The following is a 72,089-nucleotide window of genomic DNA, read 5'->3' as shown; positions in this document are numbered from 1 at the left end:
GCTAATGTTGCAGCATGAGCTAGGGATGCTGATGATAGCTCCAAGCTCATGGGGATGAGGACAGGAATCCTGGTGGGAGGCGACCTGTGGCAAGAACTCCAAGGAAAAGGAGTTAATAGTGTAGATGAATTCTAAGCCCGAGGCCAGGAGTGGATAAACATAGAAGAGGCACGATCTGCTATTGCAGGAACCAGCCAGACCCTTATCCAACCTACTGGAGCGGTGACAAATGTTGCAGCTACAGCTCAACCCATTACTCGGAAAACAGCAAGCGGAAGAGGAATGGTGAGGGCAACTAGAACGACACGAAGAAGAACAAGTCTATGGAGAAATTCAAGCCCATTTATGCCACCTACATCGACTTAACGGACACCCAGGAACACATCTTCCTGGCATATTCTAACCGCCTTCCATGGAAGAAGCCAGAACCTTTAAGGCATTAGAGGGTGAAGAGAAACAATGACATCGGTCATAACACTGATGATTGCCGACATTTGAAGGATGAGATTAAGACTCTCATTCGGGCTGGCCCATTATTCCAGTATACCTGAATCGGATAGTGCCCAATAAACCTGCCGGGAAGAATCCTCAGCCAGCTTAGGAAGTCTCGAAAAGTTAACCCGAAACTTAGATGAATCAGGTCGACCCTCCCTCGATAGTAGGAAGGGATATAACTACTATTGTTGGAGGACCTCATTTGGTGAGCACGAGCAGCGGGGCCCAAAAGAGGTATATTAATGAGTTGAAAACTCATAACGGTGTGGAGTTTGTCCCAGAGCAGCGGTTATCGAAACAACAATGGTTGGAAAAATAACCAATCATATTCACGGAAGAGGATGCTAGCCACGTTCAATTCTCGTACAATGACCCACCGGTGGTAACCGTGCAGCTCGCTAACCGAAGGGTACAGAGGATACTGGTGGATAACGGAAGTTCCGTAAATGTGTTTTTAGGTCCACCTTAGAAAAGATAGCATTGTTCGTAACCAATTTGAAGGCGACCTCAATGACTATGTACAGGTAGGTGACCTCAATGCCTCTGTACGGGTTTTTGGGTGAAGGAACACCAGTCATAGGGACGATCAGATTGGTGGTTACATTGGGAGAAGAGTCATGAACAGTCTCTAAAATACTTGAGTTCATAGTAATCGATTGTCCGGCCACATATAACGCGATTTGGGACGACCTGCACTGATGGCTTAAAGCCATCACTTCGATCCGATACCTGGCAATGAAGTTCCCCTCAACCTTAGGAATATGCACAGTAAAAGGAGACCAGCTCGTCGCCAGAGAATGCTACATCATTTCTATGAAGGAAAAATCACAAACCGGGTAGCAGGCGATAGTTATAGGAGGAGGAAACGAGGAGTCCCGGGAAATGGAAGTTACCCATAGGATGGAAGAACCTTGAGAAGGAAATGATGAGGTCACCCAATGAGATTACATTGATACATAGGTAGGAGAAGATAGATATGAGCTTAAAGCAATAGAAGAGCTCGAGGAAGTAAATATCAACCTAGAAGAACATTCAAGAGTTGTCAAAATTGGAAAAAACCTTGAAGTCAAAAGAAAGAATGAACTGGTCGAGTTTCTAAGGAAGAACCTGTATGTTTCGCTTGGTTGCACGAGGATATGGTGGGAATCAGTCCAAGTGTAATAATGCATACTTTAAACTTGGACAAGAATGTGCTTGCAAAGTCCCAAAAACAGAGGCTTTTGGGGACAGTACGATCTGAAGCGTTAGAAGAAGAAGTATCTCGCCTACATAAATGCGGGTTTATCAGGGAAGAAAAATACCCAATCTAGGTTGCTAAACCCGTGCTAGTCCCAAAGCCAAATGGGAACTGGAGAACTTGTATCGATTTTTCTGACCTCAATAAGGCTTGTCCCAAGGACTGTTCCAACTACCAAGAATTGATCAATTGGTAGACGCCACAGCCGATCACGAGCTCATGTCTTTCATGGACGCATACTCTGGATATAATTAGACCGCAATGAACCCTGCAGACCAAGAGAATACCGGTTTCATGACTGAGCATAAAGTATATTGCTACAAAGTAATGCCATTCAGGCTGAAAAACACCGGAGCTACATACCAATGATTGGTCAACAAAATGTTCGCTGACCAAATTGGGAGAAACGTAGAGGTGTATGTCGATGATATGCTCATCAAGTCAAAGACTTCTAGTAACCATGTGTCCAACCTGGAAGAATGTTTTAGCATATTGAGGAAGTACGACATTAAGCTAAATCCCCAGAAGTGCACTTTTGGAGTTGCATCAGGAAAGTTTCTGGGGTTTATAGTCAACACAAGGGGGATAGAGGCGAATCTGAAAAAAAATCAGGTCATTGTTAGAAATACCTTCACCCAGGTCACATAAGGAAGAACAAAGCCTAACTAGAAAGGTGGCGGCTTTAAACTGCTTCGTTTCAAAATCCACTGACAAGTGTCTACCATTCTACAACTTGTTTAGGGGAAACAAAAATTTGAATGGACTGAAAATTGCGAACAGGCATTTCGTGACCTAAAAATGCACCTAACTAAACCTCCCGTACTATCAAAATCGACGTCTCGAGAATGTCTGTTTCATTACCTGGCCATGATAGACAATGCAGTTAGTGCTGTGTTAGTTCGAGAAGAAAATGGAAACCCATATATTATGTAAGTAAGAGGCTTCTCAGAGCAGAATCACGGTACCCGTTGAAAGAAAAGCTTGCGTTCTATCTCATTTTGGCGACAAGGAAGCTCAGGCCATACTTCCAGTCCCATTCTATTCACGTCTTGACCGACCAACCTTTAAGGCAGGCTTTTTGAAAGCCTGAAATGTCGAGACGTCTATTAAAATAGGCCATCAAGCTCAGCCAGTTTAAAATATTGTACATGCCACGAACTACAATCAAGAGCCAAGCCCTTGCTAATTTTGTTGCCAAATGCACAGGTTTTCAAGATGAACTGATAAGGGAGCTAGTGCAAGAATTATGGAATATCTTCATTGACGGATCATCTAATGAAAATGGATCAGGAGCTAGGATAATATTAATCCCACCTGAAGGACATTGGTTCAATAGAACTCTCATGTTTGGGTTTGAAGCATCCAACAACGAAGCAGAGTATGAGGCCTTATTGGCAGGGCTGAGGGTAGCAAAAAAGTTGAAAGCAAAAGTCATCCAAATGTTATAGTAATTCTTAGCTCATGGTTAATCAGATATTGGGGAAATACCAAGCTCGAGGCATCAAAATGGCGGCCTACCAGGCTAAGGTAAAAGGCGAGTTGTCTTAGTTTGAGTTTAGCTCCATTGAGCAAGTACCTCGTGAGCAAAATTCCAACACTAATTCTCTAGCTCGACTCTCTTCCACCAAATAGGCAGATACATTGAATCTAGTTCCCGTGGAGCTCTTGGAAATCCCAAGTATAACAGTAGAAACAGTTGATGTCAGAATGATTGACATAAAACCGACTTGGATGACTCCTATAATGGAATATCTCACAACCAGAAGGCTACTTTATGATAAATAGGACGCAAGAAAGTTGTTGTATCAAGCTCTGTGGTATGTTATGGTTGAGGGGATCCTATATCGATGAGGGCATTCGTTTCCCCTCCTGCAATGTGTTATGCCTGAAGAAGCAAGAACTATTTTGCAAGAAATACACGAAGGCTTCTGCAGAGACCATGCTAGAGGGCAAAACCTAGCTCTAAAGGTATTGAGACATGGCTATTTTTGGCCCATTTTAACAAAGGACTCGATCATGTATGTGCAAAAGTGTGGCAAATGCCAATGCTCTGTCATAGTTGCCTGAGTTGCTCCAGTCGAGCTAACCAAGATCTCATCCCCTTTTCCATTTGCAGCATGGGGAATTGATTTAATTGATTCCCTGCCAACAGGAAAAGGAGGAGTTCCTTATGCAGTAGTCGCAATCGATTATTTCACGAAGTGGGTAAAGGTTGAACCTTTGGCAACCATCACCTCAAAGAGAGTCTTGGATTTTGTTGTGAAGAATATCATATGTCATTCGGACTCCCTAAAAATATCGTGTCAGACAACGAAACTCAGTTCGATAGTAATCTCTTCACAGACTTTGGTGAAAAATATGGCATAACCAAGAGTTTCTCATCGGTAGCGTACACACAAGCCAATGGGTAAGTCGAGGCTTTAAATAAGACTCTAAAAGTAGGCTTGAAGAAAAGACTAGATGAGGCCAAGGGATTGTGGCCTAAGCAACTCCCACAAGTACTCTGGGCCTATCGGACCTCCCATAGAACCTCCATGGGACATACCCCCTTTTCCCTAACCTTGGGAAGCGAGGCTATGCTCCCAATTGAGGCAATGGTAACGACTAAAAAACAAAAGACATTTGATCAAGATTATAACCACAAGTTACTTAGTGCATCCTTTAATTTGATCGAAGAAAAATGAAAGGCATCGTAATTACAGCTCCCCCATTATTAGCAGAAGATCACTCGTTATTTCAATTCAAAGGTTAAAGAACGTAGACTCAGATTAGGCGATCCGGTTCTCCGAAGGGTCTTTTTGGCAAATGAAGATCCCAAGGATGGTGTGTTAGGGCCGAACTGGGAAGGATCGTATCAGATCGTAGAGGTCCTGCACGAAAGAACTTCAAGCTAGTCCGGCTAAGTGGGGAAATAGTCCCACGAACCTGGAATGCCCTACACTTGAAAAAGTATTATCTATAGTTTTGTTGTCTTTAATGTTTCAGAGTTACCATCTATGTAAGGCTTATTTATAAAGGTCATTTTAGTTTACTAACAGTTGGATTATTAAATAACAAATTTTATTATTTTGTTATCACAAGCTCGCTTTGTAAAAGCAACCAAGAACATTTATACGTTCTGTTGCTTGGGTGGCACATAATCGAGGAGAGTTTTTAAGAGAGTTCAACTTATTTAGATAAGGATTAAAAACATAGAGTTTCGAGAAATTGATTATTCAATGACTTTTTAAAGCTCGAATTTTATAAAAAAAAAAAACCAAAATAGATGCGAACTACGTTTGAGAAATCACTAAAACCATGGATATAACCAAGTCTGAGGCCTGATTCCTAACAGGTGCAATGCTATTAAGAAAATTATAAAACCCTAGACACAATGAGGTCTGAGGCCTGATTTCTAATAGGTACAATGTTATTAAGCTTATTAAAAAAAATCTTGGACATAACCAGGTTCGAGGCCGGATTCTTAACAGGTATAGCGCAAATAAGCAAGAAAAATATTTGATTCAACTACGATATCGATAAAATCTATCTCGCTCTAAAAGTCAACCCCTAAGATTTCGAATGTACAAGAATCTAAGGATTCATAAACTTGTGAAAATAATAGACTATGGGAAATACAAATAGATCACAAGTTAGATGTATATTAAAAGATTTATTGTCATCTCGAGGAGAAAATACCTCGGCCTAAGCCCAAAGGCAATTGTTTTGGTCCCAGGGGACTTGATTACAAAAGTTGGAAAATAAATGTGAAAATAAAAAATCACTAAGGACCATCAGCTCGCTCCAGAGAAAGTCACCTCTTTGCCATCTCCCTCAACACCTCCAGAGGCTCCGGTGATCTCTGATGGTTCCTGTGAGAATCGAATCTTGAACCTAGCAAGATATGGGTCCCACATCTTGGGCTGCATGAAAGAGAAGTTCCTGTCCTAGTTGAAAGCCCATCAATGGTAAAGTATCTCCTCCATTTGAGTCAATGATTCCATAGGTTCCTCCTTGTCCTTGCCCTCAATCTCGACCAGCTTCTTCTTGAGTTCTCCATTTTCGGCCTGAAGCTAGTCCACGGACGGCTCACCTCCATGACCTGATCCCAAAAGGTAGGGAAGGCCAGCTTTTGCAGACCACTCACCCCTCCTGGGAAGAAACAAGGGCAACTTTGGCGATCTGTTCACCCTCTTAAGTGGCGCCCAGGGCAGCCCAGAGATCCTCGTCCCTAGCCTTAACTCGAGAAATTCCTCAAAATTGAGCCAAGACAGACTGCAAAAGAATGTAGCAAGTCAAGAATACTTTATAAAAAAAAAAAAACTAAAGAGAAAGAAAAGGCTAGGAGAGTGAGAAAGACTCACAGTGAGGTTCATCCCTATGGCAGATTCTAGGACGTCCTCAAGAGTTCGCTCCTCTACAACCCTTAAGTCTCTGGCATTAGTTCTGTAGGTGTGGCTGACCATGTGGCTTGCTGTCTCATACACAATACCCTAAAAATCTTTGGGGATCTAGTCCAGATCAAGTGGCTAAACCAAGATGTGGATAGTGGAAGCCTCACCTTGGATCACTTGAGGATTTGAGGGAGGTATGTGTCGAGGAGGAGGAGGAGGAGGAGGAGGAGGAGCTTGTTGAACTGTGACTGTTGTTACTAGAGCAGTGGGAAGTTTCTTTTGCGGTTGTTCCCGGGTGGAGTTGGCACCTTTTTCTTTGGCAGGGGACTCGGTGGTAGCCCCAGTCATTGGGGCTATTTTCTTTGTCACCCTGGGCCTCTTCATCACGGGACCAGCTCCGGTCCCACCATCCTTAAAACCACCCCTCAAATATGGGGCTTCTGGTAGCTCCATCTCTTCACCTGAAAAAGACCAAAGAGAGGATTCAATCTAAAGAAGTAATTATTCACAGTATTATAAACACAAGAAGAACAACAAGAATCTTACCCTCCAGGCTAGGGGAGGAATCTACTATGATCAGCTCGGGGTTATTGACCGGGCTAGGCACAACCTCTAACTCTTGGATTAACAGAGCTGGGGGAGAATCTAAAATTATGACCTCCTGGGTCCTAGGGGGTTCAAGTCCTTCCTTGGGGCTAGATTCATCTATGTACTGCCTAAAACCAGAGGCATATACACCCTAACACAGGGAAGACTAGGTCTTACGGTTTGTCCCATACTCTTCAAAAATTGTGGACCTAATATTGAGGGTGCTGTCAACTACGATGGTACCTTTGGGATAGTTGTGGTCATAGCGTACCACCAAATGGTCCACACACTGGAGGAGGGTTGTGTTTAGGTCTGGGTCAATGGGGTGATGACTAACGAGCTAATTAGGGTTGAATCGAATTAGCCTATAACTGGCAGTAACCCGGTCTAACTCTCTGAAGGGGTATGGGTTACACTGGCCGGAGGGGCCGGCTGCTGCCCCGGACGCAGCTCGCTCTGGATCGGGCTCCTAATTATCTTCAGGAGCTTGCCTTTTACGCACCTGTGGTGCCACGTCTTCTTCATCCTTGACGTCCTCATTGGCTGGCAAGGGCTCTTGAGCAAGGGGGAGCTCGTGGATGACGGGCAGAGGAGCTCGGGTCCTGAGAGCTAGCGTCTGGCCCTTGCTGATCAGGTTGCAGGCCACCATGGTCACGTCTTCACAATCTGACAATAGTCTTTCTCCCTCGGAGGAAGACTAGACAAGGTCAAAGATCATCCCGTCCTCGCAAATATAGCTACACAAGGGAAGAACTCAGTTAGAACAAAAAAAATGTGCATAAGTGATAAAACTTCACATGTTGAATTCATAAAAATAGAAGACTTACGAGGACGGTTGAAGTATCGATGTTCGCAGTTCTTGAACCCATTTGACATAAATATCAACTCCTTATAGTCATTTGGGTGGCTTGGGAGGTCGATGACAGAGGCTGAGTTGGGAAAATGAGTGAGGTAGTAAAAACCATCACCTCACCCCTTCTGGTCTGGACTGGCCTTGAGTTGAAAGAAGTACAAAATGTCTACCGAAGTGGGGACATTCTACTCGTGCCTCAAAAATAAATACTTTAACCCTACCAAAAGCTTGTATGAGTTTGGGGGGAACAAGAATGGAGCTAGTTTGATGTAGTTCAGAAAGTCTACGAAATACTGGTCCAATGGGAGGAAGGCACTGGCCTTCAGGTGCTCATCACTCCAAGCCTTGTAGTCGTCCTCGAAAGGGGCGTAGCTCCGCTCTCCCTCCAGCGCAGGACGGGTGATAAGGGTGTCAGCTCCCACCTCAATCCTGTGACTCAGTAGGATCTTGTTAACTTTCCCCTGAGTCGTGATCCGAGAGACTGTGTTCGACCTCGAAGAATGATTTGGGGTCGACCACGATTTCCCTCTCCACCATAGGGCCAAAATGAGGGGTGGGCCTACTTGCCCTTATCTTTGCTCTGAGCAAAGGAGCTCATGGTGTTTTTCTTTGCGGGGGCCATAATTTAGATTGTCTGACGACAAAGCGGCCTATTAGTGGCGACCTAAGATGATTTATAGCTACGGTTGTGGAGGTACTAAAATCCAAGGGTTTAAGTGGTTTATTTTTGGGATTTGAAAATTTATACGAGCTAAGTTGTGTCCTAGCCTCAATGTGTGGTTCCATGTGTGGTCCTAGGCCACATGCGTCGATTTCTTAAAATTCCTTGATACTTCGAGATTCATGTGTCAGATCCGTCAGACTCACTACTTTTCTTTTGAAAGCAGTTTAATGAAAAATCGCTTAAGGAATCGTAACCTTTGAGCTACCTAGAACCAAATCTAAAAACCATTCGGCTTCTACACCCCAAACAGGTATTCTAATTGATTTACCAGTAGAATTTCCTTTGAAAAACCCAGAAAATTTGCCCAGTTTTATGAAAACCTTGTTTCTAAATAAGCCTAATATCGTTAATTTAGCCTAAACCAAACCCTATCACCTATTTAGAAACAAACATAACCTAAATGACATTGAGCAAAGGATGTTTTTCACAGTCAAAAGAAAAAAAAAACTCACTAGAAAGCAAAGATTTGAAAAATTCAAACCAGATGAGGAAATACTTACAGTTGATATGATCGATTCAGAGAAAATGTCGATCCATCCACAGGAAACTCCCTGAAAGCTTTTGAGAATCTGAAAGCCGATGGAGGGTTTTCGGGAGAAGTTGGAAAAGAAAAAGGGAAACTTTGTTTTCGAAATGGAAACTTTTTGAATGCAATGGTGGTGAGGGTTCAGGTCTGATCACCCTATTTCTACGTAAACAACAGGATTTAATTCAGGTCATCTGATTGGGTTAGTTCGAGATCCAAAGGCCAAGATTAAATGAACCATACGACGGCAAAAAGTTGACAGGGCATTTATCACAATCCTTGAAACCCGAACGGGTGCCAATTACAGGCAGCCACGTGTCTAGTACTCGAGTAGTGGACAGGCCCGATTTTACATGGCAGAAGCCTAAAAGCCCCTACTGTGCATGTTAGAAAGTGACAACATCAAACACGACCAGGAGCTTGGGGCAAATGTTGTACCCTAAAATTAGCACGAGTTCAATTACTCAGCTCGAGTACAGCTGGTAGATGCATATGTGGAAAAAAATCCAAGGAGAATATCTAGCAAATAGTGATATGAAGAGCTCAAGTTTGGGGGCCTAACAACATGATCACAAGTTATTATTAGACCACCTCTTAGGATAATAATCGAGTTCGAGACTTATAATGTCCATATCCAACTTTGGGCGCTCTAAGCTTACTACGAGCTAGGGTTCAGATAGTCTTTGAACACGAGCTCGGGTGAGATATTCATCTCGTGGAAACATGGACATAACCCATATTGAAGGATCCCAAGAGATTCAGAGGCTCCTTATATGCTCATTAATACCCAGACAGAATTGCATATCTATCATTTATTATCCGAGATAGCAGGAGTATATTATATTTTGTTATCAAATCATATCCCAATGTAAATGGGAATAATCTGTATTAAATGTATACCTTATTTATTCACGCAGTTACCCAAACTTGTTTAGGAAATTCCCCTATAAATACCAAAAGTAATGAATAGGTTAGGGATGGCCATTTTGTATTACTAAAACTTTGTAGAAATTGAGTGAGAAAAGCAATAACATTGTCTCGTGGACTTGGTGGATTTTAACTACTGAACCACGTAAAAGTTGTGTATGATCGAGAGGGTTCTTTTATTATTTCATTACGGTTTATAATTTAGCACTAATCTACCTATTTTAATTCTTAAACTACTTTTGGCGAAAAATCGTACCAACATCTCTAATTATTATATATTCCACCATAACTACCTATCCCCAAAATATGTCATTTTGTAATTATTGTACCTAATTGCCCCTCCTATTAACATTCTCCATCTCTCTCTAAAACTATCTCTCAAACTCTCTCCACCTCTCTCTCATTATCTTCCATGATGGCACCATCAGAACCACTTCCTCAAGGTGGCAGAACACCACCACTCCACGATTCCACCATCACTAGCATCGTCCTCTCCATTGACACTGCCAACATCCACCATTGACGTTGTTGACGCGGTTCTTCGCCAACAAGTAATTAAGAGAAGAAGAGAAAGGGATTAGTGCTAATAATGAACCGAAACAGATATATGATCTTAGGAAATGGAAAGGTGACTCAAGACATGGTTTTTAAGTGGTTCAAAGGTTAAAATCCTTCTACTCCACTAGTCAATATTATTGCTCTATTCTGGGTATATGATTACAGGATATTTCTTACAAGAGATAATCCAACCCCCATTAATTCTCAGGGTCTCCATATTTATAGGAGAAGGCACCTGGGAGTTGGTAAGAAGGTCATCCCGTGACCTTCTTACCTATCATATCAACTCTGTGACATTCATGATTAATTCCTAAACCTGACACATAAGTGTGGTCAAATCAATAGGTAAGGAGATAATGGGCCGCACGGCCCAACCCAGTCGTGGGTGTCTGAATACGCATGTTCCTACTGCGTGTCCGAGAAGTCAGGGGCATATCAGACACGTGCACTCTGACATATGCACGTTTACCTTGCGTGTGTTGACTTTACAAAGGGTCACAACCTCCATGCCCAGCTCGTGCCACGAGCTGGATACTTAACTCGACCTCCGGCCTCCAAAGTCTGGACCCAAGTCTCAGGCGATCTTGGCGAACCCTTGGGTTGCATCGAGCTAAGGAGGTACGACCTTATGACGGCAGCTCCAGTTTTGGGGATGTCCACGAGATAATCATGATTAGGCCGCATCTCAGCCCGCTAATCACCCCGTGGGAAAATCAGGGCGTACATCTGCCCCCAAGCCCCTGCTCGTGGTATACCACGTCGTATAACACCACAGTAGGGGCTTTTAGGCTTCCCCATGAACTCTTCACATTCCACCTCTTACGCAGGCGCCTGATATGTGGAACATTGTGGTTGGTGATGGTACGTCTTACGAGAACCGCATTTAATGGCCTAGCCTATGCCCAGCCGTCGTTTCGTATTTCAAGTGAAGGGCCTCGGATCCCTCATCAGGGCCATCCAACGACCCTCTACACGTGACCCTTCACGTATATTAAAAGGGGTGGCCACCCTACGCATGGGCCACCCTTTCACTTGAAATTTCTCAGAACTTCTCTCCTTCTTCTCTCTTCATCTCAGAAGAAAAAACCCTCTTCTCTGTGACTGCTACACTCAGTGTTCAAGAAGCTCAGACGTAAGGATTTCTTCAAAGCTTTGGAAACCAATACTCCGACGAAGCTTTCACCTAGGCGATACCTTCATCCACCTCCCAGCCAAACACTGTAAGTTTCCTGACCATGTGTGTTTTGAAAATATATTTTACTGTAGCTTAGGTAAATATTTTACTGTAGCCGCATGCAAGGGTTTACTGGGTTTTGTGGATACGGAGGGTGAAATCCTTTTTAGGTTAGGGTATTTTTGCTGTAGGAAATCACTTAAGAGTATGGTTTACAGGATGCTTTTCTTGGGGAAAATTTCTGGGTAGGAGTTTTGGAACTTTGGGTGCAAAACCGGGTAGCTTAGGGAACACGCTTCACAGGCGGTTTTGCAATTTTTTCCTACTGAAACTTTCCCCCCAAGGAAAATTCTATCCTGACCCTCCTGACACACGAATTCCGAGTAATCGGGGATCTGTTGGGAGCACAGGCGCGTGTTCATTGAACCGCGTGGTCCCACTCTCCACGGGCTGAGTTTACCTCAGCTCGTGCAAATAACACTGCTTTTTCCCCATGCTTGGGTCGCCTTTTCTGAAATGTTTTCTTTTGTTCGTTAGGCGACCAGATGGCACCGAAAAGGAACGCTCCCAAGAAGACCATCAGCAGCTCGGCCTCACAGCAAGACAAAGGAAAGGCGGTGATACCGGACTCCCCAATCCCCAACTTTGGGCCGGCGGTGGAGCAGGAGGTCGAGGTCGCCCCCGATGCCTTCTTTGAGGCGGAGAGGATCGTCTCAAAGGTCACCGACCAGGTGAAGATCAACAAAATCTTTCTCTCCCACAACATCGCCCTGGGGAGAACATCTGTGGTGGCCCGACCTCCCGCGGAAGGCGAGCGGAGCTACGCGCCGCTCGACGAGGTATTCGCGGCCTGGAGCGGCGAGCATTTCAAGGCGGGGGCATTCCTGCCGCTGGACCAGTATTTCGCGAACTTCCTCAATTATGTGAGGTTGGCACCATTTCTGCTCCCCCCCCCCCCCCCCAACTTTTATCGGTTGTTGGCGGGGTTGAGATATTTATTTTTGAAGCACTAGTGGGAGGTCCCCACTCCAGCGGACATTTTATACTTTTTCTGCCTCAAGGCCAGCCCGGATCAGCGGGGGCGAGGTGACGGGTTTTACTACTTAACCCGATTCCCCAATACGGCTGCGGTCATCGAGCTGTCCAGCCACCCCAACGACTTCAAGGATCAATTCTTCATGTCGACGGGGTTCAGGAATTGCGAGCTCCACTACTTCAATCGTCCTCATAAGTTTTTTTCATCCTTAGCTCGTATGTTAAGTGCCATTTTATCTCCTCCCATACCCCTTTCTGACTTAGACTAATTCTGCAGCCATCTTCGCGAGGACAGAGAAATCTGTGACCCTCGGGGCCCAATACGAGACGCTGGCGGGCTTGCCCCCCAGCGAGAAAGATTATCGCGTGCTCATAACAAACGAGACGATGATAGCCTGCATGCTGATTTTCCCAAATCAGACTTTAAACCTCAGGAGGCTCCATGCGGGGTCGTGGAAGATGAAGATGAGGAGGACGAGGGCGACGAAGTTCCCCTCGTGAGGAATAGGAAGCGGCCCTTGGAGGTCGCCCAGAGGACGGGCGAGGAGAGGATGCAATCCGGAGCAGCCGCGGGTCCTTCTGGCCAAGGTAACCCTTACATGTTTAGGAGTCTAGATAGGGCCACAGCAAACCCCCGGCTAGCTAGGTTCAATCCTAGGCAGCTCATCCATCGTCACCGAAGTGATCCGGACCTGAATACCACCCTGCTCCATAGCCGCGGCTTGTGCTAGACTACCAAGATAGCCGGCCTAGGGGTACCGTAGTAGTAGATAATACCCTAGCCTTTAGGTCGATCCTATTCGAGGAGTATGGGACTAACCTTCGGACATGGCCATCACTCTGGAGGGGTGTTGTAGCTCCGGGGCTTAGGCAATACGTAGAGGAATCTAGCCCTGAGTTAGCCTCGGAGCCAGAACATGCGCCAGTTCGAGAAGTAATCGACTTAGATTCTTCTTCAAGCTCGGGGGGTAGGATTCCCTTAGTATTCATATACTTTTTATCTTTACCCCTTTGTTTTTGTACCTGTATGGTTGCTAACTCGTACTAACCATGTTTTTATTTTGACAAAAGAGATGTCTCAGCCTGAGGAGAGCCTGTGAGGTGCGGTCTTCGGGGGGAACCCCTCAGCTGGGCCAAAAATGAAAAGGCTCCGGACGTCCAAGAACGCCGCTGGGGTCCCCACCAAGTCTCTGGCAAAGGAGAAGGAGCAAACCCTGGCTGCCCAGGTCGCGGGAGCGATTCTTCCTGCTGCAGGGGGAAGCAACATGCCTCCACCCCCTCCGCGAGCTCCAGCCGCCGCCCGGGACGCAGGAACGGAGCTCGGGGCTTCGGTGGTTGTACCCTCCGATGTACGCATCCCAGTCAATCCCGAGGACCTGGAGAAGATCCCCGAGGCCTTCTGGGGAACGGTGTATGAGTCGGTGAACTACGCCATCAGCCACATATACAGGTTCACCGAGAAGGAGCTCCGGGCCATCGAGACACTGAGCCCGGTGGGCGTGCTGGAGTCTTCGTTGGGCATGGCCATGACGGTAAGCTAACTTACTTTTTTGTGGTTTTTATCATTACACGTTGCTCTGCTTTTCCTTTCCCTTTTTTCTAAGGTAATTGTCTTTTCAACTTCGCAGAGCGCCGTTGCCCTTCACCGGAGCATCGTTAGGACCAAAACTCAGCTCGAGGACATGAGGAGCGAGCACCAGACTACCCTGCAGGCGGCTAAGGATGCCTTGGCGGCCTCGCAGGTCAAGTTGGAAAAAACCCGCTCGTAGGTCCAAGAGCTCGAGACCTCTCTCACCACCTCGCGGACAGACCTAGATGCCGCGAAGACTGAGGTCCAGGTCGCCCAGGCTGCCCTAGAGGCCGAGCGGACAACTTCGGAAAAGTCCATGGAAGATCTGTTCTACCATTGTTGGGTCTACAATCTAGATGCAGACTTCTCCTTCATGCCAGCGAGCCTCTGGGAGCGCTTGCTGGTGAAGTTCCAAGCTCGCCTTGATAAAGAGGCACCCTCGGAGACCGGGGAAGGCTCTGGCGTAGCTGAGCAAGGCGAGACGGCGACCTCCAAGGGGCCACCTGGCGGAGCTTAGGGCATTTCTTCTTTGGTGCCCTTCAATATTTTTAAATACTTTTTATGTAACCTTTGCATGAGGTGCTTTCACCTCGAGACAATTTGATTTAACTCTTTTAATTGATCCTCTTTCTTGCCTTTACGCATTTTGGTTACAATTTCTTGAAAAACTTAGTTCGTGCTAATCTTTATCCATATCTCGAGCTCTTTAAGAAGAACAACGATCAATAGATTTAAATTAACTTCTAAGTTTTATGACCTGGTTAGGACCAAGAACTTAATTTGAAAACTTAGTTCGCGTAAACTTTTATCCATATCTTGAGCTCTTTAAGAAGAACAACGATCAATAGATTTAAGTCAACTTCTAAGTTTTATGACCCGGTTAGGACCAGGAACTTAATTTGAAAACTTAGTTTGCGTTAACTTTTATCCATATCTCGAGCTCTTTAAGAAGAACAACGATCAATAGATTTAAGTCAACTTCTAAGTTTTATGACCCGGTTAGGACCAGGAACTTAATTTGAAAACTTAGTTCACGTTAACTTTTATCCATATCTCGAGCTCTTTAAGAAGAACAACGATCAATAGATTTAAATCAACTTCTAAGTTTTATGACCCGGTTATATCCAGGATAGGACTTAGTTAGCGTTTAATCCTTATCAATATCTCGCGTTTTTTAAGAAAAACAACGGTCAATCGATATGAATCAACTTCTAAGTCATTAAGGAGACCTGGTTATATCCAGGCACCATATGCCCCCCAAGTAACTGGGAAAGGGTCTTTCGTGGTTACTCATGTACAAAAAGCTGATTCTCATTCATACATAAAAAGTGGCCTTCCAAGCCTTACAAGTGAATCATTGATAATATTTCTTTATGTGGATGGCATTCCAAGTCCGCGGGACCGCCCCTCCATCAAGTCGAGCTAACTTATAAGTTCCCTCCTTAATGATTTCGATGACCTGGTATGGTCCTTCCCAGTTTGGTCCCAAAACTCCATCTTTGGGATCTTTCCCGGCCAGGAAAACTCTCCTTAGGACCAAGTCGCCAACGCTAAAGGCGCGTTTTTTGACTTTGGTGTTGAAGTAGCGAGTGATTTTCTGCTGATAATGGGCGAGCTGGAGTTGCGAATCCTCTCTCCTTTCATCAACTAGATTGAGGGAATTGCACAGGAGCTCGTGGTTTCGATCTTGGTCGTAAGACTGGACTCTATGCGAAAGCACTTTAATTTCCACAGGGAGGACTGCCTCACTCCCAAAGGTTAGGGAAAAGGGAGTATGACCCGTAGGAGTCCGATGCGAGGTCCGGTATGCCCATAGGACCTGGGGGAGCTGTTCTGGCCAGACCCCCTTTGCTTCATCTATTCTCTTCTTGAGGCTCGCCTTTAGGGTCTTGTTGACAGCTTCGACCTGGCCATTAGCCTGAGGATAGGCCACGGAGGAGAAACTTTTTACGATTCCGTATCTTTCACAAAACTCGGTGAACAGGTCGCTGTTGAACTGAGTGCCGTTATCGGAAACGATCTTCTTAGGCAGGCCGAACCGGTAGATAATGCTCTTAACCACGAAGTCAAGCACTTTTTTGGACGTTATTGTTGCCAAAGGTTCTGCCTCAGCCCACTTCGTAAAGTAGTCGATGGCTACCACGGCGTAACGGACCCCGCCTTTTCCAGTGGGGAGGGCGCCAACCAAGTCTATCCCCCAAACGGCAAACGGCCATGGGGATGAGATCATCTTCAGCTCGACTGGAGGAGCTCGGGCAACTGCGGTGAATCGCTGGCACTGGTCGCACTTCTTCACGTATGAGATTGAGTCTTTGGACAGAGTTGCCCAGTAATACCCCTGCCTCAGGACCTTTAAGGCCAAGCTCTGCCCCCCAGTGTGGTCTCCGCAAAATCCTTCGTGCAATTCCTGCAGGATGGCCTTTGCTTCGCCTGGAAGAACACACCGAAGGAGAGGTAGGGAGTGCCCACATCGGTACAACACCCCATCGACTATCGTATACCTAGGAGCTTGGTACAAGACTCGTCGTGCATCATTACGTCCTTCAGGTAGCTTGCCCTCGACAATATATTCACGGATGGGGGTCATCCAGGTCGGCCTGGCATCGATCATCTCGACCTTCGTCCTGACATCTTCTACGCTTGGTTTCTCCAAGAATTCGACTGGTACTAGCCCCAAGGTCTCCGTTTCCCCAGAGGTGGCGATCTTGGCAAGAGCGTCTGCGTTAGCGTTCTGCTCCCGAGGTATCTGTTCGATCGAGCCTCGCTCAAACGCGGACAACTCAACTTTTACCTTCGCCAGATAGGCGGCCATCTTGGGTCCCCGTGCTTGATATTCGCCCAGGACCTGGTTTACCATGAGCTGGGAGTCACTGAAGCACTGGACGGAGCTCGCTCTCAACTCCTGGGCTATCCTCAGTCCTGCCAGCAAAGCTTCGTATTCGGCCTCGTTGTTGGAGGCTTTGAATCTGAATCTCAGTGCTGAGTGGAATCTATGTCCCTCGGGGGATATCAAAATGATTCCAGCTCCGGAGCCGTTCTCGTTGGATGAACCATCTACAAAGATCCTCCACGAAACCTGGGGCGAGCTGATTTGGGGTGAGTTTTCTGCGGGATCCTCCTGGAATCCCGTGCACTCTGCCATGAAATCGGCCAGGGCCTGACTTTTTATAGCAGTTCGTGGAGTGTACAGAATCTCGAACTGACTGAGTTCGATGGTCCACTTTAACAAACGTCCCGATGCTTCAGGTTTTTGCAAAACCTGCCTTAAAGGTTGATCGGTCATGACGTGAATCGAGTGGGACTGGAAGTACGGCCTGAGCTTTCGCGAAGCCATGATAAGGCAGAACGCCAATTTCTCCATCAGCGGGTATCGGGATTCAGCCCCGAGAAGTGTCTTGCTGATGTAGTAGACTGGCTTCTGAACTTGGTCCTCTTCTCGTACCAGTACGACACTAGCTGCGTCCTCAGTGACAGCCAGGTAGAGAAAAAGGGGCTCTCCTGCCTTGGGTTTGGATAGCACGGGCGGCTCAGCCAGATGTGCCTTCAGGTCGAGGAATGCGCTTTCGCATTCTACTGTCCATTCAAACTTCTTGTTTCCTCGGAGCAGGTTGTAGAAGGGCAAACACTTATTGGTGGACTTGGAAATAAACCGGTTGAGGGCTGCCACTCTTCCTGTCAGGCCTTGGACATCTTTTCGCGACCTGGGCGAAGGACGCTCAAGCAGTGATCTGATCTTGTCGGGGTTTGCCTCGATTCCTCGGGTATTGACTATGAACCCCAGGAATTTCCCTGACGCGACTCCAAAAGTGCATTGCCATATTCCCGTAGTATCTTAAAACATTCCTCCAGGTCGGAAACATGGTTATCGGCTGTCTTTGACTTGACTAGCATGTCATCAACGTACACTTCCATGTTTTTTCTGATCTGGTCTGCGAACATTCTATTTACTAGCCTTTGGTAGGTAGCTCCGGTGTTCTTCAGACCGAACGGCATGACCTTGTAACAATAGACGTTAGTCGGGGTCATGAAGCTGGTGTGTTCTTGGTCCACCGGATTCATCGCGATCTGATTGTAGCCTGAGTGCGCGTCCATAAAGGACATGAGCTCGTGCCCTGCCGTGGCATCTACCAACTTATCAATCCTGGGCAATGGAAAGCAATCCTTGGGGCAGGCTTTATTCAGGTCGGAGAAGTCGATGCAGGTCCGCCATTTCCCGTTAGGCTTTGGGACTAGCACGGGGTTGGCAAGCCATATTGGAAACTTGGCTTCACGGATAAAGCCGCATTTCTTGAGCCGGGCTACCTCTTCCTCTAGGGCTTCAGCTCGAGTTGTTCCTAAACGCCTTTGCTTCTGGGACTTGGTGGGAACGCTTTTATCTAGATGAAGTGTATGCATGATGACACTTAGGCTGATTCCCATCATGTCCTCATGGGACCAGGCAAACATGTCCAGGTTATCTCGCAGAAACTTGGTCAGCTTCGCCTTCCTCTTGCTACAGAGGTTTTTCCCGAGCTTGACCATCTGTGATGGATTCTGCGAATCAATGTTCACTTCCTCGAGCTCCTCAATCGCCTGGAGCTCGGATCTGTCCTCGCCTATTCGGGGGTCAATATCCTCACTTAAGACGACATTTTCCCCCGTGATTCCTGAGATCTGCTAAGGGTTCCTGAGATTCCTCTTCACCTCGAATGGCCATTGCTAGCTGCCCGGGTTTAGATTTTCCCTTCATGGAAATGCTGTAGCATTCCCTGGCAGCGAGTTGATCGCCATGGATAGTGCAGATTCCCATCGAAGTAGGGAATTTCATCGCGAGGTGGCGAATGGATGTGACGGCCTCGAAATCTATGAGCGTAGGTCGTCCCAAAATGGCATTGTAGGCAGTGGAGCAGTCAATGACCACGAACTCGAGGAGTTTGGAGACTGTCCGAGATCCTTCACCTAGGGTGATCACCAGCTCGATCGTCCCTATTGCTGCTGATCCTTCTCCCGAAAAACCATACAACATCATGGAGGTTTCCTTCAACTCGGCGACAGTCAAACCCATCTTCTCTAAGGTGGATCGGAATAGGAGGTTCACCAAACTCCCGTTGTCTATCAGTACCCTCCTCACTCTTCGATTGGCGAGCTGAACTGCTACGACCAGAGGATCATTGTGAGGGAACTAGACATGGCCCGCATCTTCCTCCGTAAAAATGATTGGTTGCCTCTCCAATCGCTGCTGCTTTGACTGACGCTGCTCCGGGACGAACTCCACTCCGTTATGAGCCTTTAGTTCGTTCACGTATCTCTTCTGGGCACCTCTGCTCGTGTCGGCCATGTGCAAACCTCCAAAGATGGTGGATATCTCTCCTCCTACCATAGGAGGAGGTACATCCTGGTCTACCCGAGACCTGGGCTGACTGGCCGGGACTTCAGGGGCAGGTCGACTTGCTGGAACCCTGTTCCATGCGTATTGAGCCAAGGGGCCAGCTCGAATGAGAGTCTCGATCTCATCCTTTAGATGTCTACAATCATCGGTATTGTGGCCAACATCGTTATGAAAATGGCAAAACTTGGAAGCGTCTCTCTTCCCCTTGTGGTGCTTTAATGGCTCCGGCCTCTTCCAGGGGACTCGAGTAGAGTTGGCTAGGAAGATATTCTCCCTAGACTAGGTGAGCTCGGTATAAGTCGCGAAGACGAGCTTAAACTTGTCTATGGACTTATTCTTCTTTTGACCATGTTGGCTGCCTTCACCATTCCCCTTTCTTTTGCCTCCTCCGAGCTGGTTGTTCTGTGTGACGTTCTGGGTCGCTGCCATGACCTCCGTCCCCACTCCAGCGGTCTGTTCGGGGGCCTGGCTGGTTCCCGCAGCTGAGGCTTCGGCCTCCTCCAAGTTAATCCATTCTTGGGCCCTGTTAAGGAATTCGTTAACCGAGCTGACTCCCTTCCTTTGTATATCCTTCCAGAGATCTCCTCCAACGAGGATTCCAGTTCTCATGGCCATGAGCTTGGAGCTATCATCCGCGTCTCTGGCTCGAGCAGCGACGTTCGCAAATCAGCTCAGGTAGGCCTTCAGAGTCTCACCGAGCTACTGCCTCACGTTAGCCAGGGAGTCGGCCTGAACGCGGGCGGCCTGGGAGGCTCGGAATGCCCTTTTGAAATCTGCCAAGAAAGTCTTCCAGGAGCTGATTGACTGCTTTTTACCTTGTTTGAACCACTGCCTGGCAGGTCCAGTCAGTGTGGAAGGGAAGATTAAACATCTCAGCTCGGGGCCAATGTTATGGGCCATCATGAGGGTGTTGAACATCCCTAGATGGTCTGATGGGTCTCCGTCCTCATTGATCTTTGACAAGTGAGGCATACGGAAACCATATGGGTACGCCGTTGCTGCTATACTGGGGGTGAAGAGTTCCATCTCATCCCCTGAATCGTACTCATCTTTTTCTTTCTCCGTTAGGAGCTTCCTCATCAGCTCCTCCATCTGAGTTAGGCGTTCAAGGGTTTGGTCCTGGTGTCCTTGGTTATTCCGGGGCTGTTCAACAGCTCCAGATCTATTGTACATATTTGGTGGGTTATTGCCCCTCCTATCTTGAGATAGGTTATTTGGGGCATTCCCTCCGTTACGTACTTAGGACAGGGCCCCCCCTGAGCGAGCGTGGCTATCTCCTCCCACCTGCTCCCCCCTATGGGAGTTGAGGGGATCTCGAAGGTCGCCTCCTTGGGTGACTCGAGGACTTTGCGCCGAACTCAAACGCTGGCGCAGGTCTCCCCCAGAGAGATCACTCCGGCGACTGCCTGTCCAGTGGCTCCTGCTAGATAGGCTTGGAGTCCGCCTTTGGTGGTGAGGACCTGGGCTTTCCCCTGGCACCCTGGTACGCTGGGAAGGTCCAGCTGATGGCGGATCTCTCCTGCTGCTTCCGTAGGCAGGAATATCTTGAACGGGTCGAGGAGGAGACGGATACCTGATCGGAGATGGAGGATGTCTGACTGGAGAGGCGATCCTGGTTCTGTCAGGTCGGATTAGACTCGGTGGGGGCTTTTCGGCCCTGCCAACCCGCTGGTCCCACGCCTGGCGATCTGGACGAGGCGCAGGACGGTTGTTGGGGACGGGCTGATGCTGTGAGCCCTCCCCGGATCTCCTTCGGGAATTTCCTCGAGCTCTCCTGGGCGCGCTCGAGGATGGTTGGGAGCTAGGAGTCGACGTTCTGACCGAACGACTGTATTGCTGTTGTTCGGCTTTAGGCATTCCTCTGAAGTCTGCCTCTCGATGGTGTGATGAAGGAGGGGAGTTGGGCGTCGGAAGTCTGTCTGAACGGCTACGCCTGGACCGATTACCCCGGCGAGACTTAGAAGCCTCGCCTTGCCTCTCTCCGACGTTAACGTCGGTTGTGAGAGGGGGTAGTCGAGCCAGCACATCCTTGATCTGCTGACTAGCTATTGCTAGCTGGCTCCTCAGCTGAGCATTCTCCATTTCCACCGCAGTGTAATAACATGGGTTCGGGTTAGGCGGCCGAGGTGCCGAACTTCCGGTGTCGTCTTGGCCCGCCGGCTGTTTTCCTGGCCGCTGCTGGACTTCAGGAACTTGTTCACCAGGGGTGGCAGTATGATGAGCCTCCTGCCCATCATGTTGCCCTGCCTCGTTACCATGTCTGGATCGAGTTGTCACCATAGTTGGATGTTTGCGACAGCACTGAATCGGACTTGCTCTCAATGAAAGCCCCAAACTGTTGACGCGGTTCTTCGCCAACAGGTAATTAAGAGAAGAAGAGAAAGGGATTAGTGCTAATAATGAACCGAAACAGATATATGATCTTAGGAAATGGAAAGATGACTCAAGACATGGTTTTTAAGTGGTTCAAAGGTTAAAATCCTTCTACTCCACTAGTCAATATTATTGCTCTATTTTGGGTATATGATTACAGGATATTTCTTACAAGAGATAATCCAACCCCCATTAATTCCCAGGGTCTCCATATTTATAGGAGAAGGCACCTGGGAGTTGGTAAGAAGGTCATCCCGTGACCTTCTTACCTATCATATCAACTTTGTGCATACATGATTAATTCCTAAACCTGACACATAAGTGTGGTCAAATCAATAGGTAAGGAGATAATGGGCCGCACGGCCCAACCCAGTCGTGGGTGTCTGAATACTCATGTTCCTGCTGCGTGTCCGAGAAGTCAGGGGCATATCAGACACGTGCACTCTGACATATGCACGTTTACCTTGCGTGTGTTGACTTTACAAAGGGTCATAGCCTCCATGCCTAGCTCGTGCCACGAGCTGGATACTTAACTCGACCTTCGGCCTCCAAAGTCCAGACCCAAGTCTCGGGCGATCTTGGCGAACCCTTGGGTTGCATCAAGCTAAGGAGGTACGACCTTATGACGGCAGCTCCGGTTTTGGGGATGTCCACGAGATAATCATGATTAGGCCGCAACTCAGCCCGCTAATCAGCCCGTGGGAAAATCAGGGCGTACAGACGTCGTCACCTATTTCACCATTGAAGCACCCCATCCAAGCTCTCTCTTCATTTTTTTTAAAGTTTTAATGATGAAAAATTTAATTCAAAACATAAACCCAAGAAAAGAATGACTTAAGACACTAATTTATAGATTTCAAACACTTATGTACAAGATTTTTGGGTTTTATTTGCTTTTTTTTATCGGATCTAGAACTCTGAAAATTTTTGCAGAAAAATGACGCCTAACGATGCATAAGAATACTGATGTGATGTCGTTGCGATAGTGCCTTTAAATGTGGTTTTTGACAAAAAATGATGTCTAACGATGTTACTGCGATGCTATTGCGATGAAGCCTTGCAAACTTGGTTTTAAAGGCAAAAAAATGATGACTAACGATGCTACTGTGATGTTGATGCGATGCCAGTGCGATGGTGCATTAAAGACATGGTTTTTGGCCAAAAAATGATGCCTAATAATGCTGCCACGATGCTATTGCGATGTCGTTGCGATGGTGCCTTAGAAACATGATTATGCCATACGATGTTGGTGCGATGCCAGTGCGATGGTGCATTGAAAACATGATTTTTTTTGCCAAAACATTATGCATAACGATGCTACTCCTATGTTATTACGATGTCATTGCGATGGTGCCTTTAGAATATGGTTATACCTAATGATGTTGCTGCGATGCAAGTGCGATGGTACATTGAAAACATGGTTTTTGGCCAAAAAACGATGTTGCTGCAATGCATCATTAGGCATCGTTTGTTTTGCCAAAGACCCTGTTTTCAAGGCACCATTACAACGACATTGCAATAGCATCATTGAAGCATCGTTAGGCATCATTTTTTAGGCAAAATCCATGTTTTCAATGCACCATCGCACTAGCATCGCATCAACATCATTTGGCAGAATCATGTTTCTAAGGCTTCATTGCGACAACATTGCAGCAGCATTATTAGGCATCAACTTTTAGCCAAAAATCATGTTCGCAATGCACCATTGCACTCGCATCGCATCAACATCACAGTAGCATTACTAGGCATCCTTTTTTGGCCTAAAAACCAAGTTTTCAAGGCACTACCGCAATAGCATTGTTAGGCATAATTTTTTTTTGCCAAAAATCATATTTAAAGGAACTATTCAACGACATCGCATCCATATCCTTATGCATCGTTAGGCATCATTTTTATGCAATTTTTGAGAGTTCGAGATCTGAAAAAAAATGCAAATAAAACCCAAAAATGTTGTCCATAAGTGTTTTAAATCTATAAATTAGTGTCTTAAGTCATTCTTTTCTTGGGTTTATGTTTTGGATTAGATTTTTCATCATTAAAACTTAAAAACAAATGAAGAGAGAACTTGGATGGGGTGCTTCAATGGTGGTGGAGGTGGCGATGTCAATGGTGGATGTTGGCGATGTCAATGGAGAGGATGATGCTAATGGCGGTGGCAGCGTTGAGTAGTGGTGTTCTGCCGCCTTGAGGTAGTGGTTGTGGTGGTGTCATTGTGGACAAGAATAAGAGAGGGATGGAGAGAGTTTGAGAGATAGTTTTAGAGAAAGATGGAGGATGGAGGATGTTAAAGGGAGGGGCAATTAGGTCTAATAATTAAAAAATGTCATATTTTTTTAAATAAATAGTTAGGCGGTATATATAATAATTAGAGGGTATTAGTAGGCATAATATATGATATTTCCCTTTGGGACTCGGGAGGCCTCGAACTTATGGTATGTCAAATTGAAATAGTTGATGTAAAACTAGGTGACGTCCTCTACTTCAAGATTTAGTTCCGCATCAGACCAAAAAAAAACTAAAAATATATAAGCTACTCGCATGGGAAAGGGGGGAACAATGGAAAAAAATAACTTATTTCGTAATTGAGGCGAAGGGTGTGTTGATGTGAACTTGCAAGATGAATGTGGTAGTTCAAGGGTGGCATTAATGTCTAGCTACACGTATTTTTTGTTTTGTGCAAGGTAATTTTATGGGATTGGAACATAATTTTTGTGTTGTAATAGGTAACTTTTCTCTAGAGCAAAGTAAAATGTAGTCTTAGGGAAAGTAAAAGTTTAAAAATCAATCAGTACTCGGGAAGGCACGAACTCATGCTATGTCAAATTGGAATAATTGATGGAAAACTAGTTGACATCCTCTCATTCCAAATTTAGTTTGGGTCCAGACCCATATAAATTAAAAAATATATCCTACTCCCCTGGGAAAGGGGGAACCGTGGAGAAAATAACCTTCAAAGCATTTATAGAGAACCATGTCATAAATAATAATGACGTATTTCATTAAAAATTTACTATTTAAAAATAGGAGAGAAATTAGTAATCGGGCAAGGGATTTCAGATATCACCTTTCAACAACATTGTAAAGGCATACTAATTTAGGTGTGATAGCACACGTATTATATGTTCGGTATGAAGTAATTCCTCATAATAGCAACGCAAAATATATTTTACGCCATCGTCACAAAATTAAAATAAGTGGATGCCACCACCTCCCCAACCATAAAAATACATTAATTTCACTTAATTACAAAAAAAAAAAAATCCATAGTGAATTCGTCCTCTGTTTAGAATTATAATTCCATATCTGTGGTAATAGAACGAGACTAAAAAATCCCCACTAAATGGTCACCCATCCAAAAAAAAATTAAAAAATGAAGGAATAATTTAGTGAGGTGTAGAATATGTCAACTATAAAAAAAACCATGAAGTCCTACATGTCAGTTCAACAGCGAAAAATAACAGACACAATTGAGGAAGAGGTGGAAGTCATTCATGGCTTTATTTTTCTCTTACGAGATTAGACCAGTGTCGGCCTCTTCCCTTTTACGCTAAATGCATGGACTAGAAGGTGAATGTCTTGGGGGGAGACAAACACCTTCTTTTAAGCTTGGACTACCTTCACTTAAACATGTCTTGTAGTAAGCAGATGCATCTCGTATGGCTTTCAAACAGAGCCTGTTTGACTCAAAAGTAAGAATATTGACTGTGAACCAGAATCTTTCACTATGGTCAACCTTCTGCAAAATCACATAATCAAGTCAACTACTAACCAACTATTAAGGTTGGCTTTGTATTGCCACAAATCCTTAATGCACTCACGTAGGTGGTGCGAAGAGATTCTCCAAATGCAATGCACTCCATAAAGTGCATGTCGAAAATACCACAATCATGGCCATTATCATATTGGGGTAGTGGTGGAGCAGGTACTATACCAAAAACTTTGAACACCGGTCAACCATCGTATACATCATCCATCAACGACAGTAGTAAGTCATCTAGCTTATTTAAGTGTAACGAGAAGTACAAATGAGGTACTCTTAGGCAACTTTTAACAATAAGTATATAAAGATGAAAACACCCACCCACCATTTTCCTAAGCAAATGGATCCTATGCATTTTTCAACGTCCCATCTTCATAGGTCCCATTACAATGCGGTGGTGTTCTTCATGTCCAAAACACATAGTATCCAGTGACTGTTTTTCACGTCCTTCAAAGCGACTAAGATCTATAGTAGGGCGAATATCACATAATTACCAAGTTCATGATCCAATTGTAAACAAGGTAAGTATAATTCTTAAAAGAAAATACCTTCTCCACTTTCTTTAGTAACTTTGTCACATCCACTTGTACACCAAGCAAGTCGAAGCTCAAAGTCTCCCAAAAGTTCCCACCCTGACCACGTTGCTATCTCGAATGTTCTCAGTTAAGCAAAATTAGAAGTTGCAACCAAGGAAGGTTTGAATATTGAACTAAGAAAAAGAAAGATGTATTAGAACTTACCATATCGGGGCAAAAGGTTGGAAAAATGAGTCTTCACATCTTCAACTCGGGCAACATCACCTGCATATCTTGCTCGTAATATAGACTCGAAAGCTTCAATAATCTGCCAAGTAGAAGGAAGAGTACAACCATTAATCCCAACCTCATTGGATTAATGAATCACTACACAGTTTAAGTCACTCATTTGGCATCAAATTAGACATTCTCTTTAGATAATTAGAAGGTCTTACCTTCATGTCCACATGTCCTTCTGGTCTAAGGCCTATAAAGTACCATCGTTCCTACTTTACAACTTGATTATCCACCAAAACATCCCTGCAAAGTAAAGTGTGGGATAGTTAGCAAACTCTACCAATGGACACTCTTTATATAGGTACAAAGTTTTGCAAATAAAACTCTGCTACTACATGTGATAGTTTTACGTACTTCAACAACAAGCTGTTATGAAAAAGGAAAAGTCCAAGTTCGAAACTAGCCACGGGTATCGGTTGTTTGAATTTGAACGCCCCAACCTGGTGGTTGTTACTTCCCATATATGTGGCAATCATATTCTTAAATAACTTGTCCATTTTGTATAGCATTGTGTCTCTCTTACGAATGGCAGGATCAATCTTGAAGTTGTCATCGGCCTCTATTTCATGAATAACACGATCACACGTACCACCATCAATATTAGGTTCAGAAGTAATGTTATCCCCAACTATTTCCTTCCCTTTTCCTGTGTCCACCTCTTCCCTCTCCTTATCAACAAGTTCAAGTTCATCAGTTGTTTTGATTAATTGTTTTTGTACTAACATTGCCTTGGTCTCCTTCTCGGAACTCGTCGACTTAGTCTGCGAATCAGCTAGTTCAATAACTGCTTTGACCACGTCATTGTGTTCATTAGGGGGTGCAACCGTAGGATGATAATCATTCAAATCATGCTCCATTTTCACACCATTGGTGTCATTGTATGAAAAGTGGTCTTTTGCATAAGAATCTTTTACTTCATTCATAAAACCAGCACTGCACTCCAACAACATTGGGTCACTCCTACTCCAAACCTTCATCCACCTTGTGCCATCATCCAACTGTAGGTTTCCCTCTATAGGGTCATCAATGAACTTCCTTCCATCCCCTCCGTGAGGCTCCTTCTTTTTATGGGGGTCAGGAATGGCCAGACCAGCCACGATTGAACTTATTGGATGACTCAAGCTTTTACGTAATCTATCAAATTCCCTTGACATTCGCCTTTGAATCCCTTCTTCTAATTTAACAATTTGATTCTCCTTATCAATCTTTCTCTTCTCCAGAAATGCAACCATAGTACATAGAGATGAGATTGTGGCGAGCAACTTCAACTCAACCAACCCATGTTGCAACTCTAACAGTGGTATCTTCAAAACCAAAATAAAAAAACCAAAAAAAACATTAATAATTACAAATGAAAAACTCACTCACTATAAAAATTATTAACCCTTGAAAAATCCATCATCCACTTATTGTGTTTGACTCAGACCAAACATTTAAAGGGCATAGGCTTCTATCAACATAGTCTTCCTTCCAAGCAATGTGATGACAATAAAATACCTACAGAGTGCGAATAGAAAAAAAAAAGTGTTTTAACACTAGTATATGATATAGCAATTACATCACTTAATTAATAACAAAACGTACCTGCAAGAAGTAGATGCATCCTCCCAAAAACTAGATTGGTTTGGCACGAAACTTCTGAAGGCTCTTCCATAGACACTTGTACGACATTGAGGCCCAATCAACCCGAGATACTGCTACAATGTATTTTTTGGAAAGTATAGGACCGTCGAACTCTCGCGAAACTTTTATCCCCTTTTTCGGCATTAGGAAATAGAAAACAAGGAACAACAGGAAGTCTCGAATGAAAGACGTGTCCATTGATTGGTTTTCTTTCAGTTTATCCTCTAGAACTGACATAGAAAATCTTGCACCCTTCTCATTCGGCTGATCGTCACTAACACTATCCACTAAATCTTGAACACCGTCCTTATCACCCATGGTAGCACTAAATTTTTTACTATCCAGCTTAAATTGTTTGCCATGAACATCCAAACATCCATCTTCAACGTTGAACCTGGAGACCAACCATGCTCTCAAATTTCTTCTGACAGTATAATCTTTCATCCCCAAAAGTGTGTTGAAACCCATTTCTTTTACCACCTCTTGATGATCCCCATTCATATTGGAAAAAAACCAAGAAAAGCCTATGAGGGGAGCATCTATAATCCAATTTATTTGGATCAACCATTTCGTAATCCTGTGCAGCACCTGACGATAACTTGACACATGAAACATAAGTAAAATAATAAAAAAAAATACAAATTAATAATTTCATTTCAATATGGAAAATATTTCACCAATCAAAGAATTCTACAATTAGCAACGAAGAAAATATCAACGGCCTCATTCCAACATCCACTTTAGAAATCTAGAGCAATTTATTTCTCAATGATATACCAAGTAAAAGAGAAATAAACTAGATTGTACTCTTAAATGTACAAATGCCAAGTACATTGCATTACTAACTAGTTTACGTAACAAGTTAGCTTAAGTAACGTTTCAAAGATCATTGCTCAAGTAGCATGTACTTATCAAAAGCAAAATAAAGAAATGGAAAAATGGTATGCTATTTACTCAATTTATAATAAATCATAACCACTACCATAAGTTACTCCCATAGTGATCAATTTTGACGTATGTACCTAAGTAGGTGTGTGTGTCTTCAAGTTAATATTCCAAGCTACCAATAAAGGCATGTCATTTCTTTTATCAGCATGCTTACATTAAAACTTTACAAATATTTAGATGACTTAATCCAAGTACAAAGTTCAAGTAAAAGCACAAACCCAAATCTTTAATACATTAGATATATGTGGTCAACAACAATAAAGATGAGACAAGGGCTAGAGCATTCTATGGACCTCTGCAACAAAAAGAGACAACATAGTTCAGAATTCAAATAATAACTTGGGAAACAGAAAGATATTTTTTCTAATTGAATAAAGGGAACAAAAACATGTTGAAAAATTCGATTAACATCTCATTTATCTAGACAAACCTATAGTGCAATCATAAATAGGAGAAGTCCTGCCACATTCTTATACATCAACATCATGGTACAAGTTTCATACATTTAGTTCAACAAAGTTACATAACAAACTCAATAAACCATAAATTTTTTTTAAAAAATCAACATTATCTCAGATTTCACTTACATTACCTTCTCAAGCTATTCCTTCGATAAAGCACTCACCACAAAAAAAAACCTCGCTTGCACCATCATCATCTCTCTGGTTTCTTCCCTCTTCTTATCTTACACCAAATTTAATTGAAAACCCACAACATAAAATCCAAGCACAACATAAAATACTCTGCGTAAGCGTAACTCAAGCCTAAAAAAGTGTGCATTTCACAGTAAACATAATGAGGCACAACTGATATATAGTTCACTCAAGCTTACATAGATATTTTTTCAAATTTCTTTTAAAAGTCCAAGTTTCAATCTTATTACAACTATTCCTATATTATCAGTTCACAAGCAACCCACCCCTACCCCTCTCTCATTTTTTCTTGGAATCATCTTACCATTCTCAAATTAAGCAAATCAATCTTCAACTTCAAACATAAAGTCCAATTTTTTTATAAAAAAAAAAAAAACAAGAACTCTTCCCCAAAGCCGAACACTAAAGATCCCAACTTTGAAATTTTGTGTATTGCCATACAAATTACATACTAAAAAAATCATAATGTATAATCAAAAAATCGGTTAGAGGAAACTCACCATGAATAGAACAACTACATGAACCCAAACACTAAAGCCCCAAGAAAATGTCGACCCAGCTAATAAACGACCCTTCCTTCAACCCAAAACTGCAAAGCCACTCCACTTATTCCTTACGAAATTCGGCTTCAGAAAACTTGAATGATAACTCAAGGGAGGGAATGAGTTACACGAAAGCGAACATTAAAAAAAAAAACCCCACGAACTTGTCGACCAAGCCAACAACGCCCCGAGTTTCAATTCAATCCAAGAACCCAATACAAATATTCATCATGGGGGGTTTTTATTCTTCAAATAATGTCTCTTATCAGAGTCGGGGGAGGGGAATAATCTTGTTCGGTTAGTCGGGGGAGGGAAACAAACTGATTCTGTTTTCATAAGTTTTTTTGAAGAAAAAAATAAAGTTAAGGGCTGAGTTAAAGGGACCAAATGTGGGGTATTTCAATATTTTTGCACAACCAAAGCCTTCAGATTAAATCTAGTCGTTCAACAAAAAAAGTGGACACATCCGACGGCTCACATTCACTGAAGGAGTAAGTTCTCTCAAAGGAACTGAGGGACTTAAGAAGTGCCCTTAATTTATACATGTTTTTTATTATTTAAATGTATTATTTTTTATCTTTAATTATTTATTAAATAAAAGTGTGGCAAGTTATTTTATTATGTATTTAGTCCTATATTGCACCAAATTCAGTATTATACATAAATAAGTCAGTGTAATATAATCTAGTCCCATCCAATTTCAATCTCTCCCCATTAGTCTAGTCAAATTTGGCCAAATGACCTTCCCAATAAATCTTGAAGTTTTTTAATCGATATTCTATTTGACAAATTACCTTCAAAATACAACGAATCCATAAATGAATTCTAGAGTACTCCATGAAAACCTCTTTCTAGATAGGTGAAATCTATTTTTTTTTCTCAATTTTTTTTGCCTTTTTAATTATTACTTCCATTTTGGATCAGAAGTGGTACATATTTATAGTCAAAATCATGCTCATCATTCACAAGTCACTTCTCTTTATTATACTATTTAAAATATAAAAAAATGTCAACTAAATGTTGTAACCATTCATAAATGCATCACCAACAATTGCATCTTTTGGAGGTTCTATGTGTACCACCAAAGTTTTTTTTTTTCAAAATAAATTGCATCATTATTGAGATTTTTAAAAAAAAAATAAAACTTCAATTAGAAAGAAAACATCATCATTATTGAGATTAAATTACAAATATGTGGAAATATTTCTTTCATCCAACATGAGAAAGAGATGCCAAAAAAATTAAGTAATAAAGCTTTAATGTAAGAAAAATTAACACCTAATTCAATTTGATGGCCAAAACTAGCGCAAGAGAGTATAAAAAATCTTGGACGGAAAGACCAAGGGTTTGAGCCCAATTAAATTATACTAAAAGAGCAAGAATTTGTAGAGTCCAAGAACTTTACTTAGCTAATTGTTAGTAGTATTATAGTATGTTTAGTGTTATCTTTGTTACTATGGATTTTTGGTTCAGACCGGGAATTATTTGGACACTCATAGTAGTACTTATAGATTTTCTAAGTTTAACCTATAGTTTAAGAATATTAAGTATAACCTAAGGTTTGATTATATGACTGATATTAAGGATAGTATTTGTTATATTATAAGGTTTAGATATCAACCAATAGGATTTTAAGCACATGTTATGAATGGTAATTAAGGATTAAGTATTTTTGAGGATTAAATTAAATAAGGGTAAAGTTTGAATGTTATGGGACATGTAAAAGCGGCCTAAGAGTGCCGTACAAAATATTTGCGCACAAGGCGCGACTTGGCCACATGTAGCCGAGGACAGCTTAATATTCACTGAGCTCGGTTTAAGTGGGCCGGAGTCAGTGGGATAACGGAGGGAGCAGCCTAAGAGCGCTAGCCTTAGTTATCATTTGTGCAGTGATATATGATATGAGTTGATATGTTTAGTATGTTGAATACTTGATTATACTGAATGATTATATGGTTGAGAACTTGTGATGCAATGTGAGATTCTGACTTGTCTGTTGATTGCTTATGCTCTGTTGTTGTGTTTTCTTGCTGGGCCTTGGCTCATGGGTGCTACGTGGTGCAAGTAAAGGCAAAGGCAAGCTGGACTAACCCTGAGATGGAGAGCTGCGGGGATGAATGTACATAGCCAGCTGTTCGATCGCCATGGTCGAGGAGTGGATCAGGACTGAGATTGCCTAACTATCTGTTTTGCCTTAATATGGCTTGATATTGTATTTAAACTTTATGTTTCTTGTAAACGATCTTTAAACTTGGTATTTTTGGGATCCCGTGCAAACAGAAAATGTTTCTTAATGAAAATGTGGCTTTTGAGACCAAAACATTTTAACCCTAGTTCCTTTATAGTTTCAATGACACGCTTTTAACTAAATGACTTGATTAGCAAGTCTAGCACTTTATAAACACACAGTGTAATGGTCTTGGCTATCCAAGGCGTTACATACGGGTTCCCATTGTTCATACATAAAATAATAAAGGAAACAAAATCTTTAATTAAAATTTACATATTTCAAAGTACTAAGTGCAGAAACTTAAAAGACATAATTTAAAAGACTCAAAAATAACAATGTCATCCTCGATCGATCTCATCGGTTCATTTCTTTAGTTCCTCGTTTGATACACAAGCCAAAGCTGCCTCGGATTTGTCCCACCTTTCATGTTCATTTTCCTACACAATCTAAATAAAAATGAATGAGCTGAATGCCCAGTAAGAAAAAAAAATACTAAAACATAAAACATAAAATAGACTTCAATATTAATGGCCATTAACTCATTATCGTAGTATGTGATAAAAATCGTTATAGTCCTCTTATTTTAACTATTATTTTAGAGGTAGGTTTAGACACAACTATAGTCTACGATAACAATAAAAGTCTTAGGGTTTTCTATCTAAGCAACCATATATCCCGAGTGACTAAAGACATAAAAAAAATATACAAACACACATCACATAAAAATCTAACTTATTTTCCTTACCAAAATTGAGATATTTGAGACAAGTGGGGGATTGGAAACTCCGAAAATCTTAAGTTTCAAAAAAATTGAGTACCTAAGATAGTTAGATCTTCAATCTATACCACAAACACTGAAATCACACTATAACTTACTTCCCATGTGTTTAGAAAAGCTTAAATTTGAAAGCTTTATCCCCAAAACCCTAGTGTTTCTCTCTAGAACGAAAATGACAGCTTGGAGGCTCTGAGAAGTGTTTGAAAAATGATGCAAATGACTGCGTGAAGGATCCTATTTATAGAATTCAAGGAGTGAAACTAACTCCCATTAAAATGAATAAAAATGGCTCTTTCTGCTTAACAAGTGCTCAAAACTCGATCAAAATCGTTTAAGAACAAGTCCAAGCTGTTGAGGACTGATTCTAGCTTTGGATTTCACTGAGATTCATAATTGGCACACACAGCCGATATTTGCCCACTATAGGCGATATATCGCCACCCTGTTTTGTCGAGGGTCTGTGGTTTCAATCATTCAAAGTCGACATGTTTTTCCATATCAGTATAGGCGATATATCGCCCCTATAGCTGTGATATATCGACTTATGCCTACGTACTAAACCATGTTTTTGCACGTTTTAAGCACACTAAACATTTTTTAAACCACTTTAACTGATTAATACGAGAGCCTAGCATCTGAGGGACGGTTCTAGATTTCCTAGGCTTATTTTTACCTTTATATTTATCCTTGATTATTTTTATTCATCTAAAATCATTAAATCCTTAATAAATGTACATATGACAAATGTCACATTCTTAACTATTCTATTTGAATCTTAGGATATAATAAATAATATTTTTAGGACCAACTACATTAATTAAACCTTATGATAAAATTAATATTTCTAAAGTATAGGCTAAACTTATAAAACTCATAGCTAGCTTTACGAGTTTCCAAAAAAATTCTCGGCTTGGACCAATATCACGAAAATTAAAAATACTACAAGATAATATTATCTAACTAAGTAAAATTCTGAGGCACTACCTTGCCGACTGTGTACACTTGCACATTTATATTGCTAATTAATTTTACAACAAGTTTTTGGTTTCGTTGTCTGGGATTGAATTTAGTGAAATTTTGTTTGTTGAAATTAATAGCTTTTCAATTTGGTCTCTTATTTTTTTTCTTGTTCTATTTTACGCTTTTGTTTGTTGATTTCTTGAGAGGTGCTTAAGATGTCACATCAATAAGTCCTCTTGAATTTCATTCAACATGACTTGGAACCTTTGTAAAAAGCATGGTGGAGATACAGGGAGTTGCTAATGAGGTTCCCATATCACAATTTCTCCAAAGAACCTCAACTTTAAGTCTTTCTTAATGGGTTGAATGCCACAACAAGAGAATGGGTAGAAAGAGAAGATGATACCACCAATTTTTACCAAGTATCCATGGATGAAGCCTATTAGATGTTGGAAGACATGGCGGAATACAATGAATGGTGGAATTGGAATTGTTCTATGACCAACCATGTATGGGAGAGCAATTACAACAATATGGAGCCGACTTTTGACACTTGAACTCGAGGGCCAAATGAGGAGAATCTGCATTTTCATGAATTAATCATAGAAGAGGAACCACACCAAGTGGCTCAATCAAGTTCATTGGAGGCATTGATGATGAAGTTTATGGCTAAAAATGATGCCTTGATTAAGAGCCAAGATGCATCCTTGAAGAAGTTGGAGATTCAAATTGAGTTATTGGACAAAGAGTTGTTTAGTGATATGGAAAATGCAAGGGGAAATGAACAAAGTGAGGAGGTCATTTTGAGAAGTAGTGAAGAATTAGAGACGATTTTGGAAAATTTTGAGCGGTAAAAGGAGCCCACTTCATAGAACAACAAGTCCTTGATTCTCAACTTTGGAAGCCACTAGTCATGGAAGCATACACATATGAAGAACCTTTTTGGCCACCACCTCCTCGACCATCAATAGCATCGTATCTTTGTGTCCACCAAACTCATTCATCAAAAGCAAGTCGAGTTGAGTACATGAGCCCTTCAATCCCACTTCTCACCAAGCTTGAGGGTGTCCACAATGAAGACCTATATGTGAAGGCTTATGCCACTCTTTGTCAGCAAAATCTGCTCTTTGATGAGTCATTTTCAACAAAGTCAAGCTGACGACTTTAAATCAAGCGCTTCTTGGGAGGAAACCTAAGTTTATAAACTTTTTTTAGTTTTGTTTTAGTAATTTAATTAAGTTCATTGTATTTCCTTTATTGAATATTTTTTTATGTTTATTAAAAAAATGGTTTTCCTTGTTTTCTCGATCTTCTTTCACTTGGTCTTTGGTGTTGCATTTTATGGTGCAGGAGTTAGGCTCAGAAAGATGGTGATTTAGAGTGAAAAAATCGAGTTTTGGAATGTTTTGGAGGTGTGGTAGGTGAACAAAAAAAAGGTAGGGAGCTAAAGAAAGTAATCTTGAAATTTTGGGTTGTAATGCTGCGAGAAAATGCTGCAACAATATAGGCTAAGTGCACAACATGTTCAGGGCATTTTGGTGGTTTTAGGCAGAGAGATCTGTGATGTGTTGCTCGATGTGTCAAAACCTACTAAGTGACACAACACAAGAATAAAAAACCCCAATATCTAGCACGATCTTTGTCTTCATCTTCTTCCCATCAACTTCAAGCCCTAGCCGCTTCTTCACTCACCAGCATTACCTTCACTTCCAACCGCCACCCCATATCACCATCACCACCTTCACTTCAACACGTCCCCCCAACCTAAATCACAACCCTCACTGCCCCACCATCCACGAACCACCAGGCTGAGCAAACCTAGCACATCCGTGAGCTCCCATGAACCCAGAACTCTGAGCCGCGCAGCCACGAACCCAGCTCCAATCCACACCTCCTAGGCATAATTTCATCACCCATGCACGATTCCAGTCACACTCAACCCCAGACGCGCCACTGTCCCCCTAAACCCAGTCGAGATGAGAGCCCAACCTTCATTTTTTCCCTTGCACAGAAACCACAGACCTGATCATCTCATAGACCCATTATCTCGAAATATTTTCCACATTTCCACTTCTATTTGGGTCTCTAATTTTTCAATGCATTTCAGTGAGTCCATTGCAAATTCCAGATTTAGCCTCTGTTGCAAATTTCAGGGATTCACATCATTGATCATTTTTCTTTATTGCTGATTGCTCCTTCAGAGGTCGTTCAACTTCAATCTTCTTGCCACTTTTGTAACACCCTGGATAGCCAAGACCGTTACACTGTGTGTTTATAAAAGTGCTAGACTTGCTAATCAAGTCATTTAATTAAGAACGTGTTACTGAAACTACAACGGAACTAGGGTTAAAATATTTTGGTCTTAAAAGTCACATTTCTCATAAAGAAACATTTCTTGTTTACATGGGATCCCAAAAATAATAAAATTAAAACCATTTACAAAAGATTCGACAATTAAATATAGTATTAGCCATATTAAGGCAAAATAGACAGTTAGGCAATCTCTGTTCTGATCCACTCCTCGGCCATGGCGACCGAACAGCTGGCTATGTACATTCAACCCCGCAGTTCTCCATCTCAGGATTGGTCCAACTTTCCTTTGCCTTTACCTGCACCACGTAGCACCCGTGAGCCAAGGCCCAGCAAGAAAACACAAAAACAGAGCATAAGCAATCAACAGACAATTCAATATCTCATATCGCATAAACATGTTCTCAACCATATAAACATTCAGAATAACCAAGTATTCAGCATACTAAACATATCAACTCATATCATATACCAATTTAAAAATGATAACTAGGGTTAGCGCCCTCAAGCCCCACCCTCCGTTATCCCACTGACTTCGGCCCGCTTAAACCGAGCTCAGTGAATATAAAGCTGTCCTTGGCTACCAGTGGCCAAGCCGCGCTTTGTGTGCAAATATGGTGTATGGCACCCGTAGCCCGCTATCACATGTCCCATGGCATAATACCATAATTGACATTATACAGATATCGAAAGCGCTTAGTCCCATCACAAACATATAACCGGGTGCAGTTTTCTTACCTTTAATTTCGTTAGCTTTGTTCGCTGTGATCTTTGAGCACGATCCCCCTTGAGCCCTAGCGCTCACCTAATCACAACCATAGATCACAATCATCACCAAACCTCAAGTCCAAAACCTAACCTCGAGACCAATCCCGAGCCCTCGGGAAGCTCTAATTCCACCAAACGGGGTGGTGGAATCGAATCCCGAACCCCCGGGCAAAAACCCTTGAAAATAACTCAAAAACCCCTTTCTGAAAATAGGGTAGCGCTACAGCGCTCTAAGGAGGGCGCTACAGTGCTATAAGCAGAACCAAAACACCCTCAGAAAGGTTGGCCTAGCGCTACAGCGCCCAAAGTCTAGCGGTGTAGCGCTAGTCACAGACAGCCAATACAACATTTTTCCTTCCTGCGATTTCCTCGAGCCAACCCTTACCAAAACTCTTCCAATCCCCAACCAAACTTAAAAACAAGCTTATTAACATACTCCACTCATCCCAAGCATCCCAAATACTCAAAACCCAAGCACATGCATCCATAATCTCCAAATTCACCATAGTTGATCCTAAACTCAGAAACTCAGCAGAACCAAAGAAATCACAGAGTTGAAGCCAAAGTTCCATCCCTTTAGCTGGAGAGTTGATGCTAGGATACCCTCTACTCTTCCTTGGCCTCCTCCTCCTCAAATCCATGGCTCCAATTCCCTAGAATTCCCCATCAATTCAGCTTAGATACCTTAGTTAAAAATTAAAACCAGAACTGAAGAAACTTCAAAGTTTTACCTCAAGTGGAAGGTCTGTTCTTGCTAAACCCTTGCCAATTCTTCAAGCCTAACTCACAAACCTTATGGCTCAGATTGATCTAGCTCTCCTCTGAATTTTACTCCAAGAACCCTCAAGAAAATGGTGGAGAAAGCCTAAACTGACCTTGCCTTCCTTCCCTTCTTTCTCTTTCTTTTCTTTCCTTCTTTTTTCTTCTTTTCAAACTTCTATTTTACTCTACAAACTCGACTGAGCATAAAGCCTCTCAATAATACCTATCTCTTAAAAGCCAAATGACCATAATGCCCTCCCCTTTAATTCTAAATCCGTTAATCCACTTAGGGGCATTTTGGTCATTTTACCAAATTCCCGCTAATTCCTCAAGTGTCTCTAATATTTTCCACCTACTTCCCGATACCTAATTAATCACCAACTATATTCCTCATTATCAAAATTAACGCCGATATTTTCTCTAAATTCCCATGTACACCCCTAGGCTCGCCCCGAGCCGGGTATAAATCCTCGCCGTTACTTTTTCGCTAAACCGCTCACTAGGATCGTCTCGAGTCATAGATCACAGATGTATCCACATAAAAATGTGGTCTCAACAATTATCGCATATATATATACAGTTATTCCCGCAACGGGCCAAAATTACGATTATGCCCTTCTAACCTATTCAGGGCCTACATGCATACTAATACACATAGTCATGCATCTCAAATATTCAAATAGTCATATAACATGCTTTGAATCATTAAATCACATATATTCCAATTATGCCCTCCCGGCACACTAATTGGGGCCCTTAAGCCTTATAAGTAAATTTGGGTCGTTATAACTATCCCATCCTAATGAGAATTTCATCCTCGAAATTTACCTGAATAACTCGGGATATCGATCCCGCATTGCTGTCTCGAGCTCCCAGGTCGCCTCCTCGACCTTACTATTCCTCCGCAACACTTTAACAAGAAGAATCGTCTTATTTCGCAACACTTTATCTTTCCGATCCAAGATCTGAACTGGTTGCTCTTCATAAGCCAAATCTGTCTGTAACTCTAAATCTTCATACCTTAATACATGAGTTACATCTGAGACGTACTTTTGAAGCATAGAAACATGGAATACGTCATGGACTCCAGACAATGATGGTGGCAAGGCTAATCTGTAAGCCACCTGACCAATCCTTTCCAGGATCTCAAATGGTCCAATGAATCTAGGCCTTAGCTTTCCCTTCTTTCCAAACCTCCTCACCCCTCGCAAAGGTGAAACTCGAAGGAACACATGGTCCCCAACCTGGAAGTCCACGTCCCTACGCTTAGGATCAGCGTAGCTTTTTTGTCTGCTCTGAGAAGCAAGCATTCTAGCTCGGATCTTCTCTATAGCTTCATTTGTCCTCTGAACCATATCTGGCCCCAAATATTTCCTCTCACTCATCTTATCCCAATGAATGGGTGATCTACACTTCCTCCCGTACAACATCTCATAGGGAGCCACTCCAATTGTTGACTGATAACTATTGTTATATGAAAATTCAATCAACGGAAGATACTTACTCCATGAACCCTCAAAATCAATCACACATGCTCTGAGCATATCCTCCAACACCTGAATCGTCCTCTCAGATTGTCCGTCAGTCTGAGGATGAAAGGCTGTACTGAACTTCAACTGAGTCCCCAAAGCCTTCTGTAGACTACCCCAAAACTTGGAATTAAAGATAGGATCCCGGTCTGACACTATAGACTTAGGAACCCCATGGAGACGTACTATTTTCCTCACATACAACTCTGCATACTGATCCATAGTATATGTCGATCTCACTAGAAGAAAATGGGCCGACTTGGTATATCTGTCCACTATCACCCACACCGAGTCATGAAGCCCTACTGTTATGGGTAAACCTCCCACAAAATCCATAGTGATGTCCTCCCATTTCCACTTAGGAATACCCAAAGGCTGAAGCAACCCTGCTGGTCACTGATGCTCAATTTTCACCTACTGACAGGTTAAGCATCTAGCAACATACTCCACCACATCTTTGTTCATCCTGGGCCACCAATTCAACATCTGTAGATCCTGATACATCTTCGTGGTACCCAGATGCAGCGAGTACGGCATCGTATGAGATTCATCTAGTATTTCTCATCTAATTCCCTCATTAGCTAGAACACATATCCGTCCCTGATACCGAAGTAACCCAACCTCAGAAACAGAATAGTCCTTAGCTACTCCCACTAAGACATCCTCCCTAATCCTCTGTAACTGAGCATCTGCCAACTGTCCTTCTCTGATCCTCTCTATCAGGGTCGACTGTAGAGTAATATTGGCCAACCGGCCTACCACCAACTCTATCCCTGCTCTGACCATCTCATCAGCTAACTCTCTTGAGATCTGAATGGAGCTATATAACTGACCTGGACCTCTCCGGCTCAATGCATCTGCCACCACATTGGCTTTCCCCGGATGGTAAAGAATGTCACAATCATAGTCCTTTACCAACTCAAGCCAACGCCTCTGTCTCATGTTTAGATCCTTCTGCGTAAAGAAATACTTCAGACTTTTATGGTCAGTATATACCTCACACTTCTCCCCATACAGATAATGTCGCTAAATCTTCAGTGCGAATACCACCGCTCCCAGCTCCAAATCATGGGTAGGATACCGCTGTTCATACTCCTTCAGTTTTCATGACGCATATACTATAACCTTCTCATTCTGCATCAACACATAGCCTAAGCCCAACCTCGATGCATCACAGTAAACAACTAACTTCCCTTCCCCCAAAGGAAGACTCAAAACTGGCACTGTAATAAGCCGTTGCTTTAGCTCTTGAAAATTGTCTTTGCACTTGTCTGACCAGATAAACTTCAAATTCTTCCGTGTCAATTCTGTCATCGGTGCTGCTATCTTCGAGAAGCCCTCTACAAACCGTCTTTAGTAACCTGCCAAACCAAGAAAACTCCGCACCTCCGAGGCATTCCTTGGCCTCGGCCAATCCCTAACCGCCTCTACCTTAGATGGATCCACCTTAATCACTTCTGGTAACCAAAATTCACATTTCTTAAACTTGGCGTACAACTGATGCTCCCTCAACCTCTGAAGAACCTATCGAAGATGAAGCTCGTGCTCTGTCTCTGAACTGGAATACACCAAGATGTCTTCGATGAAGACAATAACAAACTGATCCAGAAAATCCTTGAACACCCTATTCATTAGATCCATAACGGCTACTGGGGCATTGGTCAAACCAAATGACATGACAAGAAACTCATAGTTCCCATACCACGTTCGGAAGGCCGCCTTCGGTATGTCCTCATCCTTGATCCTCAGCTGGTGATAACCAGATGAAGATCAATCTTTGAGAACACTGTCTTACCCTGCAGCTGGTCGAAAAAGTCATCAATCCTTGGTAGGGGTTACTTATTCTTAATAGTCAACTTGTTCAATTCCCTGTAATCTATGCACATTCTTAAAGTCCCATCCTTCTTCTTCACAAATAGCACTGGAGCACCCCATGGAATGTAACTAGGTCTGATGAATCCCAAATCCAGAAGCTCCTGCAACTGTATTTTTAATTCTTTCAGTTCCAATGGTGCCATTGTATATGGTGCCCTCGACACTGGTTCTGTCCTTGGTGCCAACTCAATAACAAACAGAATCTCTCTACGTGGCGGCAACCCTGGCAAGTCCTTAGGAAACACATCTAAGAACTCGCAAACCAATCTGGTCTCCTCCAGTCCCACTGGTGAAACTCTGGTGGTATCCACCACACTAGCCAGGAAACCTATACATCCACCTTGTAACAAGTCTCTGGCTCTCAACGCCGATATCCTGGGCACGCGGGGTCCATGCACTGCTCCCACAAAAACAAAGGGATCCTTGCCCTCTGGCTCAAAAGTCACCATCTTCTTCCTGCAGTCAATGGTAGCTCCATATCTAACCAACCAATCCATACCTAGAATCATATCAAAGTCCTCCATACTCAACTCAATCAAATCTATTGATAATTCCCTACCATCAACTATCACTGGCAGTGCTCTAATCCACCTCCTAGATACCACCAGTTCCCCTGTAGGCAAAATAGTCCCAAACCTTGAAACACAATACTCACTAGGTCTACACAGCCTATCAATCACCTTACTAGAAACAAATGAGTGTGTAGCACCACAGTCAATCAATATAGTAAAAGGAGTGCCAGCACTAGAAAGCTGACCTGTCACTACCGAGGGACTAGCCTTCGGTATCAACACTCGAGTTGGAGTCAAGCTGTCCACCTTCCCTGTATCTCCCTTCTAGAATCATATCAAAGTCCTCCACACTCGAGAAAATCATTCATCTAGTTGTGGATTTGGGGAAATTTTGAAATGAGCATTTATCAACTCAACTTTCCATTTTTTTTTACTATTTTGATTAACTGTTCTGCTGATTGTGTTGTTGCTCATTGTTTTTCATGTCGTTTGTGTTGGTGTTACTCATTGCTAATGTGTTGTTGTTATGTTTTGTGAATGTTGTTTGTGTTGAGTAGGAATTGCACCTCTTGAAGTTTGCAGGTGTGGATGTTTTTTTATTCTTGTATGTTCTGTTCATGCTTAGTTAATTGAGTATTTTATATATTTTTTAGTTTATATGTTTTGCGTGTGCTTTGAGAGGAAATTGTATTGCTTTTAGTGGTGCTTAACTTTGGGGCTCGATGATGAACCAATTACATAAATAAAAATAAAAATAAAATCCATTCATTTGCCTCTTGTTGTGTGATTTACTAATAGTACTTGAGTGTTAATGGAGTTTGAAAACTTATAATGATAGTGTTGATCCCTATTTTGTGTGCATAGCTTGACCATTTTTTTCTTGAGCCCTTATAACTAGCTAGACTTTTGGGAGAGCCTAAGTTTCTAGAATTTCTTAGTGGTTCCTTTGAGACGAAATCCTAGACATCACTAAACTAAGGACATGATTTAGGCCATCTTTGGACTATTTGATCCTTTCGAGCCAACCATGCTATACTTTTTATCCATAGTCACCCTTTTGAGCTTAATTGATCATTTTTTTTTTCTTTTCCATACATTAGCCTAGTTATATACACATCATTACACCATACCCTTGCGCACTTTGGTATTTCTAGATTATATTTTGATTGTTGCACAATAAGAGAGGGTGAGATCAGCGTAATTCTTGTTGAGTGGAATCTTGGTGAGAATTTCCATTATTTTCCTTTCTTGTTTTAAACATTGGGTACAATGTTGATTTTTAAGTTTGAGGGAGAGTGTGTCTTTTCTTGTGTCTCTTGCTTTTATATTTGCATTTATATATACAAAAAAAAAATTGAAAAAAAAAAACTAGTGTATGTGCAAAGAAAAAAGTGCACTCCCATGATTTTTTTTTTTTTTAAATGTACAAATAAAGTTTGCAATTAAGTTTAGGGGTGTAGCATCTTATCTAAAAAAACAGTAAAGTATAGTTTCGGTAATATGTTTCTTTCTTTGTTTGTTTTTAATAATGAATCATGGAAAGAATGATATTCAAATTGTATGGGGTATTCTATGGGGAGTGATTGTAAGCCCTTACTTTGGTCCTAAGAAGATTGAGGTGCTATTAGGGTGATTTGAGCCAAAAAAAATGCTTTCTCTTTTAACCACCTTTACCTAATCCTTACATTACAAGCTTGATAACATCCTATTGATCTTTGGTTTGGTATTTGTCAACATTAGTGGAGAGGGTATCATTAAGGCAGCCTGTGGAGACAATTATTAGGCTTTGGGATCAAGAGCTAGTTTGCTTAGGGGAGATTTGAGAATAATTTGGGAAGAGTTATGTACACAATTTAGGGAGAGACACTTGATTCTTGATTTGATAGCATCATTAAGAACAATTTAGATGGGTGCTCTTAGCTACTAATAAAGATCCAGGAGTGGGAGTGTTGAGCCTCAATTGGGAAGGACATTACCAAGTTGAAGAAGTTGTTAGGCGAAAGACATACAGCCTGACCAAGTTGAATGGAGAATTGATACCACGTGCCTTGAATGCTGAGCACCTTTGCCGGTATTACCAGTGAAAATTTGAGCAAGCTTTTGTACTATTTTTACTTCCAGCAATTTACTTTTTCAGTTTTATTATGTAACAAACAATGAGTAGAACTTAATGAAAATTGTATGGTCCTAAAACACGATATGAGTTATTTCAGGAAGATATTGCTTAAATTACGCGTCAATAATGGCACCGTATGTGACTTGCCCAAACACCCAAGAAAAGTGATCACAGATTATTAATCTCTAATCACTTGGGGACGAAGATGAGTAGGGCTCGAATCATTCAAAAGAAACAGTTCTAGCAGGCAAGACCTAAGAAGGACTTAAATAAAAGACACCTGAAAGAGGTACCTTAGAACGTTTCAAGAACCTTAATTTCAGTAATAGGTATGCCAGATCTTAAACATGGTCTCTAACCGGCGTATGCTCGCAACTATGGTGTCTTAGGACTCGAAATCAATGCGAAAAGTAATGGATCTAATCGTACCATTAAATACTTAGGTCAACACGGATAAGAGGAACCTGAATGGGGTACCTTAGAGTTGAGAAAAGAATGAACTAAGGCTAAGAAAATTTGAGTAATGGTACTACAAGACCTAAGCGCATCCTGAGGCCTTAGTGTCAGACAGATAAGCACCCAAATACTCAAAATATGCGCAAAGGTGCAAGCCTAGGTTTGGAGTGTGTAACGGTATACACGAAGAAACCTAGTAGAATTAGATGCAACAAAAGCCCTAATGATAATGGTCACTCAAATACTTAAAAGATTTAGACGTAAAGTTTCCTAAAACCTAGACACAGTCAAGCTACAATGATTTCAACCTACACTACGGGAGCCTGAGAATGTCGCAAAGCCTCAGCGCAAAAATTACATGTAAAAATCATGAAAAATAATTGACTAAATCAAAAGAATATACATGTAAGTAAAATGAGTTATATATTACATTATAATTTAGGTACAAAGAGCTAGGGAGTGCGAGAAATATCAAGTTTGAACTATAAAGGCCCGAAGACCTATAACAAAAAATACATACACAAAAAATGGATAAAACTATTGTGGGGGCGACCCATCACCACTAGTGGGAGCATCTTAGGACCCGGGGGTAGCTCGACAGTAGTGACAACGACATTCTCGAGGCCAATAGGCTCGGGAGTGGTCAAAACACTGTTCTTAAGAGCCTCTTCGGCCTTCAAGCTCTCTTCATAGAGGCCTCGGACATAGGCTTCATCATCCCAAAGGTAGCTCAGGTACAAGTCTCGATTGCAGAGCCACACATTGAAAATAGTGTCCATACTGACCGAGTTGGACAGCTCGCGCTATTCTATGACCTCTGCCTTGCTCTCCTTTATCACCTCAGCCACCCAAGCCACTTGGGTGTCGATCCTCGCCTTTAAAGTCTTCTTCTGGTGGATGAGATTGGATTTATCTTTCTCCATGGAAATAATTTTAGTCCGGGCCTCGGCAAGCTCCTTCTCGGTAACCTCATGAAGAGTCTTCTCCAAATTATAGGCGATCTTCTCCCGGGCCATGGCCAACTCTTTCTTGGCAGCCTCCCGAAGAGCTTTCTTGTTGTCTCACGCATGCTCGACCTCTGTGAAAGACTAGGCCAACTTCTTTGCCTCATTGGGAGGAATAATTCCATTACCTTTTAGCTGGGCTAGCTTCTCTTCAGCCTTGTTCACCAAGGCAGTATAGTTTTGGAGCTTCTCGTGAAGGCGTTGGGTGTCCCATATCAACCCATTCACAACCTCACTTTGTTGGATAGTGAGGAGGGCCATTTGCAAACATAATGAGCAATAAATGTCAATAATATGTGGGTAAAATTATAGACCAAGTTACCATATAAGTTGAAGATAGCTTACTAGAACTGAAGTTGTCGATTGACTCTGAGAGAGATGGGCAACATTTTTCTTTCTCAGTTGAGCCCATCACCGAGGAGGTCTACTCCCGATAATGTCTCCCACAGTCGCTAGCAGCCTAGCGGCCAGGAGGCGACCTCCTCCCCAAGGTCCCGGAGGTATTCCTGTTGGGATTAATTCCTTTTAAAGCATACGTATTGAACAATTTTTATGAAATGAATTTTAGCATATGTTTATTGTTTATTATTATTATTAGAATAATATTATATTAATATTAAAAAAAATTCAAATTCGTTATTGTGACTTCAATCTTGTATTGGTACGAGGGGATTAAGATTGTAGGGAACGAATTTAAATAGTTCGTTGTAAAACAAAGTTATATGAAATCTTTGGAGTAAATATCGTAAGTACGGTTCACTAGTATTATGAATACATGTAATCTAGATCCAGATTCTTGATGTAGTAGGACATCTTAGTGGAGGTACTTTGTATAAAGTGGTTAAACATGAACAGGACCCAATATGTTATTAATACTTAATAATATCTTTTACTCTATAAGTATTAATTTAACATATTAATAAGATGATTATATACAAATTGATCTTAATCCTGAAGTTATTATGAACTCTTATATTATGTCATATGAGTTCTTTGATTCACTCGTTATGGTTTGTCAGAATGATCATGCTGAAAAAAAAAATTTGAGAACTCATTGATGTAGATGGTCGGGGACATAATATAAAGGTATGGAATCTATACATTTCCGAGAGGAATCGAATAATGTTTCTCTTAAGGGTTGACTTTTGGAATTGAAAGGTTATTGAGCTCAAATTCATAAATCAGTTTATGATTAACATTCACTAGTAAAGTTAAAGGTACTTAATAAAACAAGATATGATTAAAGAGGTTAAACAATAATTAATTCGTACTTTAATTTTGAATCAGTAATAGAGGATTGAATTGTATACTACAACAATTTTTCTCAAATATTACATTAAAATATAACATAATTTTAGAAGTGCTATTGATACGGAGACAAGAAAAAAAGACACGGGAAAAAAAATTTAGGCGGCAAATGAAACACTTTTTGCCGCCTGAAATTGACAAAAGAGAACAGCAAATTGACAAAGGAGAACAGTGTGCCTCTCCCTCTCTCAAATCCCTAATCTCCCTAATCTCTACCAGTCTTTCTCTCATTGCATTCAGTCTCAAATCCCTAATCCCTAATCTCTCAGTGCATTCAGTCTTTCTCTCATTCGCTCTACCTTGCTCTTTCTCTCATTCGCTCTCTCACATTCTCTCGGCTTTCTAACCCTCGCGTCGTTGAAACACACCACAACCACACCCCTGCTGAAGCCTCCCTCAAGCCGGTACTCACGCAACTGAAGCACACCACGACCACGACCGTGCTGTAGTCGTTGAGTCTCTCGTCCCCCCCCCCCCTCTTTGTTTTTCTCTCCCGCTGGCTTTGAGAAAGAACTGGAGACCTCCGTTTGTCTCTGTGAGGTATAATTTTTTTTTTTTTTCAGATTTCAATTTAATATCAAAAAACCATTTTGAATATTATCAATATATATATATATGCTTGTGTTGGAATAATTTTTTCGATTGGCATTTGGAATTTGATGTGATTTTATGCATAGATTATATATTTATCGAGTATTCACAATCCAGATTGATGTTTTGATATGGTGATTCACAAATTTGCAGGCCCTTCCAATTTACTTGGATAAAATGTTCAATCAATATGTGGCTATAATTCTCTCTGTGACTTTTGTTCTATTTTTTGGAGAGGTATTTTATTTTTGTTCCATTAACTTTCATGCTTGGTTTAACAGTAAAGTGTCAATATTTTTGTTGGCTTATTATGATGGAAACTTGATATTCGTTTTTCTAAATCAGGTTATCCCACAAGATATATGCACTAGATATGGACTTGCAGTAGGTTCCAAAATTTTTTGGCTTGTTCGGATTTTGATGATAATTTGCTACCCAATTGGAAAGGTACAATCTCCAATGGAAAGTTGATGTTTAAACATTTAAATGTGAACTTGGAATTTGCATTTATCAACCCTCTAATCTATACTATTTTAAACTGGTGTTTTAGTCATTGAATTTAAGTATTTTTTTAGTGGTTAAAAATAAATCATAAATGTAAAGCAAAACTGTGGAATCTGGTTGCAAAACGATGGATTCTTAATGATATCAGATTATAAGGGATTTATATCTATTTTTTGACTTGAGATATACACAATGCAGATTTTGGATTGGGTATTAGGACATAATGAAGCTTTATTTAGGCGAGCTTAGTTAAAAGTCCTTGTCTCCATCCACAGCCAAGAGGTAAAGTAAAGCTGTTGAGGATAATTAATATGCTCTTTAACTTAAGGAATAGCTTTACAAGTTGAAAATACAAATTATTGCTATCATTTACCACAGATATATCTTGTCATTAGTTCTGATTTCCTTATCTTGTCATAATAGCGGGCAAGGGTGGTGAGCTTACACATGACGAGACAACAATTATAAGTGGGGCACTAGATTTAACTGAGAAGGTAAGGTCTTAACAGAAATATCATTATTCCTTACATTCATTTCCTTCTAATTTGCATGTATGCCAGTTATAGTATTATATCCAACTATTATATGAGGTGGACGTAAATCCTGGTGAATATGAAAGTTTATTTTACTTCTTCTACTTCTCTCTCTCTCTGAGTCTTTAGAACTATACCAAAGAGGCTAAAACTTTTTTTTTTTAATTGTAATTTCATTTTGAAGTATAGCTATTTGAAACTCTGTGCTCATGCTAAATCTTTCTCTCTCTCGAGCTCGCTTATTCAATATTCTGTTTTAAAGTTGTTTGGATTTTTTTACTTTACTCCCCAGTCATCTTATCTTTTGGTTTAAAGAGCATTCTGAAACTTTTCTTGTCATTATAGTTTCATTTTGATGTATAATGATTTCACTCTTTATGCTCATACTGAAATTGTAACTTGAATATGATAGTAAGCTTGCAATAATGTGTCATGATTAGAAAATCAGCATCTTACTTTCTTTCTATTATTAATTTTTTTTAAATCTTAAAAAACAGACAGCTGAGGAGGCTATGACACCCATTGAATGAACGTTTTCCTTAGATGTCAATTCAAAGTTGGACTGGTGAGTTTTGGTCATGAATTCATTGTTCTTTCTTTCTGTCAATTGGATTTTACTGGTTTTCACAATTTTTGTTTACATGCTGTTTTTAGCTGATTTTCAAAGATTCAGTCACTCGACCTTAGAAACTATTTTTTTATAAAAGAAGAAAATATAGAAAGTTTTGTTGTTGTTGTAGTGATAGATTGTGTTAAAAGAAGGATATTTTAGCTGTGATATCAGTCCTAGGCTCCTAGCCTATCATCTTAGGAACACTATCCCAATTAGTTGCTGGCTTGTCAATAGTTCTGTCACCTTTTTACACAAAGTTTCACTGAGGATAGTTTGTACATTTTATTTTTATTTTTGCATACAGTGCTCTGGCATATCATAATGGCGTGACCCATGTTTTACTGAAACATGTCTTATGCTGCAATTGAAATGTTAGGAATGTTTGAATCACATGACAGCTCAATGTGTTTTCTCGTCGTACAGTTATTTTCTGTTTTCTTAGCAGAAGTTTGTTGCAGAAAAAAATTATATTTTTTTATTGTATTTCTCATTTTTCTCCTCCTTTTATTCAATAACACAGGGAGGCTATGGGAAAAGTTCTTGCTCGGGGGCATAGTCGAGTTCCTGTCTATTCTGGGAATCCGAAGAACGTTATTGGACTGCTTCTGGTGGGTGCTAGAATAGTAGAATGTGAATGTTTAGAAGATGTTTGTATACTAGATGCATTTTAAATTTGACTTATCAAAGGAACTAACAGCGGGTAACATACTTTGTACTCTGCTCTTTAACTTGTTCAATTCTTCTTATTGTTAGGTGAAAAGTCTTCTTACTGTACGACCTGAAACAGAGACTCCAGTCAGTGTCGTTTCCATCTGGAGAATACCACGGTTTGCTTAACTCTTCAATTACTAATTTTTTATTTTTCAGAAAATACATTCAGTCAGAGTATCCAGTGTTGATTTGTATGTTGTATACTCAGAGTTCCTGCCGATATGCCACTGTACGATATATTAAACGAGTTTCAGAAGGGCAGCAGTCATATGGCAGCTGTGGTGAAGACTAAAGGGAAAAGCAAGCTTCCTACAATTGATGGGGAGAAGACTTTTCTGTGGCTGCCTAGTAATAATTTTACAGAACATGTCTATTTCTATATGCATATTTATATTATTTAGGCTTCTTTGTTTGATGCTTTTGATAATTAATATGGTTTTTTAAGAGTTACTATAAGCACTTATCAATGTTTTGGTAAAAGATGAAAGTATCTTTAGAATGGGTCCATTATTAAGAGTTGATCATTTATGTGCTAATTTCATCTAATATAAATATTCAACTGATTGCTTTTTGACACAGTGGTAATATAATATTTTGTATTGATTGCTTCAATGCTTTTAGCCAGGTCTTAATGAGAAATTAAAATGCATAAAGCAACATTCAATGTTGGAAGTTTCTTTGATTAATATTCAGGTTCAAGGTATTTGAGCTTTCTTACATGGGTTTCTTTATTTATGTATATATTAATCAACTAATGCCTTAAGGTCTTTCTAAGCAGTTGGAAAGAGCAACAATAGAAATAGAAAACTAATTCAGAATATAGAGCATAAAAAACAACCAGATGCACATAAAACAGAAAGGAAAAAATGGCAACAGGTCTTCATACATGATTATATTTTATCTAATTTACTTTGGAGTTTTATCTTCATATATAGCTATTTGATGATTTGTTTATTAATTCTTCTATTAACTTTCATTCAATTTTTGGTCTCTTATTTATAGGTTAGGAAATCAATCAAAGAGACTGCCTTAATTCTCTCTAATGATGATGTTGATGGTGGCAGGGCTTGGCAAGGCGAGGTGTAGGCTCGATGGTATGTATCTCTTCTAACCAGTGATCAAGCTTGGCATTTTTTTAAGGTGCAACCTGTTGGCATAATCCTTTTTGTTGCTATCATGACTACACAAGGCATGATTCTATAGCTTGATTTCTTATAAGTTTTCACTATGTCATTTTAGCTTGTGATGAGTATTTCCATCTGTTATGGTGTATTCAATATTTTCATCTGTTTTATGTTACTTTTGTTTGTTTGTAGGGTCTACTTTTGTTTACAAAAAGTAACTTTTTTTCTTTGGTTGTCTTTCCAAATATAAATTCCCATTAGGACATTGCATATTATATAAAGGCAGATGCATAGAACTTTTAAAGAGCAGTTACTATGAATTAAGTGTGGTGCGATTATTATTTGGTTGTTATGCTAGTCACTTGTCCCTCCTTAGTGACTCTCATTGTCTATTTTGCCATTTCTGTCCTATTTTTTCTTAAGTTTTCTTAGTTCTTTCTGCTCTGATGTTGTTCTATTTTGATGTATTTATTTCATGTATAGGTATTATATATATACAAGGATATATGTACATCTGTTTGTGTCTCCAGATTTAGTTCTTTCCCTCTCACCCACGATCTCATTCTCTCTCTTTCTTTCTCTGTTGTTGCAGATGTTAGCATGGAGGTGGGACTGTGGGGATGGTGTTGTAACAGCGTCCCCTTTAATGCGACTAGGGTACCGTTTCCGTGAAGAAAATGGTTTATTTTGATTACATCCCCACTTATCTAAAAGGGTAATGAAGATTTTTTATTCTTAGGCATCATCTTTGATTATTTTTTATAATAATTATTATATATTAAAATAACTCATGAGTTTGAAGAAAAATAATACAGTTTTGGTTTTTTCTTCTGTTTATCTGGATTTATGGCTTGATAGAGATGATAATGGGTTTTAAGTCTCAAATACAGTAGTTTTAAGGAAAAACTGAAGTTTAGGCTTATATTTTTGCATTGAATAGTATATTTATTTTTTTCTATGAAGTTTCAGGAAAGATAAATACAACATTTAAATTTGTGATTAACTTATTTAGTTCTAGTTGGCCAAATTCTTAGACAATTCGCAGTTAATGTAATAGGGTGTTCATGTAAGATGTTAATGATGTTGGGTATTATGGTCTTGCAGCTAAGCTTCTATGGAGGGGTGCTGAGTGTTGGAATGAGTGTTGGAGTGTGAAAGATTAAAAAAGTTGGAAGACTTGGATGAAGAAAACAAGGCATTAGGATTGAATGTAGATAAGGTTTGCTCTCTATATTGTAATTCATATTTATTTGAAAATTGTTAATCTCTATTTGGTAACTAGAAACTAGTATTTTTGTTTGGGATTTTCTTGCAGCATTCTTATAGAGTTTAATTGTTTAAGTATATTAAGCTTTAGTTTATCTTGACAGGAGGTTTCAGCTTAGCCTTTTATTAGCCTATAAATGTAATGTCTGCTTTTATTAGCCTTTTCATTCTTCCTTTTTATACACATTACTGCATTGAAGTCATAGGTTGTCTATGATTTTTCATGCTTACGTTTGACACTTCTATCAGATAATAGTACATATTCTTTGATTGCTTGATTGATGCTTTTCAAAGTATAATATAGATATATTTAATTAGAGCTAATAATGTCATTAATGCAACATGGATGACTATAGCTACCACTTTAATAATTTCTAATCTTCCAGTTTTATCAGATACTATATTGTTCAGTGACATAATATATCAAGTGACCGATTACACACATGCATAGGCACACATTGACACCTATACTTGGATTGACTGATAAAATCTTATAATTTCATTACTTCCAACATAGAAACCTAGAATTACAACTTTCAAGCATTTTTAATTAATACAAGGCAATTTGGTTTTGTTTTGTTTTTTTATAAAAGCCCTAGAATTACTACTTTAAGTAATTGCTGGTGTGATTCCATTATTACACTCGAATATTACAGGTGTGTAGATGTGACTAGAGCTCACAGTGCTCTAAAGACGGAGCTTAACATAAGCTTGACAGCAATAGGCCTTTTGTGGACTACAACTGACTTTATTGCAAAGGGGATTACACATGGACCTGTGGAAGAAAGGGAAACAAGAAAGGGAAACAGGTATATGAAAAGTGCACAACAAATGGACTCACAACAAAGACTAGTGCACAAAGGATGATGAATTGAAGGATGGAGCAAGTTTCATGCATGGTTTACTTTTGTGTATCTTGTAATTTTTTGTTTTTCATTTTTGAAGTAAAAAATGTTCAAGATTATAAAACTTTATTATGTTATGCTTTCAAACTTAAGTTAGAACTAAGATCTCATGAAATAGGCACATTCAGAGTTTGATTAGTTATTGTTTAATGTAATACTTATGGTTTATCAATCTATTGAGAATTATATTTTATGATTAATTTTGATTTTTTTTTATCAAAATACAATAATGAAAATCTTTTAATTAAAAAAAAAACTTATAAGTACCATTATCACAATAAAAAACCTTAATATGTTATGATTTAGAAACATATTATAAACGTAATAAATTGTTATGATTTATATAATATAACAAACTAAAAATGTTATCAAAATAATCAAATGTAACAGTTGAAAAATGTTATGCAAAAAGTATAAGATTAAACTTCAAATTTATAACCAAATACTCTAACTAAATGTTATTATTTGAATATTATAGCAACTAAAAATGTGTTATTGAATAGTTTAAGATAACATCGAACATAACATTCGAATACTGTTATAGAAAAGACAGGACTTTTAATAACAGGGGCTATATTAGCATTTTCAGAAGCGTTATCAATACTCCCGGTTAGCAGTTTTTAAGTGTTATGAATACTGTTTTTTCTTGTAGTATGTACTTTAATTATAAATATATATGATTACAAGAGTCCAGTCTTATACTTTTAATGGAATAATATTGAGATTAATAAATTAAGGTTATTATATTAAAGAGTTTTAATTAAAAATCTAAATTTGCTGAAGCTTGAAATTATAGGTCCATAGGTCCCCGAGATGACTCTATCAACATTATTCACGGTAAGAGTTGAAATTTGGATGAATCAAGAAAATGACATATTTGGAAGAAATTTGTTCTTCAGGGTCAAATATATAATTGAGACAAATTAATTAATTAATATATTAATTTTCAAAATTAATAAATTAATTAATATATTTTTCAAAAAATATTTTTTAATTAAAATGGTATTTTCGAAAATATCATTTAAATATTTAAGATAATTAAATTTGAATTAATTATTTTTGTTTATTTAAATAATGTGAAAAATATATTTCTGATAATTCAAATTGGATTTGAATTTGAAATGATATTTATGCTTTAATTAATCTGATAAGATAAGTTATCAGGTTTAGATATTTTTGAATAAATAATAATTAAAAGAAAATGGTTGGAACACATTCCTAAAATGATGGATGTGTTTGGCGAGTAATAAGGTCCACGAATGGGTCTTTGATATTTAATTATTTATTTAACAATTGATTTATATTTTGAAATTTAAAATTTAATTAATATTTTTATAAATCTATCATATGGAAATAGTTTCATAATACACTTAACAGAGATAATTTTCTAGAGAGAAAATTCTAAGCTTTTCACAGAGAGAAAAATATATCGTATTATTTTTCTCTATCCTTGAAAACTGTCTCAGACCTAATATTCCAAGATCTCATGAGTTGAGTAAATCTTGTGAATCTGAAATTGCCCAACCATTATTCTAAATGTTCACTGTAACGCCCTACTACCCTAGAGTTGTTACCATGTGATTTTAAAGTGTGCCAATAACTCGCTAATCGAGGTTTTAGACTAAAAATTGTGATTAAATTAAAGTGAAGACTTGTTTAATGAAATTAATATAAATTGTTGCACATTCATTTAGCTCATAAAAGTGTTACATTGGGAACCCAAAATATTGTTTAAAAACATATTTACGACTCAAAAGTAGTGTACAGTCGACCTAGGCGACAAAATTAAACATTTATAACACGTTCCTCAAAACTACCCTAGCCGTGGCGGCCAGGTAGGCCAAACATGTACGCCCTGCTCCATGCCTTCCAACTCATGCTTGGTTGGCCTTTCCGTTGTCCTAACTTTCACCATAGATCACTCATGAGCCAAGTCCCAACAAGAAAACTCCACACACATAGCATATAACAATTCATTCAAGTAAATGCATAACTTTAAATAGATACAACAGACTATTCACATAGTGGCCTACGCCGATCAAGGTTCGTTACCATGCAACAGGTTCACGGTCTTCACCAAATGAGTGAGTACAACACCCTAGACATCCATGCCATGGCGGCCTGCATTCAACATGCTTATTGTCGTTCCCGTCCTTCGCCGAGCTCGACCTTTGCCGATCCTGGCTTGTCGAACCCGGCCTTCACCGATCCCAACCTTCGCTGACCAGTCATAAACACACATAATTGAGCCATGCCCTGCTCTACATCCACAACAGTTTTCTTACCTGAGTCTCAAGCTAATCGTATAGTGCAATCCCGAGCACGATCCCATAAACCCGAGCCTTAGCAGTAAAACCTAATCACAATGCAATAATAATAAATATCCATCAAACCCTAAACCAATTAAAACTTCAGAATAATATTCTAGCCTTTAGGACCCCGAATTCTACTAAATTGGGTAGTAGAATCATTCCCGAGCCCTTAAATTTGAGTTCCCGAGCTTAAAATCTTGTTTTTTCTATTTCCCTTAATTTGAGTTGCGACCCAGCCCCTAGGACCACGATGCGCTACAAGTCAGAGAGCCCCAAGGCTCTCTCCTAGGGGACACAGGCCACGGTGTCTGGGCAACTACAAAGACCCTCTAGGGTCTTCTCACGCACACGGGTCACAGCGTCTAAAGAACGGAGCCACAACTCGAGCTCCAAACCCAGAATTCCCCTGTGTTTTCTCGAGTCAATTCCACTAAAATCCACCCAAAACAATACCTAAACCCAAAATTTAGTCTAGAATTCATATCAAGGCAACATAATCAGTATAAATGCCCAAAAACTATCCCATAATCTCGCTAAAATCCACAAACCACCCAACCCCTCATGAGAACCCCTAAATCACAACAGAAAAACTAACGAAATTCAGAATAAAATTCTTACCACAACTGAAAATCTGATCCTGAGCTAAACCCTAAGCACTTCAAGCTTCTAGTTACCTCAAATCCTCAACCAATTCCCTAAGAATTTCACCAAACTGCCAAGTGCACCAAAGGAGAGAGAATGAGCCAAGTAGAGAGAGAGAGAGATTGAGGGGCTGAGTTCCTTCTGGTTGATTTTAGAATTCTAAGGTCATATGTCTATGTCTATCCCTTGGCACCAAAATGACCAAATTGCCCCTAACTTAACTCTTAGCCCTTTAATACCACCAAGGGTAAACCCGTTATTTGCACCATTCTCGCTAATTCCTCGAGTATTCCTATAAATCCCCAGTTAATCCTGGCATACCTAAATAATCACTAATTAGCTATCTATTACCCAATAACCCTGAACACGTATTACGTTCCCAAAATACTCGTATGCTCACCCTGAGCTGAGTATTTGACCCCATTGTGACTATTCCGCTAATTTGCTCCCTAGGACCGCCTCTGTAACGCCCTGGATAGCCAAGACCGTTACACTGTGTGTTTATAAAAGTGCTAGACTTGCTAATTAAGTCATTTAATTAAAATTATGTTACTGAAACTATAATGGAACTAGGGTTAAAAGATTTTGGTCTTAAAAGTCACATTTCTTATAAATAACATTTTCTGTTTACACGGGATCCCAAAATAATAGGTTTAAAACCATTTACAAAAGATTCGCGATTTAAATACAATATTAGCCATACTAAGGCAAAATAGACAGCTCAGCGATCCCTGTCCTGATCCACTCCTCGGCCAAAGCGACCGAACAACTGACTATGTACATTCAGCCCCGTAGCTCTCCATCTCAGGACTGGTCTAACTTTCCTTTGCCTTTACCTGCACCACGTAGCACCCGTGAGCCAAGGCCCAGCAAGAAAACACAAAAACAGAGCATAAGCAATTAACAGACAATCCAATATCTCATATTGCATATCATATTCTCAACCATATAAACTTTCAGAATAATCAAGTATTCAGCATACTAAACATATCAACTCATAACATACACCAAATCACAAATGATAACTAGGGTTAGCACCCTCAGGCCGCACCCTCCGTTATCCCACTGACTCCGGCCCGCTTAAACCGAGCTCAGTGAATATTAAGATGTCCTCGGCTACAAGTGGCCAAGCCGCGCCCTGTGCGCAAATATTGTAGAACGCACCCTTAGGCCACTATCACATGTCCCATGGCGTAAATGTAATGCCCCAAATTTCCTAATAAGGTTGAGGACCTTGATTAGGAGCCCGGGAGGGCCATAATTGCTTTATTATGCTATTTAATGATGATATGCATGTTTAGGTGTATTAAATATGCATGTGAACCCATTTGTGATTAATTGGGTGATTTTCATATTTTGGCCATTTCAGGCATTTTTGGCATATATGTGAAATGGGCGTGGTGCTTTGTTATTATTTGGTTATGCCAGGGTTACCCAGCACAAGACAATCCTAGGAGGTAAGCTAGTGGAAAGTCACAACGGGATTTAAGCTTGGCTTGGAGTAAGTCAAGGGGTATTTAGAGCATTACCGGGTTATCAGGTAATGAGAATTAATATTTGGTGATAAATTTGGAGTTAGTAAGATCAGGGGGAAATTCTGGAAGTTTTGACTATAATGTCCCCGAGGGTGTTTTCAGGACCCCGAGCACTAGGTTTTATTGGAAGCTACTTAAGCATGAAGTAACCTTTTAAGAAAATAAAAAGAATGTTATATGTGTTCTCTCTCCCTAAAAGTTCCCTTTTCGTCTCCCAATCGCGTTTTCAAAGATAACTTGAGTTCTAGGACTCGGAATCAAGCGAGGATCGAGGCATAGCAATCCTAAGGAGAATTAGAAGCTTATTAGCTGGAGGACTTAGTTGGAAACAACTCAATCGGAGGTAATTCAAGTTTAAGTTTTAAGTTTCAAGTTTCTAAAAGTTTTTAAGCTTGAATTGGATTTTGTAAGTCGTTGAGTTTTTAGTTCGTTTAAGCCTTGGGTTTTGGTGGTTTTGGACCATTTGGGAGTTTGGGAACTTTGATTTGATGATTTGGGAATGTTTAGACATGTTTTTGGGAGGTTTTAAAAGGTTAAAAATGAAGGAAAATGGCTGCCCCGAAGTTGGGCCGCGGCCTTGTTCTTGGGCGCCGCGGCCCTTGCTCGATGAAGCTGGTGGAGGAATTTGTTATTGCTGGGCGCCGCGACCCTGTTCTTGGGCGCCGCGGCCCTTGCTCGATGAAACTGGTGCAGGAATTTGTTCCTGCTGGGCACTGTGGCCCTATACATTGGGCGTCGCGGCCCTTGCTTCAGGTTGTGCTAGGGGTCGCGGCTCAGGCAGGCTTTTGAGCCCGTTTGCGTGTTTTTACCTCGGGAACATGGTTTTAGGCCTCAAGATCATTCCTACTACCCAGATTAGTGAGGATTGATGTCTTGGAGGCTAAGTTTTAGTTCAAGGAGTGGTTTTAGAACTTGAACTCATTGGCTCACCATTTGTGGTTGTGACTAGGTTATCACTAGAGGCTTGGAATCAAGATCGTGCTTGTGGCTCATTTGTTGGTAACCTATGCTTGGACCTAAGGTAAGAAAACTGCACCCCAAATGTGACATGCATGGTTATGTTTGATGGATGTTGGATGTTTAAATGTAAACATTGATAGCATATTGAATGCTTAGCAATCTTGCTCATTTGCATATGATTACTATTGAGGCATGCTCGATGATTAAGTGTGATGCATGTGATGCACGAGAAACATGTGATTAGGGCATGCCATGAGTGATGGATATGAGATTGGTTAGAGCTTGAGTCTCTGTGTTTGTGCATGATCATTATTATGCTCGCAATTGTTAAGTAAGCATGCTGAATGCCCATCTTTGGATGTTTGACATATGATATATGTTTGGTAGCAATGCTTACTTGTGCATGGTACTGACTCATTAGTCAGAATTGGCGGAGGTGTTAGTATCAACTGTGAAGCTGTGACCCATTAGTCAGGTTCGGCAGTGGTACTGGGCACTGGTCACATTGCACTGACTCATTAGTCAGGATGGCCTTAGCGTGTTGAACGCAAGCCAATAAAGATTAGATCTAATCGACTTTCTGCATTGAATGACTCAAAGAGCATTAATGCCGGACCGACCTCAAGTTCGATGAATATTATAAGCGCTTGTATGGCTTACCCATCAGTCACTCATTTGTTAAAGTAGAGACTTACCCATCAGTCTCTTATTTGTTGAAGGCTAGTGGCTTACCCAGCAGCCGCTCATCCATTTGAATTAGTGACTAGCTTGTCAGTCACTTAGTATGGTTTACCAGAACCTCAAGTGATATTCACTAATCTGATCAGAGCTATGAGCTCTCTATGATCATTTTGATCATCATGTGCACGGCTTTGGGTGCTGAGCCCCGTAGTGACTTGCTTGTTGGTCACTCAGCATGGTTTACCTGAACCTCAAGTGTTGAGACACTCATCTGATTAGGATTGACTTGATAGTCATCCAATTAGAAGGGCAGGATTTCTTATCCTGGATACCCCAGCAGTGGTTGAACTCATTTGCATGCGTGAATAAAGCTATGTTTTCTAGGCAAGCCAGATATGATTTGATATCACGATGTGACTGTTTATGAGCATATGAGTTTTCTTGTTGAGCTTCGGCTCACGGGTGCTTTGTGGTGCAGGTAAAGGCAAAAGGAAGTTGAACCATCCTTGAGTTGGAGAGCTTAGGTGATGACGTGTACATATGCAGCTGCTCGACCAATACTTGGGCAAGGTTTGAAAGAGGAACTAGGGTTGAACCCTTCTTTGCCGCTTAGAACGGCCTGTTGTAAATATTTTCTTGTAATATACTTTGAAATTATATTTTTGGGATCCCAATGTATATAGTAGACGTTCTAATAAAACGTTATATCTTAACCAAAATTTTTAATCCCTAAACCGCTAATCATACTTAGTTACACATTTATGGCCAAACGACTCGATTAGCGAGTTTAGCACTGTTTGCAATGTGCACTGTAACGGTCCCTGGAGTTGGGGCGTTACAATTTTGGTATCAGAGCATGCCAAGGTTTATGTGTTCCTGAAAACAAGCTGGGCATGTACACTCATCACTGAAGATAGCTTCACTCAAGGAATGGTAACTATTTTTGTAGTTATGTGTTTAGCTGCTTAAATAGATTGTGAATGCTTTACCTGCACATTGCATTAGGGAGCATCAGATTCTGATAGAGCTTGGTTGTTGACTATTTGAATATATGCTCCGTGAATATATTTATGAACATGATCATTTGATTACCTGCTCCATGATTACATAATTGTGATATCTGCATGTTGGAGTTGAGGCATGGAGTGAATGTTGGAAGAGCAGGAACTTTGATTGATGTATGAATGCCATGGGAATGTTTATAGCACTACAGTGATTTGTGAATGTGGTGTGGTAAGATTGATCCCGTGGGGGAAAACTTTTGATATGCTCATCATGTTTAATGGGTCAGGTTATTGACTGTAGATTCAATCAGCAGGTTTATAGCCAAGGCAGATAATGAGGCCTGGTGGTGGTTATTTAGAGGCTGGGAGTTTCAGCCAGGGGTTGAGTTCTTCATCTGCCCCTCAGAATTTTCAACAGATAGTCACTTATTTGCAATCAAGATTGCAGAGGCATGAGGAAGAGATCAGGTGTTTGAGGCAACAACAGAATCTGTTGGGGAGCACCTCTTCCTATGTTGTGTCAGGAGTGGCACCAGGTTTGGCTCAGCCTAAGGTTGAGAGCAGATGGGAATTTCTCTGTGGAAGATTCCAGGAGTATTACCCTCCAGTTTTTGAGGGAGGCCTAGATATATTTATAGTTGAGCAATGGAAGGGCATGATCAGTTCCATTCTTGACAATATGGGGCTGGTAGGTCACGATAGGGTGATCTGTGCGACATGTGTATTGCGGGAGGACGCTCAGACATGGTGGGAAGTGATATCCCAGACACGAGACACAGCTGTGATGGATTGGAAAGAATTTAAGCAGCTGTTTAATGAAAAGTATTACTGTGATGTGGCTAAGACTGCCAAGATGAATGAGTTTCTGAATCTCGTTCAGGGAAAAGCATCAGCATCCGAGTATGTTAATAGATTTAATGGGTTGACCAAGTTTGCTTTAGACATGGTACCCACAGATGTAGCTCAGAAAGAAAGGTTTGTTCAAGGATTGAATCCTGGAATAGCTCAGGGCATCAGAGTTGCCCCAGTGCATGAAGTCTCTACCTATGCTTAGCTGGTAGAGAAGGCTCTTACTGTTGAGAGCATCAGAGATGAGAAAAAGAGTGCCACAGAGCATGGAGCTCAGATAGTGGTATCTCCATTTATTGGAGCAAGCAAGAAGAAAAGTTGGAAGCCTTGCCCAGAATGCGCGCGGTACAAGAGGCATCATCTGGGAGAATGCCGAGCAAGGTCATGTTTTGCTTGTGGCATGGTTGGGCATTTCAGAAAGGGTTGCCCAAGGCTAAGAGAGCTTGAGCAAAAGAGGATAGACAGCTCTACCCCAGCTCGAGTGTTTATTCCGAGGCAGTCTGAGACCGAGACTAGCTCCTCGGGAGTGGCAGGTCAGTTTTCTAGTTCTGATTTCTGAGTTGTACTAATTGGTTTTGGGTGCCATGTTGTTCCTTTGTTTGTTGCATATAGAGAGGAATAGAGTTGATATGATGATCACATGGTCATGTTGCGATGGGAAGATGATACTGTATTGGTGACTTAAGAAATAAGTTGGGTTATGGAAATGACTCATCAGTGATTTTGATAAAGCTGGTTTCGACTGGCAATGCTAAATGGTAAGGAAAGAATAGCATCTCTTGGGCTTGAGAGCTAGAGTTTTATGGCGGGGAAGTGCATAGAACTCCTAGCTAGTGTGATGGATACCACTTAGATTGTGCCAGTGGGATCAGGACAGGCTGGATTAGTTTGTGAGTTCCTGAATGTGTTTTCAGGGGATTAGCCAAGATTTCTGTAATATGAAGAGATAAAATGGTGGTTTGATTAGTGCCAGGGATAGAGTTGAATTGAGGGCATTGTATTGAATGACTTGGAAGATTTGTAAGAATTCGAGGCTTAGGTATTGAATGAGATGGAATTCTCAAAAGTTGATCTTTGATCTGGTTAGTACCAGTTAGGGATCAGGGGAAAAGAATATGCAAAAGGCTGTGTTTTTATCAGATAAGAGCACTGGGAGTGCTGAGTATGTCTTGGGAATTGGTCTAATGCTAGGTGTTTATGAATCATATGAACAGGGCATCCAAGAGATTATTTGAATGGGATTTGTGATCATCTTGGGTGATGGTATTATGGTGTATTCTCTGTGGAAATTTGCTAAGGTCAAGGGACACCTTAGGAGGCAGGAGTGTCCTCGGACGGGCATGGTACACTACTACAAAAAGGGTTTTTAAGGACTAGCATTGCGAGTCCTAAAAAAATTTTTAGGACTCGCAGGACGCGAGTCCTCTATTTGAGAGCCTTAAAAACTAAGGTTTTTTAGGACTCGCAATGCGAGTCCTTAAAAACTGTTTTTAGGACTCACAATGCGAGTCCTAAAAAACCGTGCGAGTCCTAAAAAATCTGGTTGAGTGCCTTTAATTAAGTTTTTAGGACTCGCTTTGCGAGTCCTAAAAGAATATTTTTAGGACTCGCAATGCGAGTCCTAAAAAATCTGGTTGAGTACCTTTAATTAAGTTTTTAGGACTCGCTTTGCGACTCCTAAAAGAATTATTTTAGGACTCGCAATGCGAGTCCTAAAAAATCTGGTTGAGTGTCTTTAATTAAATTTTTAGGACTCGCAATGCGAGTCCTAAAAAATCTAGTTGAGTGTGTTTAATTAAGTTTTTAGGACTCGCTTGGCGAGTCCTAAAAAATCTAGTTGAGTGCCTTTAAGTAATTTTTTAGGACTCTCTTTGCATGTCCTTAAAAGTAATTTTTTTTTTTTAAAATGTAGCTACAATTTTTATTTTGATTTAGAAAAAATATTTCCATTTCAGTGTCCATATAAGACCAGCTGAAAAAAGCTAGAAACAAGCTGAGAAAAGCTAACCAACAAGCCGAAAGTTTAATCACAAATAATGTATTTTATTGAGAACCAAAAAAATATTAAATTCCACAAACATCAAAGTCCATTAATAAAAAGAAAAACAGAATCCATTGGATTAGTCATCCTTCTCTTGAGCTTTCTCTCATCTTTATCACCCTTCTTCTTTACCTTTCTTCTTTACCTGCAACATCTTAGTATTGTTATACTGCAACATCTTAGTATTGTTATACTTAGAGACAAAATAGTTCATATTATATTTTGCAAACCTGAATACAAATAGTAACAATGAATCATTATCAACTGAGTATAAACACAAGATCAATGAAAGCTAAAGTTCTCTCATTATTAACTAACATTAACTAATAGCAAACATGTTAATGTGAATGAGAAATTGAGAATCATTGACATATCGTTGAGTTAGAAGATTGGGGCTTAATGCCTTTTAGTGTAACTAATTTAGAGAAAGACTTTGACAAAATCATATAAGCCCCTACTACTCAGAAAAGAAAAGTATCAGCCCCAAAAATATATAATATTATACAAAGTTATATAAATGTGTCTATCAATGACAGTTTTCAAAGTTAAGTTTAGCTAACATTTCTGGCATCTTTATTTATTTAAGGAAGTAAAATAGACAAACAGAAGCTATGATACTAAAAATATACACTAAAATGATGACATCTCTTTTATTCCTAAAGATACAGACACAGACACAAGAAAGACACAGACACAGTACACTCAAACATACCTCCTTCTATATTTATCTTATTTTAGCAGATTCTTGTATGCACTCTGTTGTTCTTATTCACATGTTCTTCTAAAAGAATGAATGCAGCAGAAATGATTATGGTATATAACCAGATCCTGACATATATGTTTTTACTCTTATTTCTTTTATTTTTTTCTTATTTCTAATTTAATAATACATAAAACATATATGCACAAAAACGTACACAAAAACAATCCCTAAATAAAATCCCTAAATAAGTAAAAATATAGAGATATGCCTACGTTGAGAGACTCTAACGAGTTGAGTGCATATATGTAAGACTTGGTAAAAAAACAATGCTCAATGATTCTAAAACTCACTATCTTGGTATACAGAAGCTCTTAAATTAATCCATGTGTCACAAAAACAGAGATACAAACACAAAAATATATATAAGTGAATTGCTAAACATCACATACAAGAACAGAGGAAACACTAATCCCAAAATTATTTTTTTCAGAGGAAAGCATTTTGGAGTATGAAGGGCCAAGATGAGGCTGTCAAGGTTATTCCAAAATCAAAGGTTTGTTGGTTTGTTTGTTTAATATTTTATTTTGTTCATACATATTTTTTGTGAATCAAGTTCGTTTGGTTAGTTGCATGATTTGTAATTCTTATGGAAGTTTGATTAGAATTGAGTGAAGAAAATTTGACTTTAATATCCTTTCAGAATATATAGTTTTTTCCACCTAGTACTTGCTGCATTTTCCTGGTAGTTTTGCATTGTAGACTCTGTATTGAGTGGTTCTACTTAATTGTGTAATATACATATCATGTTGTAGAGGTCTTAAGTAAAAAGTAGTGTATATGATTATATTTGCTAGAGCATATGCATGGTCACCATGATTATCATATTATAAATAGTTCAATTTCATAAAAAGCATCTGTAAATTAATTTAGGATCAGGATGGCTTAGTTTTGTGAAACTATTGTTATATCAACAAAAAAAATTGGTGGATATATGTTGATTTTGTTTGATATATATAGTAATGACTGTTTCATTGCCTCCTAACTTCAAGACAGACAAATACATTGTAATCATTTTTACATTGCTAATGTCATTTTCTTTCAATGGTCTTTATAACTAGAAGACTTATTCTCCTCCAGTCACTGGGATTTTAGTATTAAGAGTTAAAGTAAAATTAGTAATATATTAGTTAACTTTCTGTTTCAATTTATCCACTTACCCGCTGGAAGTCTTTAATAAGTTATGGAATAAACCATCAAAAAGAGATGAATAAATTGGATAGCGTAGTTAACAATCATCCAAATCTAAGAACAACAAATATAGTTCTTAAATATGTTTCCACATTATTAAAAAACAGGCAAATACAATGGAAAGCTAAAACTTTCACTACAGAACCTACTACTGCATAAATGAATCACAAAACCCAGCAACTGCAAGCGATAGAGAAACATAGAGAACAAGGAGGAGAGATAAACCTTTGGAGGCTTTAAGGGATAATCCGGAGGAAAATGAATTGAAACAAGGAATACGCCCCTTGCATATGGACTATCAGCAGGCCCCATAATTGTTGCTTGCCAATGGAACATATCCTCAGCCACAGGACCTACAATAATTAAGGCAAACATTTCAACACTTGGTTCAATTCAATTTAATGATTCTTATAATCAGCTTAAACATCCATGAACAAGCAGCAGAACAGAAAATCAAGGATATCTACATCAGCATGCCACTCTTATTAATCAAAAGCACACATGGTTAACACCTTGTAAACATTAAATCAATAAATGAACACCTTAATTGTCTTTCTTTTTGTAAAAAACAAAAGAATAAGAAAAATAAAAATAATAGTCAACCGTGCATATGCCAATATTGACAAAAACAGTATTAAATATAATCATCAGATGAAATCGTTCAGTGCTAAAGTACTAGCTCCATTTCTTCTACTACGAAACGGAAAATAAATACATACCTATAATATAGATATATACACACAAAAAGGTAATGCATACAGCTGATTAACAATATAATCTATGCATATAAGAGCGTTAACAATATTGGGGGCTCAGCTACAAGCTGCCATAGTAACTAAACTGAACCATAATTCACACACCAAGATTACAGAAGAACTCCCCCATTTAAACTGTGAAGTAAAACTACAAAAGATTCAAACTTTCACATACCCAGATAGTTTAAATTGCATTTCACAACAAAAAAAATCAGATATGATAAGAAATCAAACCGAAAAAATCCCAGAAGCCCACTTCATATAAGCTTGAACAATTTCCAAACAGTTAAAGAACAAATCCCAAACCTACACTAGCCCCTCCCTGCACAGCCACCGTCCCTGCCGAGCCCAGCCACCGTCCCTGCCCAGTCGACCCAGACCCAGCTCAGCCCAACCTGAACCCCTCCCTGCGCCGTCCTTGCACGATCGATCCCACCCCCTGAGACCCCCGCGCCGTTGAGCCCAGCCAGCCCGGAGAACCCCACTCGCGCGTCGAGCCCTTGAACCCCTAGGCGACATCGAGCCCAGGCAGAGTGAGAGATGGGAGGACGAAGGAGTGAGAGAGCCGAGTCCCCTGCCTCTGCATCGAGCCCGCTGCCGTGATCCGGCCACCAGCCGTGACCCATGCACGCCGTCAAAGAGGATGGTTGATGGCTGGTTTTTGAGTTGAGGAAAAGAACGAGAGAGAGAGAGAGAGTGAGATTGAGGTTGAGGGATAGGGTTTAGTTATTATTATTATTTGTTAAAAAAATATATAGTTATTATTATAAAAATATATAAATACAAAGTATAATAATATTAGTTTTTATTTTTTAAGTATATTTAAAAACTAACCATTTATAATTTTTTTTAAGAAATTATTAAAATATTTAACCATATATAAATAATTTACTTTTAACAATTACTTTTAGTCCAGTTGTTTTTAGGACTCACAAAATTGTTTTTAGGACTCGCAAAGTGAGTTCTTAAAGAGTATTAAGGACTCTCAAAGCAAGTCCTTAAAATTGTTAAGTAAAACACTCATTTTTTACCCCAGATTTTTTTAGGACTCGCATATTTTTTTAGGACACTCATTGCGAGTCCTAAATTGTGTTTTTTCAGGACTCTCAATGAGTGTCCTAAAAACTCCATAAATATTTTTAAGGACTTGCATTTATGTGCGAGTCCTAAAAAAGTGTCCCGTAAAGGGTATTTTGTAGTAGTGGTATTATATGTGTTTTATGGAAAGAGTTTTGAGTTTCTTTTTACAGATCAGAATCAATTGACAGGTTGTTATGACACCTCGGTGATACAGAAAAAAGATTGATTATGTAACATGTCGGTTAAAAGGATTTGACTAGAACTAGAGTAGGGTTCTAGTGGGCCAAGTAGCCAGTTCTGTGCTTGAGATTACTATCTCAAAGGAGTTCAAAAAAAAAAAAAAAAAGATGACTAAGTGAACTACATATAGGAAAGGTTGAGTGGAAAGTCTTAGCTGGATTAGCTAAGGGTGATACAGTGTCAGATATGAATTTATTGTGATATAAGGATCAGACTTGGGGTCTAATGGACACTGGGATTAAATGGGAGATTCTGGATGAATCTCATGCTACTTTCTTTTTCTTTTCATTCAGGCATCATGTCAGTATACCAAAGTATGAAAGCTTTATGGTGATGGCCTGAGATGGAGAGGGGCATAATGGAATGCATGATAAAGTTCTTAACCTGTTAGCAGGTCAAGACAGGGTGTCAGGAATCAGTAAGGTCATTGCAGCCTTTGAGTATTTTGTAATGGAAATAAGAAAGCATCACGATGGGTTTTGCGGTGGGGTTACCTAGGAAAGTGGGTCAGCATGATTGATTTGGGCTATTGTGGACCAGTGTTGTGAATAAGTTTATTTCGTCTGTAAGAATGAGTATCACAGTGGACTAGTATTTATATCTCTATGTGAAAGAGATAGAGTGCCTTCTTGAGAATTAAAGGTCTATCTTATCAGATGAGGACTTTATTGTTAGTTCCAGGTTATGGAAGGGTGAGGGGAAGGCGATGAATATACAGATGGAATTTAGTACAGTTCATTGTTCTCAGGCTGATCATAATCAGAGGGAGAATTGTCCAGAGTTGAGAAGGTACCTTATAAGATAGGGCATGGTATAACGTGTTGTCACCCTTTCATTGGAGTGAGATGGGTGAGATGTTATATCTAGATCATGAGCTGGTTCAGGGGACCATTGAGATTATTAGAGGTTGGAGCTTGGATGCTCACTTCTCGGAATAAATGGAAAAGTGTTACCGAATTGAAAAGCAGGAACATGAAGTTCCAGGTAGGAAGTTGTGTCTCCCTAAGTGAATCACCATGGAAAGGGGTGACGAGTAAAGGCAAGTTGAGCCTAGATTGGTATGACAGTTTGAGTCCTAAATAGGACTGGTCAGATTACCTTTTGTTGGGCCATAGCTTTGGCTCTGACGGTTGTACATTGTGTTATTTATTTCCATGCAGTGGACATGGGTTGAAAGAACTCATGAGTTGAGTTATGAGAATCTGGGAACTAAAGCTAAGTTTTCCTACAAGGAATAGCCAGTTCAGATTGTAACAGAAGAATAAGGTTCTGAGGAACAAAGTATACCTTGATTTAAGGTATGTTGCAGAAACAGTGAGGTCGAGGGAACGACCAGGGAAACTGGAATCAATTGTGCGGAATTCTTATTCTGGGCGGTTCAGATAAATTTCAAGGAAGAAATTTCTGTAAGGATGGGATAGTTGTAATGCCCCAAATTTCCAAATAAGGTTTAGGACCTTGATTAGGAGCCCGGGAGAGCCATAATTTCTTTATTATGCTATTTAATGATGATATGCATGTTTAGGTGTATTAAATATGCATGTGAACCCATTTGTGATTAATTGGGTGATTTTCATATTTTGGCCATTTCGGGCATTTTTGGCATATATGTGAAATGGGCGTGGTGCTTTGTTATTATTTGGTTATGCAAGGGTTACCCAGCACAAGACGATCCTAGGAGGTAAGCTAGAGGAAAGTCACAACGGGATTTAAGCTTGGCTTGGAGTAAGTCAAGGGGTATTTAGAGCATTACCGGGTTATCGGGTAATGAGAATTAATATTTGGTGATAAATTGGGAGTTAGTAAGATCAGGGGGAAATTCTGGAAGTTTTGACTATAATGTCCCCGAGGATGTTTTCGGGACCCCGAGCACTAGGTTTTATTGGAAGCTACTTAAGCTTGAAGTAACCTTTTAAGAAAATAAAAAGAACGTTCTGTACATTCTCTCTCCCTAAAAGTTCCCTTTTCGTCTCCCGATCGCGTTTTCAAGGATAACTTGAGTTCTAGGACTCGGAATCAAGCGAGGATCGAGGCATAGCAATCCTAAGGAGAATTAGAAGATTATTATCCAGAGGATTTAGTTGGAAACAACTCAATCGGAGGTAATTCAAGTTTAAGTTTTAAGTTTCAAGTTTCTAAAAGTTTTTAAGCTTGAATTGGATTTTGTAAGTCATTGAGTTTTTAGTTCGTTTAAGCCTTGGGTTTTGGTGGTTTTGGACCATTGGGGAGTTTGGGAACTTTGATTTGATGATTTGGGAATGTTTAGACATGTTTTTGGAAGGTTTTAAAAGGTTAAAAACGAAAAAAAATGGCTGCCCCGAAGTTGGGCCGCGGCCTTGTTCTTGGGCGCCGCGGCCCTTGCTCGATGAAGCTGGTGCAGGAATTTGTTCCTGCTGGGCGCCGCGGCCCTATACATTGGGAGCCGCAGCCCTTTCTTCAAGTTGTGCTGGGGGCCGCGGCTCAAGGTTCCAGGGCCGCGGCTCAGGCAGGCTTTTGAGCCCGTTTGCATGTTTTGACCTCGGGAACATGGTTTTGGGCCTCGGGATCATTCCTACTACCCGGATTAGTGAGGATTGATGTCTTGGAGGCAAAGTTTTAGTTCAAGGAGTGGTTTTAGAACTTGAACTCATTGGATCACCATTTGTGATTGTGACTAGGTTATCACTAGAGGCTTGGAATCAAGATCGTGCTTGTGGCTCATTTGTTGGTAACCTGTGCTTGGACCCAAGGTAAGAAAAATGCACCCCAAATGTGACATGCATGGTTATGTTTGATGCATGTTGGATGTTTAAATGTAAACATTGATAGCATATTGAATGCTTAGCAATCTTTCTCATTTGCATATGATTACTATTGAGGCATGCTCGATGATTAAGTGTGATGCATGTGATGCACGAGAAACATGTGATTAGGGCATGCCATGAGTGATGGATATGAGATTGGTCAGAGCTTGAGTCTCTGTGTTTGTGCATGATCATTATTATGCTCACAATTGTTATGTAAGCATGCTGAATGCCCATCTTTGGATGTTTGACATATGATATATGTTTGGTAGCAATGCTTACTTGTGCATGGTACTGACTCATTAGTCAGAATTGGCAAAGGTGTTCGTATCAACTGTGAAGCTGTGACCCATTAGTCAGGTTCGGCAGTGGTACTGGGCACTGGTCACATTGCACTGACTCATTAGTCAGGACGACCTTAGCCTGTTCAACGCAAGCCAATAAAGATTAGATCTAATCGACTTTTTGCATTGAATGACTCAAAGAGAATTAATGCCGGACCGACCTCAAGTTCGATGAATATTATAAGCGCTTGTGTGGCTTACCCATTAGTCACTCATTTGTTAAAGTAGAGACTTACCCATCAGTCTCTCATTTGTTGAAGGCTAGTGGCTTACCCTGCAGCCACTCTTCCATTTGAATTAGTGACCTGCTTGTCTGTGACGCCCCACGTCACTATGGCTGCTTTCTGGAATGACGACTGGCCCTACAAACCAAGACAAGTCTTTCCAGCGTGCTTTGTCCTCACTCGCACACTTCCTGGGAAAACTTCCCAGGAGGTCACCCATCCCTAGATTACTCCAGGCCAAGCACGCTTAACCATGGAGTTCTCAAGTGATGGGCTACCGAAAAGAAGATGCACCTTCCTGATATAGGTAGTACCCATCAATCCATTTAAGCCATCTTCAACTGTGTAGTCCCATACCTACACAGTCTTAGAATCATTACACTTGACCTTCCCCAGGCGGTGTGGGATTGCACAGCTTACCCGGTCTTTCCCCTTACGGATCACGGGATTTTTGACTGTCACAATCACCCCCCCTTACGGGCCCGACGTCCTCGTCGGCCACACTTCCGGCTGGGTCAAGGCTCTGATACCATTATGTGACGCCCCACATCACTATGGCTGCTTTCTGGAATGACGACTGGCCCTACAAACCAAGACAAGTCTTTCCAGCGTGCTTTGTCCTCACTCGCACACTTCCTGGGAAAACTTCCCAGGAGGTCACCCATCCCTAGATTACTCCAGGCCAAGCACGCTTAACCATGGAGTTCTCAAGTGATGGGCTACCGAAAAGAAGATGCACCTTCCTGATATAGGTAGTACCCATCAATCCATTTAAGCCCTCTTCAACTGTGTAGTCCCATACCTACACAGTCTTAGAATCATTACACTTGACCTTCCCCAGGCGGTGTGGGATTGCACAGCTTACCCGGTCTTTCCCCTTACGGATCACGGGATTTTTGACTGTCACATTGTCAGTCACTCAATATGGTTTACCAGAACCTCAAGTGATATTCACTCATTTGATCAGAGCTATGAGCTCTCTATGATCATTTTGATCATCATGTGCACGGCTTTGGGTGCTGAGCCCCGTAGTGACTTGCTTGTTGGTCACTCAGCATGGTTTACCAGAACCTCAAGTGTTGAGACACTCATTTGATTAGGATTGACTTGATAGTCATCCAATCAGAAGGGCAGGATTTCTTATCCTGGATACCCCAGCAGTGGTTGAACTCATTTGCATGCGTGAATAAAGCTATGTTTGCTAGGCATGCCAGATATGATTTGATATCACGATGTGACTGTTTATGAGCATATGAGTTTTCTTGCTGAGCTTCGGCTCACGGGTGCTTTGTGGTGCAGGTAAAGGCAAAAGGAAGCTGAACCATCCTTGAGTTGGAGAGCTTAGGTGATGACGTGTACATATGCAGCTGCTCGACCAATACTTGGGTGAGGTTTGAAAGAGGAACTAGGGTTGAACCCTGCTTTGCCGCTTAGAACGGCCTGTTGTAAATATTTTCTTGTAATAGACTGAAATTATATTTTTGGGATCCCAATGTATATAGTAGACGTTCTAATAAAACATTATATCTTAACCAAAAATTTTAATCCCTAAACCGCTAATCATAATTAGTTACACGTTTATGGCCAAACGACTCGATTAGCGAGTTTAGCACTGTTTGCAATGTGCACTGTAGCAGTCCCTGGAGTTGGGGCGTTACAGTAATAACACCATTGACATTATACAAATATTGGGA

At 40.5% G+C, this 72,089-nt stretch overlaps 1 long non-coding RNA gene and 1 pseudogene across 1 annotated transcript; one reads left to right on the top strand and one right to left on the bottom strand.

Moving 5' to 3' along the window:
- The first annotated feature begins 34,772 nt into the window (after window positions 1-34,772).
- LOC133832169 (DUF21 domain-containing protein At4g14240-like) lies at window positions 34,773-51,457 on the top strand (annotated as a pseudogene).
- An 11,542-nt stretch (window positions 51,458-62,999) lies between these two features.
- On the bottom strand, window positions 63,000-66,444 carry LOC133830428 (uncharacterized). Its single transcript, XR_009892038.1, has 3 exons — window positions 65,959-66,444; window positions 65,195-65,322; window positions 63,000-63,163 (listed from the first exon to the last, which is right to left on the bottom strand). It is a non-coding gene; the product is annotated as an uncharacterized LOC133830428 (long non-coding RNA).
- Between the last annotated feature and the right edge of the window lie 5,645 nt (window positions 66,445-72,089).

The sequence above is a fragment of the Humulus lupulus genome, chromosome 4 (assembly GCF_963169125.1).
Source record: "Humulus lupulus chromosome 4, drHumLupu1.1, whole genome shotgun sequence".
NCBI classification, from domain to species: Eukaryota; Viridiplantae; Streptophyta; class Magnoliopsida; order Rosales; family Cannabaceae; genus Humulus; species Humulus lupulus.
This window is presented reverse-complemented; position numbering and strand designations above follow the sequence as displayed.